The following is a 72089-nucleotide window of genomic DNA, read 5'->3' on the forward strand; positions in this document are numbered from 1 at the left end:
AGAACCAGGAGAGATAACGTCATGGGAGCAAGTTGTGGAGAAGTTTATGAAGAAGTATTTCCCTCCTACAAAGAATGCTAGAAGAAGGAAATTGATCACCGGTTTTGAAAAAGAAGAAGATGAATCGCTCAGTGACGTGTGGGCGAATTCAAGAGACTAGTGCGCAATTGGCCACACAAGCTGGTCCATCAATAACTGTTGTTGTCCCGTCACAAGAGTTGAGTATGCCTCGACATAGTTGGAGGGTTATTTAAAAACCTGAACGCTATATGGATTTAACAGAAACTCAAAACATTATACATGATGATGGATTAGAGGATCTATTAACCTTTAAAAGGGTAATGGAAGATGTTGACAGGGAATAGTGGATAAAAGCCATGGACGTTGAAATGGAGTCAATGTAATTTAACTCTGTCTGGGAACTTGTAGATTGATAGGCATAGATTTGATGCGATGATTCTAAATAAGCACATGGACAGTGATGAATGATGGAAATCGAATGTGGATGATGTGTTATGCTTATTCAGACTTTATGCGATACTACTTCTAGATGTATGCGTTATTAATGAAATACTGGTGTATGCTATCCGTTGTCACAAGTTTCCTTGCGTTGAAACCAAGTATAATTCCACCGTAAGTTTCTCGAAGTGATCCAAGGTCGAACACAGGGATTGCATAGTTAATACATTACATTCGTGATATATGCGACCATGGGTTTTTCAATTAATAAAAAGTGTGTGTGTACATGTATCTAAAATTGCAGTAAAGTAAAATATTGCGGTAAAGTAAAGTTGTGATAATAAAATAAAAGTACATAAAAGTAAACCTAAGCTATTATGATACAAGATAAAGGATACTGATACATGATACTGAGTTTGAGACTGACTGTGAAGAATATATAAAGGGTCGTGTCATGCGGTGGCAAATCTTTATGTATGAAACAGAAATAGAAAGGGTAATTAATATAAATATCGCAAGTTCATTAATTGTGTTAAAGATATAACTATGGTTCCGCTTTCCCTCGGCGTACACCTCTCGGTGATCGGCCGCGTTCCCACATTTCTGTGGTGAAACAGGGACGAACGTAGTGAACGCAAGGTTGCTTCCATCTCTAGAAGTATTTCTCGCTTTAGTTAACGCATTCTTCCAACCTTCTCTCGACAGGAGGAATGGCATCTTCACTTCTGCTCTCACAGGTGAAGATGCCGTCTAGTATGCTTTAGCTAAACATATTCATTTCTTTAGCATAGATCAATTTACTTGTTAGATTCATGCTAATTACCAAGGGATTAAGAAAACATCATGGAGAAAGCGATTAATGGAGGAACAGAAATAGACAGAAAGATGGAGATGAAAATGATCATGACATTCAATACTAATATTTAGCATCTGATACATGGTAGACTAAGAGGATGAATACAATTGATGATAAAGAGATAGAAACAAATACAAAAAAGTCCCAATGTCTTGACATAGATCTGGACGATGGATTTGCTTGCCGGCGGATGGAGTGGATGAAGAGAAGAGCTTCCCTCTCAGGCTTGCTCATCCGGTAGAAGTGACCTTGGTACAGAGCTTCCACGGTGGGGATTGAACGGATTTGTCTTGAGACTCACCTCTCGGCTTTGTCTTTTAAATCTTCCCGGATCTTCTCCGATCAGGCTCTTCAGACCAGTCTCTCGCTCAATATACAAATATCAAAATATGCCTGTATCAAGTATATTTTCCAATAGAATTTCAGAGGCTATTTATAGGCTCAGCTTTGACTCTCTGCAGTGTTGACCCCATTTTATTGTAATGGCAATTTCGAAAATGGTGGAGTGAATATTCCTTTTGTTACGCGATCAATCCTGTCATAAATGCACAACGGTCAGCTGTACACATCTCTGGATCCTTCGTAATTGTGTTGCCCTTTTGCATCTTCGATCGTTTACCCGTATTCGGTGTTGTTTTTTATTACCGCATGTGGTTGAAGTTGTGTTAATCACTTAGCTCTTGATCGATTGTCGCATGCGCCATCATTGCGTTGATCGTCTATTCGTTTCAAAATGATTGGCGCAATGCGACGTAGATGCGTTGTTCTTTTTATCTTGAGCCATGAATGCATGCGGTGACTTGATTTCCTGTAAAACAGACTTGAAATATTCTTTTCTACCATCACAATGGTGTCAGTGGGTGTACTGACGATAATTTATAATTCTTGCAGTTCTTAGCTAATTTCTATACAATTGATGCAACTTTCCTTTCTTTTGGCTGCAATATCTAAATAAAACAGTATAAATAACTTGTATTTCTACAAGTTATCATAGATCAACCATATGGGATTAAACCTATAGGTTGCAAATGGATCTACAAGAGAAAACGAGACCTAACTGGCAAGGTACAAACCTATAAAGCCAGACTCGTGGCAAAAGGTTTTACCCAAAGAGAAGAGGTTGATTATAAAGAAAGTTTTTCTCCTGTTGCCATGATAATCGATTAGAATACTTCTATCCATTACCACATATTATGACTATGAAATATGGCAAATGGATGTCAAGACAACATTTTTGAACAACCATCTTGATGAAAGTATTTTTATGTCTTAACCAGAAGGGTTCATCGAACAAGGACAGGAACAGAAAGTCTGTAAGCTTAAAAGATCCATTTATGGGTTAAAAAAAGCTTCAAGATCCTAGAATATAATATTTGATACTGCAATCAAATCTTATGGCTTTGAACAGAATGTTGACGAACCTTGTGTATACAAGGAAATAGTCAACAAGGTTGTAGCATTCTTGGTTCTTTATGTTGATGATATCTTGCTCATTGGGAATAAGGCAACCTTCCTTGCTGACATAAAGAGGTGGTTAGCAACACAGTTCCAAATGAAAGATTTGAGTGATGCTCAATACGTTCTAGGAATATAGATCTTTTGGAATCGAAAGAATAGAACCCTAACACTATTTTAGACATCTTATATTGACAAGATGTTGTCAAGATATAATATACAAAATTCCAAAAAAGATATGCTACCTTTTAGACATGGAATTCATGTCAAAGGAATAGTGTCCTAAGACATCTCAAGATTTTGAGGAAATGACAAGAATTCCATACACATCTACAGTTGGGAGTTTGATGTACGCAATGTTATGTACACGCCCTGACATATGCTTTGCAGTTGGAATCGTCAGCAGGTTCCAATCCAATCCAGGACATAGTCATTGGACTGCTGTCAAAAACATCCTCAAGTATCTAAGGAGAATGAAAGATTATATGCTTGTGTATGGACCTAAGAATTTGATCCTTATTGGATACACTGATTCTGATTTCCAAGCTGACGTAGATTCAAGGAAATTTACTTCAGGATCAATTTTCACTCTCAATGGAGGAGCTATAATTTGGAGAAGCATTAAGCAAAGTTGTATTGCTGATTCTACAATGGAATCAGAATACGTAGCCACATGTGAAGCCGCTAAAGAAACAGTATGGCTAAGCAAATTCTTCGCTGACTTAGAAGTAGTTCTAGATATGCACCTACCTATCACACTGTATTGTGACAATAGTGGTGTTGTTGCCAACTCCAAAGAACCAAGGAGTCACAAATTTGGAAAACATATTGAGAGAAAGTACCATCTTATCAGAGAGATAGTACACCGAGGAGACGTGATCGTCACGAAGATAGCCTCTGAAGACAACCTTGCTGATTCATTTACAAAGGCTCTCTCGACTAAAGTGTTCGAGGGCCACCTGGTCAGACTAGGACTCCGAGCAACATAATCTAGGGCAAGTGGGAGAATAGCTATGGTATTAGAGATGCCCTAGTTTATTGTTTTTTTCCTTTATATTTCTCAACATTGTATTGTATATATTTGTTCTCACTGGAGTTTTAGTCCAAGAGGGAGATTGTTGGAAATGTCTTAGAACTCGCAGTTCGTAAATTTGTGTTAAACATTCTATTTATCAATAAAATATTATTGAGTATCTTATTCAATAAAGTTGTTGATTTTGCATTCTATTATGAAAATCCAATAAACATATCCATGGCTATAGTATGAATACTTTAACTTTATGTGGTGACATAAACAGGATCAAGTTAATAGTATATAGCCTAGATGGTCTATAAGTAAATGGATGAAATTGGGTATCTCATCCTAGTAACACTATTGGATGCGGCCCAGTTTGTATAGGTAATACAGATGATGTGATCCGTAGATCATTCATGTAGAGACATGTGAGTGGAGGCATCATATGAAATGAGTTTGCATATAGACTGAACCACGAAATAGTCACTTTTCTTTTTAACGACCATTTACTGTTAAAATTGACTATTTCATACTTATGTAACCTAGGATAACTCGATCTTAATCCTGAGCTAGCTATGAACTTCTGTTTATTCGGGATTATCCTTTGATTTTCACGAGTGAGAGTAGTCCAACAACACTGCTCAATAAGCCTTCCATTTTGGGGGTAAGACCAGATGGATAGCTGGGGACATAGCCCTGCAAGATGTAATTCACTCCTACCCATTTTACGGTTAGCAGATACGTTGTTCTCTTAACTGCTGATTTCAGGTCTTGAACAATCGAGGCCCTGCCTTCTCATGATAGAGAAGGACATGATTCATGTGTAGTATTATGAATCAAATTATTCATTAGAGGGTCAGTGGAAACTTAAAGAACAAGATGTATTTACAGGGGTAAAACGATAATTTTAACCCAGCTGTAATTACGAACGACTTGTGAAGGATCGACTTACTAATTATGGTTTATATGGACAAAAATATATCTATAGTGAGGAGAGTGCAACTAGACACTCGTTTTTCACTTCCTATCAAAAGTACTCAAAATCGATTTTGCGAGTTCAAGAAGAATGAATTTTGAAGGATCGACTTCTCTGGGGTGTGACAACTTCTTCTCATGAATAAACTATCCGCTTCGTCATCCATGGAATGGAAGTGGAGGTCCAGTCCTCGGCTCCTCGGGCTTGGTTCGAGATATGAAGTTCGAGCTATAGTGGTTTGTCTTGATAGTTAATGAATGGTAATTAATTCGATTAAAGAGTTTTAACGAATTAATTACAGATCTTATGAGCTCATGATCTGTAGATCCATTAGGTCCCTCTACTAGCTCATTAAATTGGAATAACAAATTGAGTATTGATGTATGAAATTAGGGTCACGAATTTGAAAGATTCAAAATCTTTTTAAGGTTTTCGATTGATTGTATATGATACAATTAAAAAATTTAATTTAATTGAAATTAAACAAAATTAGAAAATCAATTAATATTTAAATTATGATTTAAACATAAAATTGATTTATTGGTGATATTGATAATTTATTAATTTAATATAGATATTAAATTAATATTATTTTAATTAAAAAGTTTAATTAAAAATCAATTTAAATTAGTTTTATTTAAATTAATTATTTTGAATTAATTTTATAAAATTAAGTTAAATAAAATGATTTTTGAAATCATTGTAGGTTAATGGGTTTTTTTATTTTTGGGAAAATCCCACTAACATGTTTGATGGAATATCATTAAATTTCAATTGCATTTTGGTGATGATCTTCAAGCTGGAGCTACCCACCATGCAACCCTGTACATTTGCATGAATTGTACCTATATAAAGAAGCTTCATGCATGAAGAAAGAGGGAGCATTCTGTGTTATACTTGCTGAAGTGATAACTTGAAAACCCTACATACCCCTCATTGGTTCTTCATCAATTCAACTTGATTTAAGTGTTTCCACTACACATTCCAACTTGAGCATAGTAGAGAAGATCCCGGTGGTAGTCCTCTCGGAGTTTCAAGCTCTATCTTGGTGGATCTCAGTTGAACTTGTGAAGGATATGTGTTTCAAACCCTCTTCTGAATAACATATGAACAACATGCTTAAAACTCAAATTAAATGTAGTTTAAGTGCTTATTGATTCTGTAGTCTTCCGTTGCATGATATATCATTCTTTCATATTTGATATAATATATAGTTTAATATATATATATTATATGATAAAGTGCTTATCATATAAATATATATTAATCTTTTATTAAAATTATTTTTAATTAAATTTTTTATTTTTTAAATTAATTTTGGGAGGGAGTTGTAACTCTCTCCCCCTTTTTCTCTCTACAACATACGTACGTGGGAGGGGTGCAACGAGAGGTTACCATCTTCTTCTTCCCTTGAGTTTGACAGAAAATGACAGATTTTTTTCTGAGAAAAGTTCTCAATTTCTCTGTTCTTCCCCTCTTCCACTCTCAAATCTTTTCCCTTTCTTCCAAAGTTCTAAGAGCCCACAACTCCTTAGTGATTCTCATCCCATTAGAAAATACAAGAGGCTCTTTTTGTGGCGGTGATCATTTGGATCGAGTTTACTTGTGACAGATCCGGAGAAGGAAAATTCGTGAAGAAGGTTTCTTCAAGGGTAAGTCTTCTCTCACTCTAATTCCTTTTTCATTTATGTTTTCATGTTGTAAATTTATTATTACTCATAATGTTTGTATTCTGTAATGTTGATTCTGTGAAAATAAATTTTGGATTGATCTCCACACTTCTGCTCAAGGACCTTCAAAGGTTCCTTCACTTTACTCATTTTTTAGTCACCCAACATATGAAAATGATCCAGGTTTCTTCATTAAAAGAAAATAATTACAATAAGAAAAACAACATTTTGAGTTTACAAAAGTTAACATCTACTAAGAGAAAAAAAAAAACCATGGAGATAAAAAAAAAATAATAACATTAAATCTAGATATTTTCAAAGTCAAAGAAAACACTTGATATTCCATCAATTCTGCTGATTTTCTCTTCAAAAGATTCAAAGAAGTCCGCTACATCCAAAATTGTCATATGGGATGGGTCAAGTATGTTATGATCATACTATGCAAAATTTGCTTCTACATTTTTCTCTTTTATCTTTAGGGATGTTTGATAGAGATCAACTAAGTGTTTTGACATACGATAGGTATGTAACCAATACCCAGTCATTCCCATCGGAAGCATTTATTTTCAACACGCTTTTTAACTCTTATCTTGTGGAACTTTTCGTTTGTGATCTTCATTTTGTTTGGTTCTTTTGAAATTTGAATGATTAGAACAACCATCACGAAAATAATAATTATTTCTTCCTCCACCACGACCACGACCTTGACCAAGATTATTATTAAAATTCACAACATTCACTTTAGGGAATGGTGTCATTCTGGTTGGTCGAGATTCATAATTTTTCATCAATAACTCGTTATTTTGTTCGGTCACTTGAAGACATGAAATTAGTTTAGAATATTGTTTAAAACCTTTCTCTCGATATTGCTGCTGTAGGAGAATATTCGAGACATGAAATATAGAAAATGTCTTCTCTAATATATCGACATCAGTAATTTTCTCTCTGCATAATAACAATTTTGAATTGATTTTAAATAATGTGGAGTTGTAATCACTTACTATTTTGAAACCTTGTAGTCTTAAGTGCATCCACTCACAACGAGCTTTAGGAAGAATAACTATTTTTTTATGATTATACCTCTCTTTCATATATTTTCACAAAACACGGGGGTCTTTTATTTACTCCATTTTCAATCCCTCGTGGAGATGATGACGAAGGAAAATCATAGCTTTTTCATTTTCCTTACTGGATGTCGTATTTCTCTCTTTAATACTTTGTCCAAGATTCATAGCATCCACGTGGATTTCAGCATCAAGCACTCATGACAAATAATTATTGTCGTTAATATTACGGGCGACAAATTCTAATTTTGTGAAATTTGTCATGGCATCACTATCATCAAATATTGTATTTATATTAGAAATCTAATAGATATTATATATGCACAATAACATTAAATTTATTAATTATAGTGTAGAGGAAAAAAAATCGACATACCTTTATGACCCACCTTTAGCTGGAAAAACGATAGTAGCTCATGCTGATAACATGTTGTGAAGTTGAGAAGCCCAACGGGAATACTATCCATATTACATAAAAATAAACTGTATGATATGTGAAATAATAATGTTAAGTTAGCAAGATTCAATATATATACATACAATATACCAATTAGTAATTGGGATAATTACCTTCAATATATATACATACAATATACAATATACCAATTAATTGAGCAGCAATATGAAATGTATTTTGTTGGTATGTTTTACATATTGAAGAGAATTAGAATTAATATAGTTTTTGAAAAGAATATATGAAAAATAATCTATTATGTTCTATAAATTGAGAAAAAAAATTGAGATTGTCTAGTTTATGTCATAAATGATTTGAGAAAAATATGTGTATATTTGAAAATTAATCAACAATAACAAAACATAAAACTAAAAAATAAAAGAATGAAATAAAAAACAAACAGAAAAAAATAGAACTAATCTCATTCACAAAAAACTGCATCAGATCCTCCAACTCAACCCTGCACAACAAATACAGACAACAATTATCAACTCGACTCAACTCTGTAAACAAACACAGAAAATTTAACTTCCCCGATAATTTAACTCTCCAGATAATAATTACCAATTCTAACTCAACTCAACTCTTTACTTTTATCACGCACCAAACACACCTAAGAGAATTAATTTATTCAGGAAAAAGGGAGGATGTCATTCACCAATTCTTTGATGACGCAAGCATGCTGAGAACAGCATAAATAATTATTAGGAAGTCGAAAGCCGAAAAATAAGGATACGCAGCTCCAACTTTGGCGATCTGAACCTTATCAAAGAAAGAAATAAAATATAATAAAAATAAAAAAGTACAATTGCATAATTGACCATCTATCAGAAAATAATAGCAATTAGAGCCTAATATAAAATATTTTGCAAATATGACCAAAAAAAAAAAAAAAATCCAACTCAACCCATGTAAAAGATCCCAAATAACCAAAACCAATTGCATACCAAAAAAATTGTATTCTCGATCAATTTTGTTTATCATTGGAGTCTATCAACGATTGCAATCTATCACTAATAGACTCCAATCACAAAACATATAATTTATTAATGATAGTCTGTCAATGTTGGCTAAAATTGAGACTTGAAAGACTTGTATAAAGAGACATAATTAATGGTTGTAATGTCCGAATTTAGGAAAGACACAAATTAATCGAGATCACATTTGAATGAGAGAGATCTTGAGAGATATGAAAGTATGATTAAGAAAAACTTTAAATAATTAAAAATTACTACAAATACCAACAAGGTGCATAATCTATTTTGGTGGCTCAACCATAGGAATTCAAAAGTTAATTGTACTTAGCTTTTGAGTAATTCTATGTTGGGCGACCTCTAGGAAATTTTCTTAAGAAACTTATTGAGAGGACTCGTGTTGGTCTATGAGAATAACCTTCATTTCTTAGAAACACTTCACGATTAGCAAGCATAACGTTGTCAGGATCATCAAAATTTGAACTAGAACAAAAAATTTGTACGGTTTGGGATACATATTCTAAAAAAAATAATGTTTTTATACACAAATTTATACGATTTACTATACATATACTCAAAGTATTTCTATCAATGTCAAATTATTATAGAATCTTAATTTCAATTTTATATTAAAACAATAAATTAAAGGTGTTTAGATGCCAATTTCAAGTAGTTGCAGTGGGCTATTATAATCCATTTATAGTTTGAGGTCCAATTATAATAGCTGATTCTATTTATATAATCTTCAATTAGTGAGTATTATTAGTCCAAATCTTTCTTTATTACAATATTTATTATTTCTTTCTCATATCTATTTTTTTTATTTTATTATTATAGTGTTTATTTAATGATATCTTCAAAAGTACTTTTTTGGAATTCTCAGTCCACATTAGTCATTTCAAAATTAATACTCTGCGGTCCACGATTCTGACTAGTCCACATTAAGCCATGTGAAAGCCAACAAAGTAGCTTTCAGCTTGCTACTTAGCTGTTTTGGCATCCAATAGGATAGTGGATGATAAATCTAAAATGTATAATTAGGAACATATTTTTACAAAATTATAAATATGGCAAAATTCTCAATAAATTTATGTCTTTTGATATATATATTACATTTAAAATATATTAGTTGTGCATTTTTTTGCTAATTTATATATACTTTTTGTATTTTTTATTTGTAGTAATATGAGTTATTACCCATTTTAATTTTTTTATTTGCTACATTTTTTATCCCTTTTGTAATTTTTTTTCATTTTGAAATAATGTTCTTTCTTTCATTTTTAAGTAAAAATTTACAATAGGTCGGGAGGATTTAACCTAAAGCTCACTAACACTCATTTAGTATACTTATTTTGACAATTTGGACGTGTTTGGAATAACTAGAGAAAAAATTGTTTTTCAAAAATAATTATTTTTATGATTTTTTTAAAACACTTAAATAACTAATCATTTTTAACCATGTATCAATAGTATATCAGATGTGTATCAGCAGTGTATCAAGTGTATCAAGCGTATACTAGTAGTGTATCAATCAAGCGTATACTAGTAGTGTATCAATCATGTGTATGTTCATAGTGTATCGGTAGTGTATCAAGTGTATATCAATAGTGCACCAAGTATATATCAAGGGTATCACATGGGTGGAGCTTATTTTTTGCTATTTTAGCAAAAATAATAAATCCAAGCTATGGGCCTAATTTTTTAAATTTATTTTGCCAAAGTTGCAAGAAGTCCTATATATATTACCAAAACCCTTTGTGATATTTAGGGGTATTTGGATCCTGAACTTCAAATCGATGGAATGAGCTATTATAGTCCACTTTCATTTTTAGGCTCCAATCATAATAGTTGATGTTTTCAACTATTATAATCTACTATTAGCTACAATATTAATATTTTAAATTGTATTTGTTACCGTGTTTACTATTTGTTATATTGTTTATTTTTTTTCTACTCATCATCTTTTTCTCTTTTCGTTATAATATTTATTATTTTCTATTCTTTCTCTTTTAGTTATAATATTTATTATTTTATAATTTAGAACTCAAATACATATATTCCATAGATGATAATAGTAACTTTTTACAAAATTAATAACCAACCTATTGTTGAAAAAACTTAAAGGGTGTGTTTGGTGCGTGATAAAAGTAGAGAGTTGAGTTGAGTTGAGTTGAGTTGGTAATTATTATCTGGAGAGTTAATTTATCTGGGGAGTTAAATTGTCTGTGTTTGTTTGCAGAGTTGAGTTGAGTTGATAATTATTGTCTGTATTTGTTGTGCAGAGTTGAGTTGAATTGAGTTAGGGGATCTGATGCAATTTTTTGTGAATGAGATTAGTTCTATTTTTTTTGTTTATTTTCTATTTCATTCTTTCATTTTTTAGTTTTATGCTTTGCAATTGTTGATTAATTTTCAAATATACACATATTTTCTCAAATCATTTATGATATAAACTAGACAATCTCAGTTTTTTTTTCTCAATTTGTAGAAGATAATAGATTATTTTTCATATATTCTTTTAAAAAATTGTAATAATTCTAATTCTCTTTAATCTGTAAAATATACCAACAAAATACATTTCATATTACTGCTCAATTAATTGGTATATTGTATTTTGTATGTATATATATTGAATGTATGTATATATATTGAAGATAATTATCCCAATTACTAATTGGTATATTGTATATATTTATATATATATATTGAATCTTACTAACTTAACATTATTATTTAACATATCATACAGTTTATTTTTATATAATATGGATAGTATATTTGAAATTGAAATTGTACATAGGATAATTACCTTTCATTTGATTATGATGGTGAGAATGAGATGTAGTACAGTAACATTTTTCATAAGATTACAAAAATAATATGAACCAACCGAACATGTGACCGTTTCAAAAAAAAAAATCACAAAATATATGTTCTTTTCAATATTTATAATATCCATGTCATAATACAAATACAAAAAAGGTGGTTTTAATAACTCACGGTTTCTCTTTATGGACACAAACATGGATAATAAATATCGACTCAACCCAACAACTCATATCTATTTATCAAACACCTCCAAAAATTACTTCTCACTGCCATCTTACGGGTCCACATTAGTAAATTTCAAAACTAATACATCTGCGCTCCACCATCTCACTAGTCCACATTAGCCCTTGGAAAGTCAACGAGTTGCTTTGCTTGCTATCTAGCTCTTTTGACATCCAGTTATTTTAAAGTAACAAGAAATAATAATTTTATTCATTCTCAATTTGAATTTTATTATAAATATGTTAAATTAAGTGTAATGAAGACACTCATTATAATTGTCCATTAGTCATGTGTCACTTATCCATTACTCCACATATTGTCCATGTGTCTCAAGATTACACACTATTAGTATTCATGTAATCCATCTCCTACTTGTCAAATTGCCTATAAATAGCGGTATTTGGTGAGTTTTAGAAAACACATACATATTGATGATCAATCCAAAAAAATTGGAGAAAGTGGAGAAATTCATCTTTTATTGTTTTATTTATTTTATTATATTTACATAGGATAATTACCTTTCATTTGATTATGATGGTGAGAATGTGATATAGTACAATAACATTTTTCATAAGATCACAAAAATAATATGAAGCGATCGAACATGTGGCCGTTTCAAAAAAAAATTCACAAAATATATGTTCTTTTCGATACTTATAATATAACACAGTGAGGGCTTCAGATAGAACGTAACATAAGATAAGATCGGTCATTGGAAGAAATCCAACAAAAACAATGAACCAAATCATCATATCAAATTTTTGTAAAGTGACGTTCTAAAGGTTTGACAATAAAAAAAATTAGATCTGGGGAGAATCCAAATGGCGAAGATGTGGGAAGAGAGAAGAAAATGAAAATATCACTGGTTTTTAGGGTTAGTTTTGAGTGGGCAAAAAGGGTGGTTTTAATAACCTACGGTTTTTCTTTATGGGCTTAACAAACATGGGTAATAAATACCCACCCAACCCAACAACTTATACCCATTTATCAAACACCCCCTTATGCATAAAATGATAATTTTCTTCTATATATTTGCTATGAAGGATAGAAACAGTAAACAGATAGGAATACGGGATATGGATATGATAGGTTAAGGTGATGCACCAATTTCTAAAAAACTAGGATATTGATACTCTGAAGATAAGTTCTTTTTATTTTTTTAAAAAATCTTAGATATAAGTAATTTTAACATAAAGATACTAAAAATGTAATCCACTAAATCCACGAATCATAAAATGTCAAGTTAATAACAGTAGTTTAAAATACAATACGAAAAGCAAAATAAGAGATATTGAAGTACAATAGTCAATCGAATGCAATAAAAAAAGGACTTGGATTGATTAGAGAAGAAGAAAAAAATTAGAGAGAAGTATGAAAATAAAAAAAGAACTTCTTCATTGAATTGTTAAAGATGTTCAAGTGTGTTATATTTTTGTGGGGATTTGTGGGAGACTCGAACATGAAGATGAAGATCAAATGATTCTAAGGTTTGATCTTTTATTTTAGTTTTATTTCTTTTAGTTTTGGACTAGGGTAGTGAGCTTACTAAATAGGTTTCTTTAGTTTTAGGTTGAGAAAGATTAGATGTGTTGCATATTTTTTTTTTCTTTAAAAAAAGGTCAACGCTAAAACAGATATGTCAAATCGCATGTTAGATACGTATCTGGGAAGTATTTGTAAACCCTTAACCCTCTTTTACTAGTTAATCTTGTTTAAGTATCCTTGATTACGTGTTAAATTATCCTAATTATATGCATAAGTTCTTGTAAGCATGTGGTTATAATGTTTATAGTACCTGAAATATTATGGAAGTTATAATGAGTATGCATGTGGGGAAAGATGGGGAAAAAAAATATCTCCTAAGTTTTCAATGAGGTGCTCTCGGGTAGTAAGGATTAGCAAACACTTAAACAAAATTTGAGAAAACTAAGACAAGTAAGGAACATATTGGCGTTGTGGGCTTAAGAACCTAAGGTGGAAAATTGACTATGTAACAGGAGGTATGCGTCAAGGGTTTAAAGGTCAGTAAGGGCCTAGGATGGATAGTATACGGAAAATTGAGGTTGCCTAAGTAAACGCATGGTAGCCGAGAAGTGTCGAGGAGTGCTAAGGCATTCTAGAAGCAAGGGATGCATTAATGAGTAGTGACCTAAGTAAAACCAGCATATATTCGTGAGTGATGGGGATGTGGCATTAGCCATGGTATGTGTTGGCTAAGGCAGAAAGCTAACTGGAACGCAAACCTGGTCGTTGATAAGAGACTTAAGCATTCAGTTTAAACACTTATTCATAAGGCTATGTGGCCTACTTAGAGACCCTAAGATGAGTTAAGTGTGTCAGTTGTCATTTTAAGAAGAGTAATAACCATACAACCTGAGTATAAAAGGAGGGTTTGAATGAAGGTGTTGAATTTTGGCATTTTACATGAACTAAGAGAAGTGAAATTTTTCCAACTTGAAGCTTGAAGTTGAAAGGGTTTATCCAAGGCTACTAGAAGAAAATTGTTAAGGAGTTCGGCTGAAAGTGAAGAATTTCTTCAAGTATTCGAGAAGCTTAGGCCACGTGGACGAGTGGTAAAATTGGTTAATGCCAAGCTTGGGTAAAGGAACCAGATGTTGGAATTCTAAAGTAAGGTAGTTGAGTTGTTTAAGAATAAGTTCTTAGAAGGAAGTTTCATGAGATTATATATGGAATTTAAGTTATTCAAGTTGGAAGTGAAATTTATATTTTTGGATTTGATGAATAAGCAAGAACTGCAATCCATGCATATGCAAGCAATTGACCAACAGGCATTAAGTGTAGGCAAACGATCATCACATAAGCGAAACCAACAAGTTTGACACTCAAAAGTATTTTTTTGCAAACCGCCCACCCACTAGTTCATCGCAAGGTAAAAATTTGGTTAATTATGGTATGTATTAAATACAATTTACTGAGGATGTGTCGAGTAGGAAAGGAAATGAAATGAAATGATGCATCGAACTAAAATTGAGGCTTATTATGCATTATCTTGAATAATAAGTTAAGCTCGAGAGGAAGTTAATGTGTTAACCAAAAGCTCTTACGATCCTTACATAGTAGACGCATATAGGGGAGGCCTACATTCCTTTAAAGAAGTAACCCAAAGATAGTGAGTGACTGGTTTTTGAAATATTGACCATGTGTTCTACTTATACATTCTTGAACGCATAGCTACTTTTATCTTGATGTTTCAACGCATGCTTTAATAAAGGAAATCGAGCATGAACGCATGTTAATGATTTAAAGACAGTTTTACATGTAATTTCTATGCATCCCACTTGAGTTTTATAAGATGACTTAACATTTAAAATGAGTTATTCACTGATTCTCTTAAGTATGATGATGGATATGATGTTTTATGATGTTAACATGTATATTTGCTATGTAAAACCTATATTTGCTACGTAAAACCTACTCCTGAACATTTTGTATTGAAGGTATGGTAAGGTACCTAGTTATATGACGATCCTTATTACCAAAGGTATGATAAAGTAAGCAAGATCATATTCAGTCCTACATGCACGTAAGACTTATGATATTGACATTGATGAGATCGGGCAAAAGGGCTTTCTCTCAACTAAGATTACTTGGGATCGAGCAAAATGACTTTCTCACATATTCATGTGAAGGAGTAGAAAAATTTTACAGGGAGTATTGACAAGTTTTAGTTCAGGGTTTACATGTTATGATTTTTCAATTTTCTTAAATTCTTATTTTTGAACCCTGGAATGTGTATGTAAATGTTTTACTATAGACATGTTCACATCTTGAGTTAATGAAAACATGTTTTCTTAAAGAAGTCACTCACTGGGCATCTAAATCTCACACTTTTTAATGTTTTCCTTCCCAGGTAGCGGTCGTCATCCTGAGGCCTAGCAATTCTACCTTTCAATCACATCTTAAAGAACTTGAAGTTTAGGTGGCTCATCACATCTTTGTAAATTTTGGATATTATGTCATGTTGTAGGAAGTATGGGTAGAGTTTTTATGTTTGATGTAGATAGACTACTGAACCCCTTAATTATGATGTGTGTAAATAAGTGTACTGATGTATGGTATTTGTAACTTTAATTATATTGATCTTGTGATAATGATCTGTTATAAGATATAAACTGTTTATTAGGTACTAGGAACGCAGGTTCATGGAGGTAAGTCGACAATAATTGTCACAAAAGAGTTGGTGATTGCTGTCTTCACATTTCTTCTCAGATTAGGAGAGTAATTCGAAAAGAGGTGTGACAGTATCGATATCGATACGGATTCTTTGCCTCACATGCAGTATCTGTTCTTTTGCACTTCACGTTCCATTTATTCTCACGTTTATGATAATTTAGGAAGCTCACCAAAATCAATCAATTTCTCATTCAAAGTAGTTTTTCAGTTCAAAGCATAGATATATTAGGATGTCATTTACTCGGGCGATCATGGTTATGATGATAATTTGTTGTCGTCATATCAGACATTTTTATCCATATTTTTTATTCGTTCATGGGTTTGACATATTGACATGAGGACCAAAATAATCTATATTTTCATTATATCATAAAATAATAATTGATCAAAATATATGATATACATTTAGGTCCCATTTGGTAACCATTTTACTTTTTATTTTTGTTTTTAAAACATAAGTTTATAGATATTACTTTTACCTCTAATTTCTTTTTTTGTTATCTACTTTTCACTAATGGTTTAAAAAATCAAGCCAAATTTTGAGAACTAAAAAAAATAGCTTTCAAAAAGTTGTTTTTATTTTTTGAATTTGGGTAAGAACTTAACCATTGTACTTAATAAAGATATAAATCATGATAAAAAATGTGGATGATATAGACTTAATTTTCAAAAATAAAAATAAAAACCAAATGGTTACCAAATGAGGCCTTAATGTTTTACATTTTTTTAAAAACGTGTAAAATGTTTAAGGTTTGTTTAGTATAAAATCTAAAAACAGAAATTTAAAAACAAAAGATTAAATGAAAACAGAGTTTTATTTCATGTTTTCAGATATGTGTTTGTTAGCAGAATTCAGAAATTGAATTCAAATTTATACAATTGTAAACTAGTTGTAGTTACCCACTAAATACTAGTTCACAAAAATTATTGTTAATTTATTTATGAACACGTTTTATGTTTAAAAAGTTTGTATGATTATTGCTTATATAATTTATAGAAAAAATTAAAATTTTGATCCTTATGGTTTGGTGTAAGTTGAAATTTAAGTCTTATGGTTTATAATCATACCACTTTAAGGGTTTGATAAAAGCTTCATAATAAATAGTCCCTATAGTAGGGGTTGTTTAAGAGGATTGAACAAACCATATGAACTATTAAACCATAGGAACTAAATTCTAAATTTTAACTTCATCCAAAACATGGGGACCAAACTTGGAATTTAACCTAATTTAATTTAAATTTTAACTTCATCCATTACATAATATACATTTTACATTTAAAAAAAAAATGAATTGGGTTTATAACATGATATACTACATTTCCAAATGTTTTTATCTTTATTTAATATAACTTTTTATTTTAAATTTTAGAATTCAAATTCTAGATACAAAAGAAAACATAAAAATGTTGTTTTTAGAATTTGCACTTTTGGATTACAGAATCCAAAAATATTTTTTAAAAATAAAATTTGAGTTGTCAACCAAACATATATTCCCAAAACTTAGTGATTTAGAAAATATAAAATAAAATCTGGATTGCGAACCAAATAAATTCTTATTTATTCATTTAATTATTTTAAATCTTCTATTAGGTGAACGTTTTATCCACTTATATATTTGCCAGCATGAAAGTAAATATTATTAACAAAAACAAAAAGTCCAAGGTTCAAGTTCCTCAGTTTCCATGTTATTGTAATATATAATAACATATAGTAAGCTATTAATAAATTATTGTTTCAATCGAAACAAGTCAAAACAAATCAGAAAAATCTATGGATCCTTTGAACACCCAACTTTAATGGAATAAAGTGAGTTATTATAATTCATTCGTGTTTGAGCTTTCAAATATAATAGTTAGTATTTGTAATTATTATAACATATAATTAACTATAATATTTTAAAAATTATTTATTAAAAAAAATATTAAAATCAAAATTTAATTATAGCTTTTATTTTATAAAAGATGAAAAAATATTTGAATTCAAAATTCGAAAATTGCAATTATTTTATTTTATAAAGGAAGGAAAAATATATAATTGTGTAAGGGTTTTTCTTTTCAATATTGTTCTTAATATTATTAAACTCTTAATTTATTTTGAATGTATTAAGTTTGTTTCATTGAAAGAAAGTTAAAATTTGTTAGCCTGAAGCGAATTTGTCATTATCTTAACATTTTAATTAACAGACAAGCTAACATGAACATGCCATTTAGACATCCAAATTTAGAGAAAATAGTTTCTAATGATTGGTGGACTGAATCTTGCAGTTAATGATATTGAGTTTCAGGTGCCAATTAACCTCTCAACTAATCTTCTGTCTACAAAGGTTAATAAAATAATATTTAATGAAAATTTTTTTATTAACAATTTTATTTTCATTTTTTTAAAAAGAGATACCATGTCGATTGGTAAGTGCATGAAAGCATCTCAACTAAGTTAACACATTTGTAACACCTTCATTGTATCCACTATCCAAATTTCATAAATCAACAAAAGTAGGGGCACAGAGGAAGAAAAGGAGTGGAGGAAAGCCCAAAGACACAGCTGGAAGGAATAATTTTTCATTTGAAGGAACAAGTTGAAAAGAGTTCTAGTACATTTAGGTTAAAATTAAAGGTGATTATTTTAAATGGTAAAACTACTAAAAAAATTTTCAAATATAACAAAATATTACTATTTATTACTATAGACAAAGATATTAATAGAGTCTATCAGTACTTATCATTGATAGATAATAAAAATTTGTTATATTTATAAATAAATTGATTTATTTTTCTATGTTTAAAAAGGGCTTAGCGACCGGTTTATTAGAGAGTACCAAATTTAAATTGACTAAAAATACTAGCAACCATGTTTATTTATTGTTGTTGTTATTATTATTATCATTGTTATTATTATTGACTTGGCTCCAAAAAGAGCCAGCTAGCAAGATTAAGTTAACTTCGTTGACTTTCCATTTCCATAATGTTGACTGTTATAGTAGGATTCAATAATCCTGGGAGATTCATCAGTCTCGAAGTGTTTTTTTTTTTTTATTAAAAATAAAATAATTGTCACGCTTATCTAAATTTTAATATAGGGAAATTCATTTTCTAATTTGCAAACAATGAAATTAGCTCTTAAATCGATCTGAGTTCAATTAAAAAAGTTTTTTTTTTAAAAAAAAAATTCACTAAATCGTCCATTTAAAGTTTGTTACATGAAAAAATTACATTTTTTAAAGAAGAAATTACACATATATATACAAATATATGTTGTATGATTAGTTGGACTGAAAGAATAGAAAAACATTTCAAAATACATTCAAGTACTACTCGTAATTTATATCTTGCTCTTCGTAGCTAGCGTTATCAGAGAAGTGAATGAAGTAATCCAATTTATCACATGCATAAAATGATTTGTATACATATATTTGTATATTGCTCACTTTTTTTTTTCTGGGGAGAAAACACTTCCCATTCAATTTATTCAAACTATTAGTGAGAGTTTATTTAGTGGCCAATATCAATCTCAAATAGAAGGCCATCTATCAATCTCCATTTTAAAGCAAAGAAGATGCCATCGACTCACAAGCCACCTTCTTCTTCTCCTTCTTCTCCTTCTTCTTCTTCCAATAAGCCAACCCTTCTCCCTCATGACCACAAGTCTGTTCGGGAGCCAGGGGATGAGGAAAATCAGCACCAACTTGATATTAGCAGTAAAACGCCAGAACCCAAGAATGATTTTAGTTGGGCTAGGTCCAAATTTCCCAGCTTCAGCTTTTCTTGTAACTGTTCTCTCTCTCTCTCTTTTCCCTTTTCTTTTTTCTGTTCATATTTCGCAGCTACCATGTTGAATCATCTTGTGAAGCGCCCCTTTCACACTTCAACCCCTTTTTCTTTCATTTATATATTATGAAATCAACAAATAAAGATAATTAAAAAACTACAACGGTAGATAATCGACATTAGAATTTACGTGAGTGACTAACATTATATTACAGATTAGAGACGTCTTTATAGTCAAGAATTTATATAGTGTACTTAATCAAAGATAACATAAATATGGAAAATATGAATACAAGACATTCCAACGATATATAGAATAATAATATTATGAATAAGGTAAAAAGTTGTTTGTTGATTAGGGTTAAGAATGGAGAATCGTTCACTACGTGTTATGATGCATCAAGCTGCATTAAAAGGGGACTGGAAGAGTGCAAAGCAAATGGAAATGATGCATCCAGGAGCCTTAAGAATGGTGATAAGCGACAGATCTGAAACCGCTCTTCACATAGCCACGAGAGTTAAGAGGGCTGGTTTCGTCGAGAAGTTAGTCGATCGGCTGGACGAGCACGACTTGGCGTCCAAAAACAAATATGGAAACACAGCCCTTTGCATTGCGGCTGCATCTGGCGCTGTGGATATTGCCAAGTTACTGGTGCGTAAATATAAAGCTTTGCCTATCATTCGTGGCTCTGGAAATACAACTCCTGTTTTGATTGCTGCAAGATACAAACACAAGGATATGGTTTCTTATCTCCTCCCCGAAACTCCCGTCTATGCGTTGTCAATTCAAGAGCAACTGGAGCTTCTTCTTGGTGCTATTTCAGCTGATTATTATGGTCATTTATAATTCTCTTCCTTCAATATCATTACTTTTTTGTTCTTTCTGCTAATTAATATTGATAGTTTTTTCCTTTTCTAAAAAATTAGTGTATTTTATATGGCTAGTGATTGAATGGAAATTTATAAAATATGCGATAATTAAGAAAAAATAGTTATATTTTTAATTATTATTTTCTTTTTAATGTAGTGCAACCAGACAAACTTGATTTTATTTACAAGCATTTTTAATTTAGGGGCACTATGTTGATAACCAAAATCTTTAGATGTTTGGAATTTCATATGTTTGATATCTTTAGATAACTATGTTTGTTTTGTAGGAATACTTTTGCAAATATTTAGGAATACTTGGATAATTGTATTTGTTTTATAAAGTTTTTACTTGCTTAAATTTACATATTCTTCTAAGAGTGTCCTTATAGCTATTCATTAATTTATAATTAATTTGAGGAAAATTATTTCAAAATGACAAAACTGTTGAAAATTTACAAAATATAACAAATTTTTAGAATCTATTAGTTATAGATACTGATGAACTTCTATCGGTATCTATCAATGTCTTTGATAGATTTTGAAATTTTGCTAGATTTTATAAATATTTCGATTTATTTTTCTATATTTGAAAACCACGTTTAATTTAATATAATTTGAATTTATATAGTATAGCATATTTTTAAACTTCACCTTGTGATATTAATAATCACTCCTTTGGTAGGTAATTTAACCGTGTTTTATTTTTGCCAGATATAGCTTTGCTGATTCTAGAATGGAACGAGATAATAACACTACAACGGGACTTCAATAATGAGACGCCCTTACATATAATGGCTCGGAAGTCCGGTGCGATTGGGAAGAAAAATGAACCAACCATGTGGGAATCATATATTAATAAATGTAAGCTTAGTTTTTTGTATTAAAAATTTTAACTTTATACAAATTATATATATTTATTTTGATAAATTCATGATAATGTTTAGGGTTCAAGCAAAAGAAAATGATGCAAATACAAGCTTATAAAATGGTGGAGCTGATGTGGCGTGTTGTTCTGGATGTAATTCCAGAAACTGAGTTGTTGGATTTCATGATGAATCCATCAAGTATGTTACATGAAGCAGCAAGAGTTGGAAATGTTGAATTTTTGAAAGTGTTAACAAATGAATATCCTGATCTTGCATGGAACGTGGATGGTGGGAGGAAGAGTATATTTCACGTAGCGGTTGAGAATAGACAAGAGAGTGTTTTTGGTTTAATTTATGAAATGAGTGAGTTTTTGGATTACTTACCTTATTATTTTGACGAGGAAAACATGAGTTTGCTCGAATTAGCAGCCAAAATGGCAGATCCAAGTCATCTTAATCGAGTTTCAGGAGCAGCCTTTCAAATGCATCGAGAGCTTCTATGGTTTAAGGTACTTTTTTTTTTCTCCATACTTGATGGATTATTAAATTTGAACAAATCTTCTCAAATATATTTTACTTGTAAAAAGTCGTGCTAATTAATTGTGTAAACTCAAATATTCAAGACTAAATTATCAAAGTGACCTTCAGCTTTATACTTTGGGTAAAAAAATACCTTTAAAATTAAAAAAAAAAAAGACTTCAAAATTATCCTTCTAGTTAGTTTTGGATGAAAATTGTTAGTGTTTTATTTAAAAAATACCCATGAACTTTTAAAAGTATTGAAACTAGTGTTAAGCTTAAAATTGTTCAAAAGTATCTTTACTGTTAGTATATGAACAAAAACACTTAATGTCTTGTTACAAAAAGAATTCTAAAATTAAAAAAAAAAAAATCAAGATGCTACTATAGTGATTAATTTGTTTTAAGTTTTCTTGAGTTTGAAAAAACTAAATTTAAAATAAATTATATAGATGTCTTCATTTTTTTTTTCATATAAATACTCTCATTTTTTTTTTTTTATATATTTATCCCGTTCTTATATGCTATTTTCTTAGCAACCAAAGTAGAACTAAGACTTTAAGTATTCGACAATTATTCATTTTCTTCTCATTATAATTTATATATCTTAATTGAAATGGGTAGATTTATTATTTATTACTTTTTTATTTTTATTTTTTTGAGATAAAAAATTTCAAACAGTTAACAAAAACGGGAGTAAGAGGATTTGAAGAAGAGAAATGAGAGAAAACAAAGGAAAAATAGAGAAGTAAGGGAGTATTAACAATTTCTGTTCATATACTAATAGTAAGTTTTTTTTTTCATTCTTTTAATGTTTAAGGGTATTTTTGAAACTTTTGATAGTTTAAGGGTATTTTTGATATAGAACACTAATAGTTTTTATCCAAAACGATCAAGGGTATTTTTGAATTTTTTTTGGTAAGTTTAATTTAAGAATATTTTTTAAACTTTTGAAAGTTCGAGGGTATTTTTGACATAAAGTACAAAGTTTAGGATATTTTGTATAATTTAGTTTAAACAATTAAAAACATGTTATGGAGGGATTTGAGAAGGAAAAAAAAATGATTTTAATAATTTCAAATTATTGGTAAACATACCTCTACCTAGAGTTTTACTCAATTATCACAACTGAAGCATTTTTTTTCCGATATGGGAATTTATCTTCATAAAAGTATCACTAATTTTCTTCAAAATTGCTAAAACAATCACAAACGCAATTAAGTTTAGATTATGGTTTTAAAATGCCAAATGATAAGGATAATAGAACCTTCATATATCTAAAACAAAAAATGTTAAAAAAATATCTCCAGAAAATAAAAACACAAAATGTTAGCAATACCAAATTACAGTCTCTTTATAGTTTAAAGGCATGATTGTAACATAAATGAAGTGGTTGATCGAAGCAAGTGGAGAAGATCGTAGAGCTTACAATGAGAAGAACGAAAGGGAAGCTAAGTCCACGTGAATTGTTCACTCAAGAACATAAAGGCCTTGTGGAAGAAGGAGAAAAATGGATGAAGAAAACAGCAAATTCATGTATGTTGGTTGCAACTCTAATCACCACCGTAGTTTTTGCGGCAATCTTCACCGTACCAGGCGGATACAACAACGACAACAACATCAACAACCGTGGAGCCATCGAGAGCAACAACACAGGCAGTCCTCTATTTCTTTACAACAAATGGTTCACTGTTTTTGTGATATCAGATGCAACAGCTTTGATCTCATCTTCAACTGCAATACTATTGTTTTTGTCGATCCTCACATCACGTTGTGCAGAAGAAGATTTCCTTCTTTCGCTGCCATTAAAATTGGTGTTTGGACTTGGAACGCTCTTCCTATCAGTAGTTACTATGGTATTGGCTTTCAGTGCCACATTTTTTCTGTTCTATGGCAAAGATACAGCTTGGGTTCCATTGCTTGTTGCTGGAATGGCTATTCTTCCTGTTTATTGTTTTGGTGTTTTACAGTCTAAGCTTGGGGCTGATACATTAGTAGCTTTACGAGCCACTTACTACTTGTATTTCAGGAATTCCAAGCCCATAATGTTTTTGTTGAAATGCCTTAAATCTCTTTACTGACCCTAGGGTTTAGAGTAGTGCGCTATATAAACTCTCTAACCCTAGAGGCGCCGTTTTGATGTAATTTTGAAAACATTCTCTCAAATAATATTGTTCTCCCTCTGCTCGTGGACGTAGCTAACACACTGTTAGTGAACCACGTATATCTGTGTGTCGATCTTCCCTATCTCTACGTTCTTTTTTTTGTATTCTTTAATTGTCGATTTCGCAACAAACTGGTATCAGAGCCTTGTTAGAGTTTTTTCGAAATTCCGCATGTGTTCGACAATTGAAGATGTCTGGCATGAACGTAAAGATCGACAAATTTACCGGGAGGAACAATTTTGGTTTATGGTAGATCAAGATGCAATCCCTGCTAAAGCAGCAGGGTATGTGGACGCCGCTGACGGGTAAGTCAAAGAAGGCTGCCGTGGATGACGAAAAGTGGCAGACTCTTGAGGAGAAGGCTCATTCGATGATCATGGTATGTTTGGCTGATGACGTCATCATCGAGGTCACAAATGAAGAAACTGTCGCTGGTCTTTGGTTGAAGTTGGAAAGTCTTTACATGACGAAATCTTTAACCAAGAAGTTGTTTCTGAAGAAATGTTTGTATCATCTACGTATGTAGGAAGGTACGTCTTTACGAGACCATCTTGATCAATTAAATAAAATTTTATTAGATCTGCATAATGTAGAGGTTAAGGTTGATGATGAGGATGCTGCCCTAATTCTGTTGACATCTTTGCCATTGTCGTATGAGACTTTCGTTGACTCGTATATTGGAGGGAAAGAAATCTAACCTTAGAAGGTACAAAGTCCATGTTGCTTATGAGAGAGGATCGTTAGAATGCAGGAAGTTCAGTTACAGAAAGTTTAGCATCTGGGTTAGCTGCTACAGGGAGTAAGGGACATAGGAATTCTGGTAAGCAGAAGTCAAACCAGAATAAAAAGTTTTCGAAGTCAAAGGGTTCAAGATTAGATGATATTTGTAACTACTGTAAAGAAAAGGGGCATTGGAATGTCCTAAGATAAAAAGGAATCAGGAAAAGAAGGAAAAGTGTGACAAAAGGGAAGCATCCGCCTCTGTTGCACAAGTTGAGATCGATTCTGAAGAAGTCGAGATCGATTCTGAAGGAGATCTAGCTTTAATTGTGAATGAACAGTCACATTCTGATGATGTGTAGGTTCCTGATTCTGGGGCATCTTATCATATGTGCCCAAATAGAGAGTGGTTCTCAACCTATCAGCAAATAGATAGAGGAAATGTTAGCATAGCTAATGGTGCTGTGTGCAAGATAGTTGGAATCGACTCAGTCAAAATATGAACACATAATCGTGCCTTCTACACTTTAAAAGAGGTTAGGCATGTTCCACTAATGAAGAAGACTTTGATATCCTTCAGTGTACACGATAGTAAGGGTTACAGTTTTGAAGGTAAAGGTGGAGTAATATATGTCTATAAGGGTTCTGAGGTAATTCTGAAAGGCATAAAATGTGGAACACTATATTTTCTGTTAGGTTCCACGATAACAGGTTATGCTGTTATTGCATCGTCGGTCATTCATAAGGATGATATGACTAAGTTATGACATAAGAGACTTGGTCATATGAGTGAAAAAGGGATGCAAATTCTGTCAAAAAGAGATCTTCTTTGTGGGCACAAGGTGCAGGATTTTGAATTTTGTGAACATTATGTATTTGGGAAGCTTCATCGCAGCAAGTTTCCAAGAGGTGTTCATCGTACAAAAGGGACACTTGATTATATTCATTCAGACTGTTGGGGACCTTCCAAAGTTGAATCTGTTGGAGGCAGTAGGTATTTTTTTTGTTTATAATTGATGATTACTCAAGAATGACTTGGGTTTTTATGATGAAACATAAAAGTGAAGCCTTCAAGAATTTCAAGCAGTGCAAGATAGTGATTGAAAATCAAACTGGGAAGAAGATCAAAAGGCTGTGAACTGATAATGGTCTAGAATTCTGTGGATCCGAATTTAATGAGTTCTGTAAAGCTGGGGGGATTGTTCGCCATCACACTGTTAGGAATACTCCACAGCAAAATGGGGTTGCAGAACGTATGAATCAGACGTTGTTGGAGAGAGCAAGATGCATGCTCTCTAATGCAGAGTTGGCTAGAAGGTTTTGGGCAGAAGCAGTAAATACATCATGTTATCTGATCAATCGTGGACCTCACACAGCTATTGATTGTAAAACACCTTACGAGTTGTGGTCTGGTAAGCCTGCAGATTGTTCTTTATTAAAAGTTTTTGGTTGTATTGTCTACTATCATGTTAATGAGTGTAAATTAGAACCGAGAGCTAAAAAGGGTATATTTGTGGGTTTTGGTGATGGAGTTAAGGGATATAGAGTCTGGTCAACTTCTGAGAATAGAGTCATACTTAGTAGGACTATGATATTTGATGAAAATTCCATGCTTAACTTAACTGTAAAACCTTTTGTGACGTCTACTGATGTGGGAGAAAATAGTAGTGTTGATAAGCAGGTAGAGATGTAATTCACTTCAGCTGTGAATGAATTACAACATCAAGGTGGAGAAGATCAACACGTTTCTATAGAAACTAATGTGCAACCACAAATTAATGTGCCTAGAACATCAGAAGTTGAATTTCCTAAGAATTCTAGATCACGAGTAGTTCAACCGAGCATAGCTCGTGATAGAGCTAGAAGAGTTGGTGTTGGACCTCCTGTGAGGTATGGTTTTGAAGATATGGTTACTTTTGTATTGCAGGTTGCTGAAGAGGTGGATCCTCATGAGCCATCCACCTATAGAGAAGCTGTGTCATGTGGTGAGTTTGCTAAATGTCTTGCTGCTATGGGGGATGAGATGAAATCTTTTGACAAAAATCAGACTTGGGAATTAGTTAAACAACCTAAGGAGAGAAAAATTTTCACTTGTAAATGGGTCTTCAAGAAAAAGGAGGGAATATCGCCTTCAGAGGGCATTAAATATAAAGCTCGAGTTGTTGCTAGAGGGTTCACACAAAGGGAAGGAGTTGATTATAATGAGATCTTCTCACCAGTAGTCAGACATACTTCTATCAGGGTGTTACTAGCTATAGTAGCACATCAAAATTTAGAACTTGAACAACAAGATGTGAAGACAACTTTATTACATGGAGAGTTGGAGAAAGAGATTATATGACCCAACCAGATGGGTTCTAGTTTCCAGGTAAAGAAGATTATGTTTTCAAGTTGAAGAAATCTTTGTATGGGTTAAGGCAGTCTCCAAGGCAGTAGTACAAACGATTTGACAGCTATATGATTGGACTTGGCTATAACAAGAGTCCGTATGATTGTTGTGAATATCACAACAAAGTTGATGATGGTTCGATGATTTATCTACTTTTATATGTAGATGATATGCTCATAGCTACAAAGTCCAAGTCTGATATTCTGAAATTAAAGAATCTTCTCAGTGCTGAGTTTGATATAAAGGATTTGGGTGCTGCTCAGAAAATTCTGGGTATGGAGATTTATAGGGACAGATATAAGAATAAGCTCTTCTTGTCACAGAAAGGACATATTTAGAAAATATTGTCCAGGTTTGGTATGGCATCAGCTAAGCCTATAGATACTCATAGTGCTGTAAATGCTCATTTGTCATCTGTGCTTTCATCACAGTCTGAAGCTGAGAAGGAGTACATGTCTCGAGTTCCTTATGTTAGTGCAGTGGAAAGTTTGATGTATGCTATGGTCTGTACTAGGCCTGATCTTGCCCATGGTGTTAGTGTTGTCAGCAAGTTCATGGGTCAACCTGGGAATGAGCATTGGCAAGCCGTTAAAAGGATTTTTCATTACCTTAGAGGTACATCTGATGTTGGTCTTGTTTATGGGAATTGCACAGAGTGTTTGGTGACCGGTTATTCTGACTATGCTGGAGATGTTGACAGTAAGAGGTCTATGACTGGCTATGTGTTCACTCTGGTTGGTTTTGTTGTTAGTTGGAAGGCAACCTTACAACCTACAGTTACTTTGTCTACTACTGAAGCAGAGTACATGGCCTTGACAGAAGCTGCTAAAGAGGGAATATGGCTGAGGGGGTTAGTTGGTGATCTTGGTTTGCATCATGACCAAGATATTGTATATTGTGATAGTTTGAGTGAAATATGCCTAGCTAAGGATCAAGTTCATCTTGAGAGAATTAAGCATATAGATGTAAGATATCACTTCTTAAGTGGTGAGCAGAGAGTTAAAGTGATGAAAATTGGTACTGCTGATAACCCTACTGATATGTTCACCAAACCGGTTCCACAAGGCAAGTTCCAACATTGTTTGGACTTGCTTAATGTTTTGAATTGTTAGTGGTCCCCTTTGTGGGACAATTTGAGGCATGAGGAAAAAGTCTGGGTACGTCTGGCGATATTGATTTATATTGCATTTTGGTACATCTGTTATATGGGAGAGAATTCAAGTCAAGGTGGAGATTTGTTGAAATGCTTTAAATCTGTTTGCTGACCCTAGGGTTTAGAGTAGTGCGCTATATAAACTCTCTAACCCTAGAGGTGTTGTTTTGATGTAATTTTGAAAATATTCTCTCAAATAATATTGTTCTCCCTCTGCCCGTGGACGTAGCTAACACACTGTTAGTGAACAACATATATCTGTGTATCGATCTTCCCTATCTTTACGTTCCTTTTTTTGTGTTCTTTAATTGTCGATTTCGCAACAGTTTTAATCGTCTCTCAAATCATTTGCCCTTCCAAGAAATTGAAGAAGCTTTGACTCAAATACCTCAATTTTTTATTTGTTTAGAACCAACTTTGTGAGGTAAACAGTTAGCTAGTATGCTCTATAAATATCTCTGATCTTTAAAACAAAACAGAGAGTTATCATCATTTTTCCTAGTTTACTTTAAACAACAAAAAACTGTATGCAATCTTCATCAGTAAAAGAACTTGGATCTTCCTGTGGACGTAGGAAATCTTGTCGAACCATGTAAACACTGTGTTTCATCTTCTTGCCTTATCTTTCTTGTTCATATGATTATTTTTTTACTGCAAGTCGTGCGCCATTCATTCACCATTCAAATCGCATCAAATAATCAAAGCATCGAGTTCAATCTTGCATCGATCTTCGCTATCGAATTGCATCGAGTTGATCGTTTTCACCTTCGAGTCACACCGAGTATCGTTCAAGAATCATCGAGTAAGATCGAGTATTAGTTCAATTGTCATCGAGTTCCATCGAGGATTTAACAGAGACTCGTAAGAAGAAGAAAGGGAATTATCGAGCATCGAGTAGGAAGACGTCGAACATCAAGTTTCGAGTATCAAAGATTTAGTAGAATATTTCTAAGCCTTTTGTTCATATTTCTAGCGTTGATCTTGAGTATTTGGGCCTAGTGAAGAGTGGTTAACCCAACAAAAATAAATTATTAATTCATGAAGTAGAGATGTATTGTATATTCAAATATTCCTATAAAGCTATCTTTTGCTGGGCGGAATTAAAGAATCTTTAGTGCACAATTCAATGTTATTTCTTTATTGGCTTTGTTTGCATTTTGTTGCCCTGTCTTTGCTTGTGCTTTGTTGCTTTGATGCCTTGATCCCGGACTGTGGGATCTTCCTTATTGTTGTATAATAATATCATCTATTCTAAAACAAAAATATTTATTAGAAATTATATAAATTCATTCTTTAATGAAATTGAAAAAACAAAACTTTCATTTAATCACAATCAAGTCCATTTCGTATACCACTGTGGAGGCAAACCGGCGTTTGTCACATATATAATCGTGATTCAATCTTCAATGATCACGACACCAAATATACACAATGACATGAATCAAGTGTGGAAAAGTAGCATCGAAACTATAGGTAATGTGATCTAAACATGTCTATTCATAGCTAGTCCAACATTATTCGAAAGGGATCAAACTTTACTCTTTTTAAACTTATATTAAACTATAATTAGAAAGAAAGTCTTTCAGAGTAGCACAAAAATTAATCTTTTTTTTATTATGCAGAAAAGCTTAAACTTTATGTCTACTTTAACTAGACACAACTTCTCATTAAATTGATCTACCATAAATTTCACACTTGTATGAGCATCATTCTTGTAAAAAATTGTATGAAATTTCTTAATGAGAGGATCCACAATGATGGAGTTGTATTCTTTTAGACACAAGAAGAAATTACTCTAAACTTTCTTTAACAACTAAAGCTTATAGTTCTCATAAAAATATTGTTGTTCAATATGTAAAATAAATTTGTCCAGACAACTTAATGACAAGACTTTAAATCAAAATTTATTGTCATATAAATGCTATGATCCATGAACTTTAATGTGAAAAACTTTACAATTGGTCCTATAGTTGTACCTTTCACCATTGGTCCTATAGTCTTAAATGCGAAAAACTTTACAATTAGTCCTATAGTCGTACCTTTCACAATTGGTCCTATAGTCTTAAACGCGAAAAACGTTATAGTTGATCCTGTAGTCTTAAATGCTGATCTTATTGGCAACTCATATGATCAGAATCAAAATTGTCTTATGAATCTTTAGTTTATCTAATTTTCATGAGAGAACATGTATCTTTTGTTAAGTACCTACCATTTAGAGTTATCAAAATATAGTCGTCTTTCATTTTTATAATAGTACTGAATTAGAAGCATGTAGATTCTAAACATGAAATACTTCATTTCTTTACTCAAGGGACCATGAGTTTATCTCTTCTAATAATGCTTAAATATTATGAATTACATAACCTTTATGCTTTAATCTTGAAAGTCTTTGACATAATCTTGATGCTTTAATCTCAATGTTACTAGAAATTGATATGACAATATCATTTCCCAGATATGAAAGGTATGTCCATATAAACTTTTCTTCATCTTATAGCATATCCTTACTATGTCATAGACATATCACGCTAAGTGTCACATCCTGCTTCAAGTTACCCTACTAAGCCTAGGACGTGCCATGATGACAATAGATTCCCGCTTAGATATGGAAGCCATTGTCAAACTCTATGTACATTTTTTTTTAAAAAAAAAAGTGATCGGCAAAACCTTTCATTGCAAACACCATTAGAATTAAATTTTTCGAAATTGAATTCTATAAAATTTTCGATGGAGTTTCCCATAAATATCAGATAGAACTACACCTAAAAAGTGTTGGATAGATGCCTTAAATCCCGTAGGTTTCGTATTTTATAAATTTTTGTACATGAATTATTTATTTAACAAAATAAGAAGTTAAATAAACTAAGATCCAAGATTATTTTATATAACTCAAACATGTATGTAGTTGGACATATAGGTGGATCATGTTTAAGTAATAACCTAAATGGTTGGTAGTATATGGATAAGGTTAAGTACCTTATCCTGGTGACACTATGGATATGATCCACTTTGTAATTGTTACAATAGTTGTAAAGTTTTACAAACGATGTGATCGTAATCGTTCATGTGGAGATATGTGAGTAGGGGTATCCTATACAAATAGTTTGTATAAGACTGGACCGCGAAATGTTAAGTCTCTCTTTATAACATCATTACTTGAAGAGATTAAAATTTCAATAGGATGACCATAGGTAACTCGACCTTAATCCTGAGTGAGTTATGAACTCAAATCTATGAGGTCGATCCTATAATTTGTATGAGTGAGAGTTCTCAGATTCTCCGACTTAATATGCCTACCATTTTGAGGATTTGCTTGAGTAGAGAGTTGGGAACATAACTACATAAGATGTAATTCACTTCTTCCCGACTTTAGGATAAGTAAATGAATTGCTATCTAAATAGCTGATTCTAAGTCTTGAACAATGAGGTTTCACTCTCTCATTGGCCCAAAAAGGATTGGTTTATAATTGAACTATAAACTATTTGTTCATTAGATGAATCAGTGGTACTTAAGGAGTTAGATGTAATTATAAGGGTAAAATGATGATTTGACCTCAACTATAATTACGGACAATTCATGAAGAGTCGACTTACTGTTGATTGATTATATCCACAGACACATAAATGAATCTATAATGCGAAGAGTGCAATTGTAGATCTTTAGTAGAGTGACATGTAGTTAATGAATATTGATTAACTTAATTAAAGAGTTTAACTAATTATCATATCATTGGAGCTTCTAACATATAGGTCCACAAGGTCTCCCCTTACCAGCTCATTAAGAGTAAAAATAAGTATCAATTAGTTTTGAATTAATTTGAATTGTTCAAATTAAATCAGAGAATTAATTGTATAAGATACAATTAATATAATGTATATAGGTACATTATATTATAAAGTTAATTTTGAATAAAATTAAAAAATTATACTTTATAATATGAGAAATATAAATATTTGAATAAGATTCAAATATTATTTATGTGACTCAGATTCATATAAAATTATAGGTTAAATTGATATGAATGAGATTAGCATTAAAACTATAAGTTATGTTAGAGGATGTGATTTGAATATTATTCAAATAATATTAAATATGTGATATTTAATGGTTGATTAATTAAATGTTAGTTAATTAACATTATCAATTTATTTATATAATGTTAGTTGGTTTTCATATATATATATATATGTATGTATGTATGTATATATATATATATGTATATATGTATATCTATATATATATATGTATATATGTATGTATATATATATATATATGTGTATATGTATGTATATATATATATGTATATATGTATGTATATATATATATATGTGTGTGTATATGTATGTATATATATATGTATGTATATATGTATGTACGTATATGTATATGTATGTATGTATATGTATATATGTATGTATGTATATGTATGTATTAATTAATAAAATACATAATAACCCTCACATCCTATGGAAGGGAGTTATAACTCCCCTCCCTCCACATCCTTTTGTGAGATATAATAAATAAAAAGGAAGAGGATTGTAGAGATGTTGGTTTTCTATGATTTTAGAATTATCTCAACAAAATTTCTCTCAAGATTTGTTCTCTAAAAAATCACTCTTCCGTACCAAAACAAGGAGACCACTCTTCCTTCATGCTTATTCCAGAGAATAGCAAGGCAATCTAGTGTTTGTGTTTAGAGGAATTTTTTGTTGCTGTTCATTTGGTTCGTGGAAGAAGTTTGTGTAGAGAAGTACAACCGTTTGTGACATGTAGAAAGGATTTACGTGAGGAAGAAAGATCTAAAAGGATAAGTTCTTTTCTTCCTTTCTCCTCTTTAGAAGCATGCCATAAGTACATGTTTTGAAGGGGGGATCAAATCCCGAGTGGAAGCGTTAGGATCGCCTTGCACTTGTTTTTCCATTTTATAAGAAACAAAACAGTAACTAAACAGAATAGTTGTAAAACCCGAACCTTACTTTCCCTTTTTAAATATATTTATTGTTGAGTTTAGTAAAGTAAAGGGGTTAAATATTTAAGTTAGATTGGAATTGTGGGAATTGGGTAAAGGATAAGTTTTGAAAAAGGAAAATGTTTAAGTATGGGAAACTTGGCTCTCGTGTACTTATCAAACTAGCCTTGCAAAAAGAAATTTTGGCTAAGTGTTGGTCGTGAAAAGTGGTGGCTGAGCATCGAGTAAGCATAAGGCAAGTATCGATGCCATCAGCATTGAGTATGAGCAATGGAGGAAGGGTCGAGCATCGAGTGTGAGCGATCAACGAAGGATCATGCATCGAGTAAGCCATCGAGCATCGACTATTCCATCGAGCATTAAGTCTTTCCATCGAGTATTCACCGGAATACCATTGAAATGTCCATCGAATAATTACCCATTTCCATTGAGTTTTTCCATCGAGGATCGAGTTTGCTTGAAACATTCAGCTTTAAATCTTTCTTTTATTTATCCAAACAGATGGCTTAATCTGGGTCCTTAATCTCCACTAGTGGGTGAGATGGCTTAAGGAGATTTCATGCAAAAAGGGCTAGGTGGTAGTATAAAAGAGAAGAGAACTTCAAGAGCTCGTTTTAGACGATTCCTTCAAGCAAATCAAATGGAAATCAAACGATCTTAGCACTTTGGAAAACTCTGTGAGTCTAGTTTCCGAAATCGAGCCGCTAGAAGGAAGTTCTCACCGGAATGAAGGCTGGAGAAGGAAGGAAGAGGCGAAGGTTCGTTTTCGGGCGATTCCAGGCACTCGACGAAGAATCTTAGATCTAGGCCGAACCATATGGAATTTCAAGCTGAATATTTAAAGTTATTGTTATCACAATTACAAGAAGTTCGTAGAAGGAACATTTGCAAGATAAGGTCTGGGGTTTAAGTTACATATTTTGGAAATTAAACTTACAATTTTTGAACAAGCAGGGAGTTTGTGGTTTAGGGCCATTCAGAAAGATTTAAAGCCCCAAATCAAACCCAAGGAGTTTTATATTGAAAATTTGAGGTAACATTGCTAACACAATTATGAACATGTTTGAAAAAGGAACTTTCACAAAATGAGTTTTGGTTTTCAAGTTATTGACGTTAGAAGCTGAATCTGGAATTTGTTGGACGAACAGACAATTTTTTACTAAGTGTGAGCTTGGTTTAAAAAGAGTAGTCTCAAAAGGGAGACCAAAGTAATAGCTAAAATTCTTATTCTTATGTGTAGGAGCAACGTCCATTGGGGAAGCCCACCAAGCCTAAGAAAAACAAGCCTAAATACCCGTGAGTGACTAAATGTCTTAAAAAATTTATATATAAAGTCATGCGTTCCAAATGAATTTCATGCTAAGGTTTATGGGTTTTCCAAGCAACTAAAGTCTATACCTATGATTTTAAGGATTTCATAGTATTTCTTAAGCATGATGTTTTAAGCTATTTAAATAAGTTTAACTAATTCTAGCGTATGTCAAGGTCGAATGCTAAAGTCTTGTAAAAGCTAAATGTTTATATTTTGTGAAGCATGCGTGTTGAATTGTGACAATGCTCTTATGGTAAAAGCTAGGTAAATGCTATGCCTAAAGCTTTATTTACACCTGTTTTCTATGAATGGTACGATTTTAGTAAGCTAGATGCCGAAGGTATAGAATGTATCCGAGGTAGTACCTGAGGTGTTGACGGTACTTAGTATACTCCACGTGCATGTAGGTAGTTCAGTATGATAGACTAAAGTATGGGTCTCTTGGCCACAGTCATTATAATGGGACCGAAGCATGGGTCTCAACCATGAATGGATGTTGGGAGCTTGAGCTATGAACGCTCGTTTTCAACTAACGTTTGATAATATGTACGATTATGATGCTATGTTTAATGTATGTTACAACGTAAATTGCTTGAGATTATTTCCAGCATGTTTACATGTTTAATATAATATGCGTATGAAAGGCTTGAGACGAACTGATTTTTTATGAGTCACTCCATGGGCAACCAGCTCACCGTTTTCAAATATTTTCCTTTTTTCCAGGTAGTGGTCAGATTCCCCGAGGTTGAACCCACTGTTGCTTGCCACTCAGGACTTGGCTAGGAAGGAGGAAGATTAGGTTAAGCTTGTAATTAATGTACACATGTTTTTTAGAGAAGTTTGAGACTAGTGGATTTAATTTTTGGGACCCATGTATTTGTTCTTGTGTTGTTTTAATGGACGTATGTTTTGTCGTCATTTCTGATATACAACTAAGTTGCTTTTACTGGTTAAAGTCATAGTTTATTGTGCTGCTAAGTCGTATTTACATAACAATTTTTTAAGTAGGTTTTATTGATAAGTTGGCAGTAAGTGCTGGCAAGTAGGTCGGTAATTGCTGTCATCATATCCCCTTACGATTTAAGAGGGTAAACTAAGAGGGGGTGTGACAATAGTAATAAGATAAACATTATATTAAGCATGCATTAAGAAGGAGTAGCAAAAAGGAAGAATGATTCTTACCTTTCTAGTCTCTCGAGTCTTTCAAGATTACTCCTTTTCCCCACACGAACGTCTTCTCAGAGATCATCAACACTACAACATTACCTTGTTATTCTCTAAGAATTCTAAGAGTTGGATGAGTGGTCTCCAACCCTTGAAAGAGGAAAAGATAGAGGGATTGTAGAGAAAGTGTAGTGAGATTAATTTGGTGGCTAGGATTTGTTTTTCTAAAAACCAATTCTCTTCTTTAAAAGAGTGCTTACCCTAAATGGGCTAATAAGGAGAACTTATATAGAGAAGGGTTTTACCCTTTCTCCAAGTAATTTCCTCTTTACCCTTGATGTCAATTAATTAAATAACACCTTATCTAATTAATTGACACATTAATTAAATAACTACATATTAAATCTAATTTAATATGTATAGTTAATTAATTAATATATATAAACATCACATGTTTACATGCTTCCACCTTTCTATCATTTCTTAATCAATTAACTACCCATTAATTAACCAATTTAGTAACTATAATAAATCATATTTAATATAGAGTTAATTGATACGTAAATATCACATCTTTATATGTATATTTCTCTTTGGAATCCAATTCATATAAATCTAATATTTGAATCTCATTCAAATATGGACTAGTTGCAAAAATAGAATTCAAACCCAAAATAATAGAATATGTAGTACAAGGATAAAATAATTGCATATATAGATCAAAAAATGGTAAAAGACTAAAAACCCATGCCTAGCTACCATTTTGTTCGCTTCTTCCCGGTTTTCTCAAATTAAAAGCTATCATTGATAGCAGCTATTAGTGATAACCACTGATAGCTACTATTAGTGATAACCACTGATAGCTGCTATCAGCTACTATCGCTGATAGCTTCTATCAATTGCTATCGATGATAGTTGCTATCAGCGATAGCTTTCAATTTGAGAAAAATTAATACAATATTGAAATATTAGCTTTTAATTTGCTATCAATTATTAGTAGCTATCATTGATTCACTTTTATCAATTGGAATCAACGTTGAAATATTACTACTTAAGGCTATCAGTGGCTATCAATGATAGATTTATAAATAGTGATCAACTTTGAAAGAAGACCAACAACTTTGATTACCATAGTAGTTATCACTAATAATCTTTTATCATGGCTATCACTAATAGTAGCTATCAGTCGTTATCACTGATAGACTTTTATAAATTAGAATCAACCTTGAAATATTAATACTTAAGGCTATCAATGATAGACTTCTATAACTGGTTATCACCTTTGAAAGAAACTCGATATATAGATATCACCTAAGTTTTATCACCGATATTACTAGTTTGTGATAGCTTCTTTCACTGATAACATCACTAATAAGATGCTATCAATAATCTCACTTATATCATACTATCAGTGATAGTTCTCTATCACCGATAGCGTGCTATCAGTGGTAGCTTCTATCATCGATAACGTGCTATTGCATAACTTCTACCATCGATAACATGCTATTAGTACTAGCTAATATCATTGGTAACATGCTATCAGTAGTAGCTTCTATCAATCATTGCCACTGAACACCTTTTTGCCCCTTTGTTGTCCTTCCCAAACATTTATAAGTCTTTTTTCTTTTCGATGATAGCTTCTATCACTGATACACACGCTATTAGTGATAACTTCTAGGCATTCCACTTACATTTTAGTTCGAGATTCAACTTTATTAATTAAATTCACTAAGTTGGCTATCAATGATAGATTTCTATTAAAAGTGGCTATTAACTACGAAAATATAATCAAAGATTAAGCTATCAATGATAGAAAATATTAGTGGCTATCATTGATTGACTTTCATTTGCTATTTATATTTATTATTTGTTATAATAATCAAACTTGATGATTGACTTGTTGGTGTTAAGTCACTTATGAATTGAGTACTTTCAAGTCCTGTGTATGGAACTCAACATCATAATTCTTGTGAAAAAAAAAGGTAAGAAGAAAAAATTCAAATAAAGGAAAGAAAAATTTTAAAAATAAGAGAAAGAGAAGAAGCAAAAACTGAAAGAAAAAGGAAAGAAAATTAAATAGAAAAAAATGAAGCAAAACTTGACAAATGAAAGAAAAACTAAAAAAAGAAAAAGAAAGGGAATAAGCAAACAATCGGAGAAAGAAAAGAAAAGAAAATAATAAAAAATAAGAGAAGAAGCAAAAATCGGAGAAAGGGGTGAAAATAAAAATAAAATAGGAATAAGCAAGAGATGAAGAAAGAAAAAAAAAAGCAAAAACTGAAGAAAGAAAAGAAGATTAAAAAAAAAGAAAAAAAGAAAGGAAAAAAATAAATAAATGAAAGAAAATAAAAAATAAAGGAAAGAAAAAGAAAGGGAAAAGGAAGGAAATGAAAGAAAAAAAAATAAAGAAAAGAATAAAATAAAAAAAAAGAGAGAAGAAGCAAAAACTGAGAAAGAAAATAAAAAGAAAATAAAATGAAAAAAAGGAAAATAGGGAGGGAAAAAGCAAAAATCAAATAAGAGAAATAAAATGAAAAGATTAAAAAAAGGTGTACAACAAGATAAGACAAGTGAGAGTAAAATTGGAAATTAAAAAAAATCAAAGATTGACTAGTGAACTCATCTATATTTGCAAATATTTTAAAGATGTAATATATTTTTAGATTTTTTCTCTTATTCTACTATGCATTACAAATATCCTTCAAATATATCTCTCTTAGATAATTTGAATTATAGATCCCATCTATAATTAATTATATATTAATCACATTAATATACAATTTCCTTAATTGATTTGAAAAATTCAAATCATACCTCATTAATATCTTTTAGTGAGCTAACAAGGGGACCCGATAGACTTACAGATCAAAAGCTCAAACGATATGATATTAATTGGCTAAACTTATTAACCAGATTAATCAATATTCGTTAATTATGGATACACTCCACTAAAGACCCACAACTGCACTCTTCTCACTGTAAATATATTTCTATGTCAACGGATATAGACCAATAACAATAAGTTAGTCTTCACGAGTGTTCGTAACACCAACTGGGTCAAATTATCGTTTTACCCATGATTTACCTCTATATAATAAGTACTAGTGTTCCTCTAATGAACAACCCATTTATGGTCCAACCATTAAACAGAAATCTCTCTTGGTGTAGTAAGAGGGTAGGACCCTCTACTCAAGTCTGGGAGACACTACTTAAGAGAACACTCATCTACTTACCCTAAAGTCGGGAAGAAGTGAATTCCATCTTGTATTATTATTTGTTGGGGTTGATGCCCTAAATCTTGTAGGGTCCTATGGTTTGTAAACATTGTTGAACAAACTAATTATGTATTTAATAAAATATTTGATATTTTATTCATTGTCTATAAAATATATGATATTCTAGTTGCATTAACCACAAACCAATAAACTAACATCCAAGATTATCTTTGTAACTTAAACATGTATTAGAGACATACGAATGGATCCTGTTTAACTGATAACCTAAATGGTCTGTAGTAGATGGATAAGGTTGGATACCTTATCTTGGTGACACTACGAGTATGGCCCACTTTGTAGGTGTTATAATTGTTGTAAAGTGCTACAAATGATCTGATCCTGATCATTCATGTATAGACATGCAAGCGGGGATATTCTATATAAAGGAGTTTGTATAAGATCGGACTACGAAATGTTTAGTTTCATGATATAACACCGTTCATAATAGAGACTTATATTTCACCAGGATGACCACAGGTAACATGACTTGAATCCTGAGTGAGTTGTGAACTCCTGCCTATAAAGCCAGTCCTTTGATTTGTATGGGTGAGAGTGGCTAGATCGCTAACTCAACAAGCCTACCATTTTAGGGATTCGTCTGATTGGGGAGCTGAGAACACAACTATACAAGATGGAATTCATTCATTCCCCAAGGTAGTGGTAAGTAGATAAATTGCTCCCTCGAGGGTTAATTCTAGGTCTTGAACAATATGGTACCACACCCTCTCCTAGCCCGAGAGGGGTTTAGTCATATTTGAACTATGATCTATTGTTCATTAGAGGGATCAGTAGTATTTAAGGAGTTAGATGTAATTACAGAAGCAAAACGGTAATATAGCCTAGTTGTAATTACGAGCAATTTGTGAAGGATCATTGTACTGTTAATTGGTTATATCCAATGGACACAGAAATATATTTGTGGTGTGAAAAGTGTAGCTGTCGGTCTTTAATGGAGTGTCTGACAGTTAACAGATGGTGAATAATGTAATTAACGAGTTTAATTAGTTATTCATATACCATTGGAGTGTCTGACAGTTAACAGTTGTCATAATGTATTTGTTACGTTATAGCTTAATGGGAGGAAATAAATATTTGAATGAGATTCAAATATAGTTTCTATGAATTGGATTCATAGTTGTTAAATTTAATAAAAATAAGATTTATATTAAATGCCATATAATAGAGAAAAGAAACTATAGCTTATATTGTATGTTATACAATATTAAAACTATAGGTTATATGTTATATTTGATATAACATATAATTTAATAAAACATAATATGATAAGTTAGTTATCATATTTATATTTATATTATCTTATTATGATTTTAATAATAAGGAAGGGAGTTACAACTCCCTTCCTTATCTTTTTTCTCCACCCATATTAGTGGGTGGTGGTTAATTTTCACAAGGAGATTAAAAAGAAAAAGGTTTTCTTCTTCTTGTTGCTACTGTTGGTTGAACGATTGATTGAGAAAGAATTTTTACAGAAGAGTTCTGTGAGTTTTGTCCTAGGTTTTAAAGTTCTCAATCCTCCTCCTCCACCCTAAGTTTTCCCTCTTAACCAAAATAGTCAAAGCTCACTGATAACGAGTTATTATAGCCTTTTATTTAGAATTATGAGGGCTAACAAGTAGAATATATGATGATTATAATAAGAATTCATATGAAAAGTGAGCTTGTGTTGATCAACATCAAAAGTCTTGGCTAACCCAATATTATGCGTTATTTAGCGTCAAAATGTCTATCTTTTGTAGCTATCGCAGGAATTGATCGCATATGGAGAATCCCACCATCGCAAAGGCGATTGCATACTTTCGTCGCATGGATGTCGCGGCCATTAACTGCATGCGTCCATCGAATAGTAGAGTAATAACCACAATAAAGGGATGAACGCAAGGGTGGTGGAATGCAATGGTACTTCGGAAACCAAGCATGAACGCATACCTTGGGAGTATCAAAAGATGATGGTGACATTTCACCTACCACGCCGTTAGTAGTAGAGATTCAGAGCAGGTCCATCATGCCGTTAGTAGCAGAAATTCAGAGTAGGACCATTAATGCTGTCGACGATTGAGCTCTATAAATAGAGCCTTAGAGCCTAACTTCAAATCATTCGAGTTTCTGCCTTAAGGCAGATCCTTGTGATCACAGATGAAAGCGTGAGGAGACATTCTTTGAGAGTTCTTCATTCCTTCTACCATTCCGGGTGACGACTGGAGCTTTGCCGGAGATAGATCTCGAGAGAGACTATTCCACCGCCCTTCCATGACACCATCGACAGCCTTGACACACATCTGATGGAAGCAAGAGATTCCTACATCTGGCCCTCCATCTCTCTTCTATCTCTGTATTGTATTACATTTTGGCTTAAGACATTAATACATTTTGTAATAAATGCATCTCTTTATTTCCTTCATTTCCATCTTCATTTACCTCTTCTTTATCATCCGTTACTTTCATTGTAACAACTAAGTAAGATTGCTAAATATCGCCTACTTAATCATGCGGCATAGACATATGAAGCATGTAGCAAACCACCGAGAGGTGTGCATTGCGCAAGTATAGTGAGTAAATCCTCTTTGCTTAGTGTGAGGCTGTAGAAACGCTTGTCTATGAGCAGTCGCAATGCTTGTCTATGAGCTGATCAACGACGACTAACTGCCCGAGAGGGTAAGTAGTGAACTCACTGAGAAAAGTAAGTAGTGTTCCTAGAGATAGGAATAATCTTATGTCAACCATGCTTTATGTGATCATCTTGTCTTATGAGTGCATCATTATTCATTTGGACATACTTGAGAGAGTAGTCTAAAAACCAAATCTAGGCTTGAGAGAGTTAGATTGGATCACATGAGCAAGACTAGAGGCTTAGGAATAAGTTCTATTTGCTATTACACAGCGTATGTGCCTTAAAACAAGGATATGGTGGTATGCAGTCACCTTGTCTCATGTGTGTTTGCTTGCATAAGAAAGAATAGAGACTTAGACATAAGTTTTATCAACATTATCGCATATGTATCGCATGCGTCCTAGACAATTGTGTATAGCATGATCGCATAACTTGTGCTGGTTGGGGTTATTCTTGCGATCAAGCTTAGTTATGCGTTGAAGTCATCCTCGCCACCATTTTATCTATTTTTTCCTTGCATCTTATTACGCGTTAATAGTTTCCGTGTCTCTACCAACTCTCATAGTCTTACTTCCATTGCTTAATCTATTTAGTTAGGAGTAGGAGTAGTGCATAGTCCTTAAAATTCATTATTCTTTTATTCTTCGCCGCAAACACATCACTTCACAACATTTAGCTACAAGTCCCTAAATTCGACCTTGGATCACCCTAAGAAACTTGCGATCTCGTTATCCTTGGCGAGAGAGCAAGAAAACTTGTGGAAGGAATGCATGATCATCGCATAGGTTCTTAGACGCATATTGCATATCCCTTAGTCCAACGCATGACCAGAGACGCATAGAGAACAAACGCATATCATAAGATGAACGCATATATTTACTCTCCATTTTCCACTCATCACTCACCACTCTTGGGTTCTCACCCTAAAAAAATACCAAGGAAATTTTGTTGTAGTGTCCGAGTTTTGTTCGAGGTTATCTTGAAGAAGGTCTTCAAGAAGTTCAAGATCCGTTCGAGGAAAAAACGCGAAGAAAGGTCTTCAAAGGTGAGGTTTCTTGAAACTTTTTCTTTTAAAGCATGTTGTAATTTAGAATTAAATGCACTTGTTGTTTGTTTATGTAAAGTTTATATTCAATAAATAATGGAATTTGGTCGATTTGCTTCCGCTCAAGGTTCTCCTCATTAGAGTTCCTTCAATTGGTATCAGAGCCAGGTTGTAGGTTTCTGATTCCAAATTCCATTCCTGTATTGAATCATTTTACAGTAATGGTGGGTTTTTTTTATAATCTACATTCTATTTATGCAATGAATGGTTATGGATGAATTTTTTTATGGATGTTTCGGGCTCTGTTTAAGGCTTTCTTTAATTTGCAAATTTGGTTTGTAAAGGCCCCTGTGTTTTTGGGCATTATTGTTGCAATCAAGTATGTAATTTGTAAGTTTGTATCACTCGTGCTATTTCAGGTTACTTCAAAGAAGAGTTGCAAAGCGTTGTTTCGATGGAGAAGACGAAACAGTGGTTCCAGATCGTGTAGCTATAGTTAAACGATTAGGTAATTCTTGCTATGCGATCGGGTACCTCTTGCTATGTGATCAAGTAGTTTTTGCTACACGATCATGTAGAACTTGCTAAACGATCTCATAGCTAATGTTACACGATTGTGTAGAGTTTGCTACACAATCGTATTGCATTTGCTACAAGATCGCATAGTTGCTTGCTGAATGATCGCGTGGTCTTTAGATACTCAACGCATGGTTGCTAGCTACGCAATCACGTAGTCTTTCATGGTCATTACATAGTTGCTAGTTGCACGATCACATAGTCTTTCATGCTCATTGCATAGATGCTCAACGCGTAGTTCGTTTGATACACGATCAGTTGCAGGGTGGTTCTTTGAAAGGCAGTTCGGTTCGAGCGTTTCAAGACCCGGTTCACCTGTTTCGAAGCGGTTGACTCATATTTTGTAATGGTTAGCCTTTTGTTTTTTTTTTTCTTTTTTAAAGGTCCTATCCCGGTCCATCAACTATTAGAATAAATATACATGCGATGTATGTTTTATATTATATATCATAATGTATGCCATATAGTTTTAAAACCCACCATAGGTTATGCATTTATATTCATGCATCATTTTATATTATAAGTGTTATAATATATGAAAATGCATGATTTAAATTACATAAAATATGCTAATGCATCATATAGTATAAATGTTATAGTATATGCATGCATGCATGCGTTATAGCATATCCATACATCATTTATATTATAAGTGTTATAATATATGGTTAAATGGATGTATGGAATGTACGTTATAGTTTGATTCATTACTCAGTTATAGAAATGTTATATATTAGTGATGAATGAATATTGCATGAAGCATGACATTACCTTAGGTTAATTTATAAATGTTATAATTAACTAAAGTATGTTTAACATGCAATGGTTGGTTTTTAATTGTTTCATTTATTTATAATTGTTATAACTAAATGAAATTAGAATTAAAATCAATAATAAAGAGTTGAATGCAAACCTTAGGCTATAATCATTTTTAAAATTGTTTTAAAATATGATTGAGATAGACCTAAGATCACATTTCTAATGAGTTTGTAAATCTAAGTTTAATATTTTAAATCGGTTTAATAGGATTAAATTGATTCTTAATAAAATATTAAATATGTAACAAATGTATCTATAAGGGACCTTTTGTCTAAGGTGTGTTCTGGCTAGGCTGGGGTACTTAAGTCGATGGAAACGTCGCACCCTTACTTGGGAACCTAACTGGAAAGGTAAATTAGATAGATTTGTTACATGCATGAAAATTTGATTAAAGTCTATTGAAGAGTTTAATGAGACTTCGATCAAAATTGTTTAATCATTAAAGACAAGAGTTATTTTTGAGCAAATTAAACAAACACTTAGATAAAATCAGTAGTCGGATTTTTCTAAGTTAATTAACCCTAGGCATAACACTCAATAGGAGAAAAATGGGGTATATGATACTTCATTTAGCCAAAGTTCACACCGTGAGATCTACTTTCGACCTCAAGGCACCATGGGTGTTTGATAACTTGTAGAAATACAAGTTATTTATGCCACCTTATCTAGATATTGCGGCCAAAAGTTAGTGAATATGCGCCGATTGTATGAAAATTAGCTTAGAATTATAATAATTATAAATGATCGCAATTACACCCACTAACACCATAAGGATGGAAGACAAGCTGAGTTTTACTCTATTAGGAAACCAAGTCACCGCTTGCGCTCAAGGCTCACAAGAAGCTGATCAATGTATCTCTGTCACATTACGCCCGTCAATCAACAATGAAGAGACGATTACCGAAATGACGGCGCAATGCGACAGTCGTTCCAGAGCTGACTTTCAACCGCATGCGGTAATAAAAACAACATCACATGTGAACTCACAATCGAAAGATGCAACTGAGCAACGCAAAAGCAGAGGATTGAGACACGTGTACAACTAATAGTTGTGTAGAATTGACGGTCTGATTTCATAACAGAAGGAATAATATCCCTCCATCTTCAAAATTACCATAATAATCAGTGGGGACCACAAGGCCGGAGTCAAAGACTTGCACCTATAAATACCCCATAGATTTAAGAGAAAACTTATGCTACTTGATATGGGGCGAATTGTTGCTAAAGTGTTGAGAGAAAAGGCTGAGCTGAGTGCTTAAGTGAAGAAATCCGGGAAGACGACGAGACAAAGCCGAGAGGTGAGTCTCAGATCTAATCTGCTGAATACCCAATCCGAAGCTCTGTGTACAGAAACCTACTACCGGTGGAGCAAGCCTGAGAGGGAAGCTCTTCTTACCATCAAATCCATCCTATCCGGCAAGCAGATCTCCATCGAATCGGTGCCAAGACATTGGCACTTGTTTGTACTGTTCTGTCTCTTTCGTCATTGTATTTTACTTTCTCTTTATCTTCTCATTCACACACCATGTATCAAACGCTTAATAGACATATTAAATGTTTCGATAGCTTTCATATACCATTCTCTGTCTATTTCCATTCCTCCATTAATCACTTTCTCCAAGATGTCTTTTTAATTCCCTGATAGTTAATATGAATCAAACAAGTACTTAATCTGTGTTAAAGGTATAAAATGCGTTTAGCTAAGGCATGCTAGACGACATCTTCACCTGTGAGAGCAGAAGTGAAGATGCTATTCTGATCTATCGAAAGAGGGTTAAAAGAATGCGTTAACTAAAGTGAGTAGTACTTTCAAACATGGAAGCAACCTTGCATTCATTACGTTATTCTCTGTTTCACCACAGACATGTGGGAGTGTGGCCGATCACTGAAAGGTGTGAGCGGAACAGTATTTCTAGCTTCAATGCAATTGAGAACTTGCGCTGTTTATATTATTTATCTTTCTCTTTCTATTCTGTTCATTAGACTTGCCACCGCATTCCACGTTCTTTGCATAACCTTCGCAGCCAGCCTTGACCCCAGCATCTTGTATCATGAGCCTGTATCTTGTATCATTTAGCTTAGGTTTATTGTATTTCATTTTACTATCGCATTTTTTACTGCTTACTTTCTTTTACCGCAATTTATTTACTTGTAAAAACCACACTTTTAAAGATTGAAAACCTGGTCGCATATATCACGAACATACCGCTATAACCTAAAACAATCCCTGTGTTTGACCTCGGATCACACCGAGAAACTTGCGATGGAATTACACTTGGTTCCATCGCAAGGAAACTTGTGACAACGCATGGCATACTACGTGAACATCCATAACTAATGCATATCTAGCAGTAGTATCGCATCATTTCGAGCATAGACATCATCAATCATACACATCAGCATTTTTCCACAACAGTGTCCCCATACGGGTGGCATTTGGGTAGGTCAATATCAAGGTGAATGGAGAGAGTATTTATAGTAAGTGGGAGTAGGACGTGTGACAACACATCCCACGGACTCTCTCATTTTGTTAAATGAAGTTTCATGCATTGCCTCGTAGAATCGTGGGTGTCCCCCTAAAGGATGGTTGTATTGCATGATGCTTTATTTGATCTCCAGGAATGGATAGGGCTGCTTTAGTTTCATGTTCTCATCATCTTTTCCCTACGTTTGGCTCATTAGGGCGAACTCCAGAACCTAAAATGAGGGGTTACACTTACACATAATTGTTAAAGATGTTAACAAATTCTGGACCGAATAATGGTGATTATTAGTTACATTGACAAGGAGTTGTTTCTGTCTAATGGTTGAGAATGTCTCATTTAAGTGAAGGGCACTTGATCCCCCTACGGTGACTTTTGTCCTGCCTCATTGAAACATCATTGCAAAATAGATGTCACTTAGTGTACACTAGACTATTTTGCTAAAAATTGATTGGTTTTCTTAAAGCAATTTAATACAAGTAAACTAAAATAAGTTTGTACTTTTTTAGAAAATTCATTAAAATGGCTACCACTATCTTAAGTTTACTAGCTGTCGATAAATTAACGGGAGAAAACTATTCTAGTTGGAAAAACAAAATCAATACTATTCTGATCATCAATGACCTTCACTTTATCTTGATGGAGGAGTGTCGTGCCCTTCCAGCTACTAATGCTCCTTGAAATGTTCGAGAAGCATATGAACGTTAGACAAGAGCAAACGAAAAGCCCTGAGTGTATATCTTGGCAAGCCTTAATGAAGTCTTGGCCAAGAAGCATAAGCCCATGCTCACAGTTTGTGAGATCACAGAGTCCCTGGGAATGTTCAGACAACCGTCTGCACAGCTTAGGCATGACGCTTTCAAGTACATCTTTAATGCCCGTATGCAAGAGGGGGCATCTGCTCGAGAACACGTTCTCAACATGATGATCCACTTCAATGTGGTGGAAATGAATGGGTCAAACATCGATGAGGCCAGCCAGGTTAGCATAATACTGGAATCTTTACCTGGAAGTTTCCTGCACTTCCATAGCAATGCTGTTTGGAACAGGATTGACTACAACCTGACCACGCTACTCAACGAGCTACAGACCTTCCAATCCTTGTTGAAAAGAAAGGAGAAGAAGGGTGAAGAAAATGTTGCTTCATCTTCTAAAAAGTTTCACAAAAGTTCGACCTCTGATAACGAGCAGAAATGCACGTTATTACAGTGCTAAGTTAACAATGTTGGCTTACGTTGATAAAATATGTTAGATTGCATCCTAAAAGCATTAAGTTTATAACATTGTGGTCGCATGCGTTCATTGCATAGAAACAGTTAACTTTTTTGTTTTTATGTAAAATATGCGTTGACACGAAGCAAAAAACGCGATCACAAGAAATCAATGAACGAGCACAGCATTACCGTAAGACTTTGCGGTGATTTGTGTTCACAAACATCTGCTCAAGAAGGATTGCCACATAGAGTCGACGCAACTTGGTAGGCATATCTGGGTGAAAGGCATAGTTAATCACGATGGGACAGAAAGCTGATGACAGTCGAATCTGAATTAAGTTGACAGTTGCTAAAGATAACAAGTACATTCAGCTTTTCGGTGATAAATTCGGTGCATCAGTCAGGGAATTAAAGCCATCCCATCTGTGCAATCATAAGAGAGAAGCCGCCCTTCACCCCGAAGCTCTATAAATACCGAAGGTATCCTTCCGAAAAGGGGTTCACCAGTTCGGAAGTTCATAAGTTCACCTATCCAATAGTTTAGACTTGTCCATAGTTTTCCTTTTATTTTAAGATGGAGCAAGAGCAGAGTCGAGACGCTGGAATATCGCTCAAGGAAACTCGAGAGAGAACCCAGAGTCGTAGAAGCAGAGAACGGGCTGACTCTCGCGAGAGCGAGGTTATCTTTTGAACACGAGTAGAAAAGACAGTGTAAAAGCCTGGGAAGCAAGAGATTGCTACCAGGCTCTTTATTCTCTTCTTGCATTGTTATTTTGTACTTCATCTTTATATTTATACAATGGAAGTTCTTATTCTACATTTGTTCACTCTCTTAGCACGCATGAGTAGCTAAACTTGTCGAATGGGTTGAGAAGAACTAAGCTAACATGACCTAGGACGTTCATTGCTTGCGATTATCTTGTTTTATATTGTGCCAAACATCCCTTTAGAGCTACTTGAGAGAGAGTCTAAAGAAAGAACCTAATACTTGAGAGAGCTAGGTTAGAATCTGGACTCGAGAAAGTAAGATTAGAACTGCATAAACAAGAGATCGGGACTTAGAGATAAGCTCTGTTTGCCAACCTGCATCGCATGCATCCTAGAGATAGGTATGATATTATGTGGTCACCTTATTTGTGTGTGTGTCATTTTGTCATCGCATAAATAAGAATAGAGGCTTATGTGTAGGTCCTATAGACTTATCGCATATATCGCATGCGTTATAGCATTAGAAGCCGTAGCATTCGCATCGAGAGATGGTTTACTATTGTATGTGTGTTGCATGATTGCATAGCATGAACACATCCTAGGAAGTTTTAGCCAAAACCCTTCTCAACCCGTTCACCGCATACTCATCGTATCTTCCGTTTTATCAACTCTTTTCGAACTCCGCTGCATTTATTTATTTTCATTACCGCAACAAACAAAACCAACAACTATTTAAGTTATCGGTTACCGCAAAGTTATCTGAAAATTACCATCGGAACCTGTTTTCCCAAGTCCTTGAGTTCGACCCTGGACTTACCAGGAAACTCAGTGGGGTTTACACTTGGATTCCACTGAGAAAACTTTAGTGTTCAACGCATTTTCATCATCGCAATTCATCCATAATTCCACATCATAAAATAACATATCAACCTCTGTAACGAAGTCTGTACCTTCTTCCTCTGGCACGAAAATGTGGAAGAAAAAGAAGGGTAGAAAGGGGAAGGCTGCTAACCCAGTAGTTGCTACGAATAGGGGTAGACAACCCATTGAGGCTGACAAAGAAAAATGTTTCCACTGCAACCAAGATGAGCACTGGAAGAGAAACTGCCTTAGATATTTGGCAGAAAAGAAGAAGACCAAAAAAGGTAAATATGATTTGCTTGTATTGGAAACTTGTTTTGTGAAGAATGATGATTTTACCTGGATTATTGACTCTGGGGCCATTAACCACGTTTGTTCTTCATTTCAGGGATTTAGTTCCTGGCTACAATTAGATGCTGGTGAGATGACAATGTGAGTTGGAACCAGGCACGTCGTCTCAGCTGTGATAGTGGGAGGTCTCCAGTTGAGTTTACATAACAAATTTCTTGTATTCAAAGATGTATTTTTAGTTCCTAGTTTAAAAAGGAACTTAAGTTCTTTAAAGTGCTTGTTAGAACAATCCTAGAATATCAATTTTTCTTTTAATAAAGTGTTTATTACAAAGAATGGTGTTGATATTTGTTCTGCAAAACTGGAAAATAATTTATATGTACTAAGGCTATTAGCAACAAATGCCCTCCATAACACACAGATGTTTAAAACTGCAGTAACTCAACATAAAAGTCTTAAGATTTCTCTGAAGAAAAATGCCCAACTTTAGCACCAAAGACTAGGACACATCAATCTCAATAGGATTAAGAGATTTGTGAAGAATGGACTTCTAAGCAAGTTAGAAGAAAATTCTTTACCTTTGTGTGAGTCATGCCTTGAAGGCAAGATGACTAAGAGACCTTTTATTGGAAAAGGTCACAGGACCAAAGAACCTCTAGAGCTAGTACATTCAGACCTCTGTGGTTCAATGAATGTAAAAGCTAGGGAGGTTGTGAGTATTTCATCACTTTTATTGATAATTATTCAAGATATGGGTATGTTTATTTAATGCAATATAAGTCTGGATCTTTTGAAAAGTTCAAAGAATTTAAGGCCAAAGTTGAAAATGCATTAAATAGAACGATTAAAACATTTCGATCTGATTGAGGTGGAGAGTTTATGGATTTAACATTCCAGAACTATATGATAGTGAAGAAAATTGATCATGAGGATTTCCATGAGCAGCGGAAAGATCATTCCAAATTACAATCATATATGAACTTTACAAATTACAATCGTAAACAAAAAAAAGGGTTATGCATTCATTACAGAAATTACAGCATGGTACAATAAATAATCAAGGAGAAATCTACACACTTTTGTAGACTCATCTCCACGCTCCTCGATCACGAATGCTCGGACACAGCAACCTCGAACGCTCGTCTAACACGACTGCTACACTGCACGAACACCGCGTACTCGAACTTAGAAATTGCCTCGATCAAGAACACCCCAATAGCACGAAAAACCTCCACAGAACCTCGACGGTGTCGAGTTGAGTATGACACCACTAAGAAGGGTACCATGGTATTCTCGGTGTGAGAATCCAAAGGGTGGGCTCTGTGTGGACTTGGTATGAGGCAGAAGACGGAGGATATAACAATCGTGTAAATGATTGAGCAAGTGGGAGATGGCTAAAACCTATCGTATAGGTCGATGCCCAATCGTTTAGCAAAAGCTAAGTGATCGTCTAGTAAAAGCTAAGCAATCGTTTAGCTCATCACTTAGTTCCATGTTGTCGCTTACAAACACTACACGATCGTTTACCTTGGTTCAAGTTGTCGTTTAGTAAATCCTATTTACATGACAACTTCCGTGAGATTAATTTTCCGAGAGAGAATTCTCAAAATCAATTTTGCCAAAAACTTACTAAAATTAGGAAAATAATTTTTCTTTTATCTCACGATTACCATGAAACCACCAATAACCTCCTACTCAATTGGTTATTAGAGAAAAAGAATAATTATCCAATAATTAATATTATTATAAATATAAATGATAACCAACTTATCATACTATATTTATAACCTATAGTTTTAATATTTCATCTCATGAAACATATAAACTATAGCTCTTTTTCTATTCCATTGTACTTAATGTAAATCTCATTTACATTAATCTTCCACTAGATGTATCTCATACACCATACCGATCATTTCATATATTATCGAATTACCTCTTTTCAATTTGAAAATTTCAAATAAACACCAAGAACTGATCCTTAACTAAATCCAATGAGCTACCAAGGGGACCTTATGGACCTGTAGTTTGAAGCTCCAACAGGACGTGAATAACTGACTAAACTCTTTAGTCACGGAATCCACCATCTATTAACTGCCAGGTAGTCCACTAAAGACCGACAGGTGGGCTCTCTTTACCACAGATATATTATGTGTCCATCTTATCCAATCAATAGTGCGACAACCCTTTACAGACCGCTTGTAAGTATAGCTTAGCCAAGACCCGTTATGTCCCTGTAGTTACGTCTAACTCCTTAAGTACAACTAATCCTTCTAATGAACATAAGTCATAGTCCTACTATAACTGAGTCCTCTCTTCCAAAGAGAAGCTGTGGCCATTATGTTCAAGCCCCAGAATCAGCCCTTAAGGGAGTAATCTCTCTACTTACCCCTGCTTCGGGGAAGGATTGAATTCCGTCTTCTGTAAGTGAGTTCCCAGCTCCTAGATTAGACAAGTCCCCAAAAAGGTAGACATGTTGAGTTGTCAATCTGGCCACTCTCACCCATACTAATCAAAGGATCGCCCTCAAAGGCAGGAGTTCCCAAAACACTTAGGATTGAGGTCGTGTCACCTATGGTCGTTTAAGTGAGATAGAAGTCTCTAGTATCAACAACATTATATACAAAGTCTAGTCATCTCGTTGTCCGGTCTACACCATAGATAGCCGTAGTCTGTAATTTTCTATACTTAAAAGGAAGAAGCCAGTGCCAGGAAGCGTCGAAAACAAAGAGAGGGCCAACTCTTGCGAAAAAAAGAACAACTTTTGGGCAGAATAGATATAACTCAGTGTAAAAGCTTTGTGAAGCAAGATATTGCTACCAGGCTCTCTACCCTTATTTTTCCATTATCATTTTGTATTATGAACTTATTTATAAAATGGAAATTGCATCTTTATATCTGGCCACTCTCTTTACAGTATGCATGAGTAGCTAAAATTGTTGAATGGGTTGAGAAGCACTTAGCTAACATAACCTAAGATCTTCACTTTATGCGATCATCTTGTATTATGTATGTGTCTTTCGTTCTCTAGAGATACTCGGGGGGATGTCTAAGGATAGAGTCTAGGCTTGAAAAAGTTAGATTAGAATCTAGGCTCGGAAGAGTCATATTAGAACCATATAATCAAGAGATAAAAGCTTAGGAATGAGTTCTGTTCGCTATTAGCGCATCACATGCACCCTAGAGATAGGATATGATTGTATGCGGTCACCTTGTACCTGTCTGCATCATTCATCATCGCATAGGAAAGAAGTAGAGACTTAAGAATAAGCTCTATAGACATCATCGCATACATCGCATGCATCCTAAAACTAGGAGCTATTGCATTTGTTGGAAAATGAATTGTTGTCGCATGTGTGTAGATGATTGCAATCTCAGGAATCTCTAGCTAAAGACCTTCTCAACTTGTTCCTTCGCATACTCATTATATCCTTTGCTTTATTAACTCTTTTCTCAATTCCGCCGCATAAACTGTATACTTTAAACAACACACCAACCAACATATTGATTTATTTGTTACCACAAAGTAATCAAAAATTACCATCGCATACTATTTCCTTAGTCCCTGTGTTCGACCCTGGGCTTACCAGGCAACTTAGTAGGGTTTATACTTGGATCTTGCTAAGAAAACTTGCATGCACAACGCATATTCCACCATCGCATTCTACACCATTATTTCATTGCATTAATCACGCATCAAGTTTTTGACGTCATTGTTGGGGAACTACGGCAATACATTGTGCTAACAGTAACTTTTTGATTTTCTTTGTAGACTCTCCATCTCTGTGCACTGCTTCTCCTTAGGTAAGGGAAGAAGCAGGCATCGTATGAGTGAAGAACAAAATCCTGAGCCCCATTACAACCCAAAGATCGAGAGAACCTTCCGAAGAAGAAGAAAAAACAGCCGCCAACAACAACAACAAGAGAAAGATCCAAACATGGCGGAACAACCAGAAAATGGAGCACCAAATGCAAATAATATCATGGCAAATACCATCCTATTGGCGAACGACTGCAATAGGCCCATCTGGGACTATGCATTGCCTAACCTCTATGATTTTTCACCAGGAATCATGAGTCCAACTCTTGACGGATCGAGGTTCGAAATGAAACCGATGATACTGCAGATGATCCAAACCGCCGGACAGTTTGGCGATAGGCGTGGTGACGATCCGCATGCCCACCTCTAGAGTTTCATTGAGATCTGCAACACGTTTGTGTTCCCAAACATCTTCGTTGAGGAGGTTCGATTAACATTGTTTCCATTTTCGTTGTGTGACCAGGCACGAAAATGGGCTTATTCTCTCGAACCAGAGGAGATTACATCATGGGAACAAGTAGTTGAGAAGTTCATGAAGAAGTACTTCCCCCCAACGGAAAATGCCAGAAGGAGGAAGTTGATCACTAATTTTGAACAGGATATTGACGAATTTCTCAGTGACGTCTGGACGTGGTTTAAGAGGCTGGTTAGAGACTGCTGCATAACGGCTTACTAGATTGTTTACAGATGGAAATTTTCTACCACGGATTGAACCCTGCATCACAGACGGCTGCCAATGCGGCAATAGCTGGAGGTCTGCTTGATAAAACTTATGATGAGGCCAAGAATATAATTGATCGCATTTCTAAAAGTCATGAAGACTGGAGAGAAAACGATCAAAGATTGAGAATCAAAGACAATGACGCGAATAATGGGGCCATCGCATCCCTTCAGAACCAAATGACTGCGATGATGAATTTTATACAAGGAATCGCAATCAGTAGCCCAGGAACGCATAGTCAGCAAGTCAACGCAATCAACCAGACGACCACAAGTTATGCTACTTACGGTGAAAGCCATCCAATGGAGGAATGCCCAAGGAACCTACAGTCAGTCTATTTTTTGAAGAATAATCCGTTTTCCAACACGTTCAACCCTGGGTGGAGAAACCACCCTAACTTCCCATGGAAAAATCAACAACAAAATTTTCAATTAGTGGCGCAAAAAGAAGGGCCACAAGGATTTTTCCCGCGAACAAACGGTCAAATGCAAAACCAAGCCAGTAGTTCACAGACGCCACAATCTTCATCTTTGAAGAGTTTATTGAAGCAATATATTGAAAAGAATGAAACAGTGCTTCAGAACCAAGCGACATCTATCCGCAATCTTGAGATTCAGATAGAACAGATTGTGGGCGAACTCAAGGATAGACCGCAGGGGATATTGCCGAGTTTGACAGAACTCCCACGTAAACCAGGGGGTACGAGAAAAGAGCAATGTCAAGTTATGATGTTACGGAGCAGAAAGACTATGGCGGGAAGAAGAAGAAGCCTAGCTGGACTGCTCCAACTGCGATAGAACCAGAGATTGCGTTGACTCAAGGAGAAACAGAAGAAAATGAGGCGATGGAACCAGATATTGCATCCACCTCGGAGTTGAAAGAATAAGGGACCGTGAGAATACAACTGCCACCATTACCTAGAGACTCAAAAAAAGAAAAATGATGAGGTACAGTATCAATGCTTCTTGGACATGCTGAAATAGCTGCATATTAACATTCTGTTCATTGGGGCGATTGAATAGATGCCCACGTATGTGAAGTTTCTGAAGGACATAGTGACAAAGAAGAGAAGCACTGGTAAGTTTTCTATGACCTTGTACTGATCCAAGTGCCTAGCCTATGTTTTGGCTTGCCCCTACGTGTGTCATACGAACATCCAACTATGAGCAAGGCGCTCTTTCTCAGTCTAAACTCATGCCCATTTGGCAGCGAAGTTGCGATCATTTATTTAAGCGTTGATCACGATTCCTACCTTCATTTTGGCTTGCCCCCACGTGTGTCATGCAGACATCCAACTAAGAGTAGGATCCGATCGCAACGTTATGATTTTTTTGTAAAGCCTAAAAATAGCAAGGGTGAAAATGAATACCGCACCACTAAATTTAAATGCAACAATGTCCTCATTGATGAAAGATTGAAAGAAGCCATGCGATGCTCTTAGTAAGTTTCGTAAAAAGTAAGTTTGAAAGAAAGCTGGCATACCACTAACTTCTAGAAATATTTCATGAGTTGACTGTCCTAAAATTAAGTTGACTCTAGTATATACGAAAAAATAGAGGCATGCGTTTCATCATTGAAATCATAATTGGCAAAGAGAAATAATGTAGTGGCTTACTAAATTAATCAATGTGTAATGATTGTGCCGACTAAAGAGGATGCGATGATAAAATTATCAAAGTTAAAATGATATGCGATAGAGCAAAATTTGGAATAAACAAAGTCAAGGAAAGAAACAACCTTCAAATTTGCACTGTCGCCCGCATTATTTGTGAACGCATCCTTCTTTGCAGCGAACTGCTCTCTTCGATTGCAGTGGCAGCATAAGTTAGTTGCGTCTTTCGTGCAACTCCTCCGCAATCGTTCACCACGATCGTTGCAAAGAAAACATTGAGAGGGTCAAATAAAAAACTGAGTTAGCAAAATCGTTTACCACGATCGTTCAACACGATCGCGGCCCCCAATTTTTTTTTGTTAGAAATGCAAAAAGACAAATATACGATAACAGATAAAAAAGGGTAATGAAAGTTCATGAATCATTGGTAGGAAAAAGAATATTCCAAAAGAATTGCGTACCTGATGAGTTTGAGTCGCATAGTAACGCATGGACTGCTTATTTCAATCTGGGCTTTTTACATCCAAGGCGGTTTTCTCTTCTTTTCTCGTTCTTTTGGGATCTTGATTGCCTCAATCTGGAGCTTTTTCCCGTTAACGTTCATCACGATTTCTCTCTTGTGTACATCAATTTGAGCATGACCGGTTGATAGGAATGGTCATCCCAATATGATGGGCACATCTTCGTCCACTTTATAGTCCGAAATGATGAAGTCTACCCGTAGAATGAATTTGTCAATTGACACTGAAACATCCTTCAATTCTCCCTCGGGGTGTATGCTTCCAGCAGATATGTGTCAAGGCTGTCGGTGGTGCATGGATGGGCGGTGGAGTTGACTCTCTCAAGCTCTAACTCCGACAAAGGCTCCAGTCATCACTCGAAATGGATGAAGGAGATGAAGAACTCTCAAGCTATCTTCTCACGCTTTGGTCTGGATCACAAGGATCCGCCTTAATGCGGGGAGCCTCAGGCGAAAAACCTTGGATCCATTGAAATTCTGCTCATTGGCTTCTATTTATAGAGCTTGATCGCCAACAGCATTAATGGACCTTCTCTGAATCTGACACTCGCGGCGCGATGGTCCTTTTCTGAATCTCTACTGCCAACGGCATGGTAGGTGAAATGTCAACATCATCTTTTGATTCTCCCAAGGTATGCGTTCATTTTGCATTCCACCAACCTTGCGGTCGCCCTTCTATTATGGTCATCATTATGTAGCTACAAGCTCTCTGCGATCACCACATTCGCTTGACGGTCGCAACTTCTATGCGATGGATGCATGCGGTTGATGGCCGCAACATCCATGCGATGGGCGCATGCGGTAGATGGGAGCAATTTCCATGTGTCGAGCGAATGCGATCGCGCATGCGATTGTCTTCGCGATAGCTTGGATCCCACATATGCGATCGATTTCTGCGGTTGCTACAAAAATAAACAATTGAGTACATAATAACGCATAATAGTAGGTTAGCTGAGATTCTTAGTGTCGATCGACGTAAACTCATTTTTTTTCATGAATTCCTAACATAATCGCCGCATATTCTATTTAATAGCCCTCATAATTCTAAATAAAAGGCCTATAATGATGTGCATTTCTGCCCGTGAAACTCTGGAGATGGGTGTGCGGATCCTCGCCACACCTTCCACCAAACCGTCTGGCCGTGTGAATCATCTACAACATAACCGGTTTCATTTCAAACCTCGATCCATCAAGAGCTGGCCTCATGATTCCTGGGGAGAAATCATATAGATTGAATGATGCATAGTCTCGAATGGGTCTATTGCAGTAATTTGCCAGGAGGATGAGGTTGGCCATTATATTATTTGCGTTTGCGGCCCTCTCTTTCGGTTGTTCCACCATTCTTGGAGTTTTGCCTTTTTGTTGTTGTTGACGGTTGTCTCTCAATCTTCGTCGGAACGTTCTTTCAATCTCTGGGTCATAATTCGCCAGAGATTGAAAGCTGCAAAGAAAATAAAAAAATTATCGTTAGCACAATATATTGCCGAAGTCCCCGACAATGGCGCCAAAAACTTGATGCGTGTTATTATGCGATGAAGTAATGGTAAATAATACGATGGTGGAAAATGCGTTTTGCATACATGTTTTCTCAGTAAGATCCAAGTATAAATCCTACTGAGTTGCCTGGTAAGCCCAGGGTTCGAACTCAGAGACTAAGGAAAACAATATGCGATGGTAATTTTTAGATCACTTTGCGGTAACAAATAAATCAAAGGGTTGGTTGGTTTGTTGTTTGTAGTATAAAATGTATGCAACGGTGTTGAGAAAAGAGTTAAAAATATGAAAGATGCGATGAATATGCGGGGCAACGGGTTGAGAAGGGGTTTAGCTAACACTTCCTAAGATTGCGTTCATGTTATGCGATCCTGCTACAAACATGCAACAACAAATCATCTCTCAATGCAAATGCTACGACTTCTAGTTTTAGAACGCATGCAATATATGTGATGATGTCTATAGGACTTACATTTAAGCCTCTATTCTTGTCTACGCGATGACAAATGACACACACATATACAAGGCGACCACATACTACCATAACCTATCTTTAGGGTGCATGCGATGCATGTTGGCAAACAGAGTTTATCTCTAAGTCCCTATCTCTTGCTTATGCAGATCTAATCTTGCTCTCTCGAGTCTAGATTCTAGCCTAGTTCTCTTAAGTCTTAGATTCTTTCTTTAGACTCTCTCTCGAGTAGCTCTAAAGGGTGTTGGGTACAACATAAGACAAGATGATGACATGCAATGATGATCCTAGGTCATGTTAGCTAAGTACTCCTCAACCCATTCGACAGCTTTAGCTACTCATACGTGATTTAAAGAGAGTGAACAGATGTAGAAAAGCAAGTCCCATTCTATATATATATAATCGAAGTACAGAATGACAATGTGGAATAAGAATAAAGAACCTGGTAGCAATTTCTTGCTTCCCAAGTCTTTTACACTGTTCTTCTCTACTCTACTCAAAAGATATTCTTCCTCTCGCAAGAGTTGGCCCTCTCTTTGTTTTTCCACACTCCCTAGCACTCTCTCAAGCTAACCAAGACGATCTTCCGGCATCTTTTCCCTTTTCTCACTTCCGCCTTCTAAGTATAAGAAACTAAGAACAAGGCTATCTATCTTCTATATGGTGAACTCTAAAACTGGGCAAATACTCTAAAACTAGGCTCCCTTTGAATGAAGGTGGCCTTCGGTATTTATAGAGCTTCAGGGTGAAAAGCTTCTTCTTTCTTTTGATTGCACTTATGGGATGACATTAATTCTCTGTCTGATGCACCGAATAATTTTCACCGAAAAGTTGAGTGTACTTGCTACAGTATGTCGTTAACGGCTTGTCAACTTAATTCGGAATCGACCATCGTCAGCTTTCTGGCCCATCGTGATTTATTAAGCTTTCACCCAGATGCGCCCACCTTGATGTGCTAGCTCTATGAAGCCACTTGAGTAGATTTTCGCGAGCACAAATGATCGCATAGCCTTGTGGTCGCAATCTCTTAATGCGCTCAGACATTAATTTCTTCGGATCGCATTTCCACCTTGCACCAACGTATTTTCTGCACAAAATTCATAAGTTAGCTGTTTTAATACGATGGATGCATGCAATCACAATGTTGTGAACTCAGTGCTTTTGGACGCAATATTGTATATTTTTATCATTGCAATCCTGCATTGTTTATAACTTTACGCTGTAATAACGTGCATTTCTGCCCGTCATCAGTTCATTCAAAATAATTCAAAATTTTGTGATTTCTTGTTCGAATGTGGGTTGAACCTAGTTACGCTCTTCATTTTGACTTCCCCCCATGTGTGTCATGCGGACAGCCAACTTCGGTTGCGTTCCATATTCAACTCAACTTTTGTCTTGGCTTAATTTGGCTTGCATCAAACAGAGAAGTTGCGCTTATGCGTTGATCCTGGCTACTTACCTTCATTTTGGCTTGCCCCCACATGTGTCATGCAGACATCCAACTACGGGTAAGTGTCTTTCACAACTTAACTCTTATCAACATGGGTTTCCCCATTGCGTTGACAGTGGAGGGTTATTCTCAATTTTTTTTTTAAAGAATGGCATCACAATGTAGTGAACGCATTTCTCCGGGATCGCAGCCACCCCTAAACTTAGAGGTTGGCAGCACTCTCGCCGCAAAGCTAAAGACAAACTCAATAGGAATGCGGTAACAAATGTTTGAGCAAAGGTTTGCACAAAATAAAACTTAGACTGTCAAAATTTGAAGAAGCTATTAAAAGTAAGGTTGGCCTGGCGATGCTTAGTTGGCAGACGTAGTGACTTATACGTACCATCATTGATGCATCGAAAAGGAAGGCAATTGGACAAAGAGAATTTCAAAAGGATAATACATAAAATATAACAAGAGAAGAACCTTGAGTAGAATACACTTGTGACCATGCTTTAGACTTCATGCTATCGAAGCCATTGGTTTAATGATGAAGAGGATCCTTTCGTTGTAACTGTGCACCAAGGAGAATTATTGTCGCACCTACAAGGAGCAAACGCACCACAACCAAGGAAGCAGCAGCAAATCCAAAATAACAATAAAAATAAACTAAACTAGAAACACAAGGTAAAGATAGAGTAGAAGATTTCCCTAGAGAAATTGGAGTGATGTCACCGCAAAGAGTCTCCCATGTAGGAGATTTCTCTCAACTGCTTAGGTCAAGGGGCTCGCCCTGACCATTGGAACTTCCGGCAATTACTGGACGCATGTTGGCCACCATGTGCTTAGAACTACCTTCTGCTCATGCGACTGATTGCCCTTCTTTCTTGGGGCCAATACTGGTTTTCGGTACATCGCCTACACGCCAATATTGTTTGCAAATTGGTCGCACAAGCTACAATACAACCCAGGTAAAAAGTTTGCCTGCAGAAACACAAAACTCAAAAAACTATTAGCTGCCAAGTCCCCGGCAACGGCGCCAAAAACTTGGTGGTGTAAAATTAGGAGAACACAATATGGGATGCATGTCTTAGGTTATGCGTTGGTTCTCATGCGTCGGTGGTCATGCGTTGGAATGAAAATATGCGTTACTCTTATATGCGATGACTATGCGTTCCTTTCACAAGTTTTCTTGCACTCTCACTAAGTAAAACGAGAACGCAAGTTTCTCGGGTGATCCGAGGTCAAACTCAGGGACTTGTAGCTAAAGGGTATACGGTGATGTATTTGCGGTGGATAAATAAAAGAATGATAGGGGTTATAAGCTATGAAATACTCCTACTTCTAACTAACAGATTAAACGGTGGGAACATGAGAGGTAGAGACATGACAATTGTTGATGCGTAGTAAAATGCATGGAAAAATAGATAAAATGTGAAGATGTCTTCACTGCAACACTAAGCTTGACCGCAAGGGCAACCCCAGCCAACGCAAACTTATGCGATCATGTTATACACACTCGACGCCGATGCACGTGATGTATAATAGCAAACGGAACTTATTCCTAAGTCTCCATTCTTGCTTATGCGATCTTAATCTAGCTCTCTCGAGCCTTGATTCTAACCTAGCTCTCTTAAGTCTTAGGTTCTTTCTTTAGACTCTCTCTCAAGTAGCTCTAAAGGGATGATGGACACATACATAAGACAAGGTAATAACATAAGTTTGGTTGACGTAAGATTATTCTTATCCCTAGTGAGCACTTGCTTACATTGCTTAATGCGACCAACCACTTACCCTCTCGGGCAGTTAGTTACTGCTGCTTCTACCCATAGACAAGCATTACGTCCGCTTATAGACAAGCGTTGCTACAGCTTCACACTAAGAAAATAAGGTTTTCTCACAACACTCATGCAATGCACACCTCTCAGTGGTTTGCTACATGCTTCATATTCCTATGTCGCATGATTAAGTATGCGATACTTTAACAGTCTCACTAAGTGATGCAATGAAAGTTAAGGATGCTAAGTAAATGAAGATGGAGATGGAGTCCAAATAAAATATAGAAATACATTGATCACAAAATGTATTAATTCCTCAAGTAAAAATTGTAACACAATACAAGGAAAGAAGAGAAATGGAAGGACCAGCTAGAAGCAATGTCTTGCTTTCAGCAGATGTGTGTCAAGGCTGCCAGTGATGCCATGGATGGGCGGTGGAGTTGACTCTCTCGAGCTCTAACTCCAGTGAAGGCTCCGGTCGTCACTCAGAATGGATGAAGGAGATGAAGAACTCTTAAGCTATCTTTTCACGCTTTGGTCTAGATCATAAGGATCCGCCTTAAGACGGGGAACCTCAGGTGAAAAACCTTGGATCCATTAAAATTCTGCTCATCGGCTTCTATTTATAGACCTTGATGACCGACAACATTAATGGACCTGCTCTAAATCTGTCACTCACGGTGCGATGGTCCTTTCTGAATCTCTTCTACTAACGACGTGGTAGGTGAAATGTCAATATCATCTTTTGATTCTCCCGAGGAATGCGTTCATGTTGCATTCCACCAACCGTGTGGCCGCCCTTCTATTATGGTCATCATTATGTAGCCGTAATCTCTCTGCGATGACTGCATTCGCTTGACAGTCGCAATTTCTGTGTGATGAATGCATGCGGTTGATGGCCGCAACATCCATGTGATGGACGCATGCGGTAGATGAGTGCAATATCCATGTGTTGAGCGTATGCGATCGCACATGCGATCATCTCCACGATAGCCTGGCTCCAGCGTATGCGATCAATTTCTGTGGTTTTTACAAAAATAAACAATTGAACGCATAATAACGCATAATAGTGGATTAGTTGAGATTCTTAGTGTCGGTCGACTCAAACTAATTTTTTCATGAATTCCTAACATAATCGCCACATATTCTGCTTAACAGCCCTCATAATTTTAAATAAAAGACCTATAATGACGTGCATTTCTGCCCATCATCAGTGTACTTTAGATCTGTTAGCGAGTAGGAAAGTCTTCATCGTGGGCGTTAGTTTTCCCATATTCAATCCTTTGAAAATGGACAGTGGCCTTAAGTTTATACTTGTTCCGAGATCGCATAGTGCTTGACAAATGTAGACCCTTCCAATTGAGCAGGGTATCGTGAAGCTTCCTAGGTCGCACATTTTTTTGTGGGATCATAGTATTTTGCGTTACTGCCACTGTAGCTATCTTTCCTTCATCATTCTATTTCTTTTTCAATCTTTGCAGGAATGGTGGTAGTTGTACTTCTGTTTCATGTTTTAGAGGCTTGAAGGTGGACGCAACTTCTGGGTTTATCTTCTCGGGCTCTTCTGAATCATATGTCAACGGGTTCTTGATTATCACCGCATTCGGGTTGGTCCTGGTGGGCTCTTCCTCTGTTTCGACTGTCGCTTTTTCGCTTAGCAAGGAGACTTCTAGGCATTGTTCCTTTCCTGTACCTCTAGAGTTGAGAGGGAGCTCAGTTGAGCTCGGAAACGCTCTTTGTAGTCTCTTTTTGAGTTCGCCCACAATCTGTCCTATCTAAATTTCAACATTTCGGATGGACGTCAGTTGATTCTGAAGCACTGATTCATTCTTCTCAATAAACTGCTTCAGCAAGCTCTCTAAAGATGAAGATTGCGGTGCCTGCAAACTGCTGGCTTGATTTTGCGGTTGACCGTTTGTTCGTGGGAAAAATCCTTGTGGACCTTCCTTTTGCACCATAGGTTGATAGCTTTGTTGTTGATTTTTCCACACAAAATTGGGGTGGTTTCTCCACCCGGGGTTGTATGTATCAGAGAAGGTTATTCTTTATGAAGTATATTGATTGCGGATTCCTTGGGCATTCTTCAATCGGATATTCTTCTCCACAGGTGACACAACTCATGGTCGTTTGAGCGATTTTGTTGACTTGCCCTTTATGCATTCCCGTGCTATTGATTGTGATGCCTTGTATTAGATTCATCATTGCGTTCATTTGGATTTGAAGGGATGCGATGGCCCCATTATTTACGTCACTGTCCTTGATTCTCAATCTTGGCCTCATTGTATGTTTTATCAAGCAGACCACTAGCTGCTGCCACATTGGCAGCCATTTGCGTCGTAGGGTTTAGTCTGTGGTAGAAAATTTCCATCTATAGAAATCTGGTAAGCCATTATGCGGGCAATCTCTTACCAGCCTTTTAAACCTGCCCAGGCATCATTGAGCGATTCGTCAATATCCTGTTCAAAATTAGTGATCAGCTTCCTCCTTCTGGCGTTCTCTGTCGGAGGGAAGTACTTTTTCATTAACTTTTCAACTACTTGTTCCCATGATGTAATCTCCCCTGATTCGAGAGAATAAGCCCATTTTTGTGCCTAGTCACACAACGAAAATGGAAATAATGTCGAGAGAATAAGCCCATTTTCGTGCCTGGTCACACAACGAAAATGGAAACAATGTTAATCGAACCTTCTCAGCGGAGATGTTTGGGAATACAAACGTGTTGCAGATCTTGTTGTAAAAACGCTGATGTGTGATTAATGATGTTCTATGCTCGAAATAATGCGATACTAATTCTAGATATGCGTTAATTATGAATGTTCACGTAGTATGTCATGCGTTGTCACAAGTTTCCTTACGATAGAACCGAGTGTAATTCCACCACAAGTTTCTCGGTATGATCTGAGGTCGAACACAAGGACAGTTTTAAGTTATTGTGGTATGTTCGTGATATATGCGACCAGGTTTTTCAATCTTTAAAAATGAGTTTGTACAAGTATATAAATTGCGGTAAAATAAAGTAAGCAGTAAAAATGTGATAATAAAATAAAATATAATAAACCTAAGCTAGATGATACAAGATACAGGCTCATGATACAAGATGTTGGGGTCAAGGCTAGCTGCGAAGGTTATGCAAAGAACGTGGAATGCGGCGGCAAGTCTTATGAACAGAATTGAAAGAAAAAGAGAAATATTATAAACTGCGTAAGTTCTCAATTGCGTTGAAGCTAGAAATACTGTTCCACCTTTTGTGATCGGCCACGCTCCCACATGTCTATGGTGAAACAGAGAATAACGTACTGAATGCAAGGTTGCTTCCATGTCCGGAAGTGCTACTCGCTTTAGTTAACGTATTCTTCTAACCTTCTCTCGATAGATCAGAATGGCATCTTCACTTCTGCTCTCACAGGTGAAGATGTCGTCTAGCATGCCTTAGCTAAACGCATTTTATACCTTTAACACAGATTAAGTACTTGTTTGATTCATATTAATTATCAGGGGATTAAGAAGACATCATGGAGAAAGTGATTAATGGAGGAACGGAAATAGACAGAGAATGGTATATGAAAGCTATTGAAACATTTAATATGTTTATTAAGTGTTTGATACATGGTGTGTGAATGAAGAGATAAAGAGAAAGTGAAATACAACGATGAAAGAGACAGAATAGATACAAACAAGTGCCAATGTCTTGGCACCGATTCGATGGAGATCTGCTTGCCGGATAGGATGGATATGATGGTAGGAAGAGCTTCCCTCTCGAGCTTGCTCCACCAGTAGCAGGTTTCTGTGCACAGAGCTTTAGATCGGGTATTTGGCAGATTAGATCTGAGACTCACCTCTCGGCCTTGTCTCGTCTTCTTCCCAGATTTTTTGACTTAAGCACCCAGCTCAGCCTTTTCTCTCAACACTTTAGCAGTAATTAGCACCGTATTAAGTAGCATAAGTTTTCTCTGAAATCTATGGGGTATTTATAGGTATAGGTCTTTTACTCCGGCCTTGTGGTCCCCACTAATTGTTATGGCAATTCTGAAGATGGAGGGATATTATTGCTTCTATTATGTGATCAGACCATCAATTCTGCACAACCATTAGTTGTACACTTGTCTCAATCCTCCACTTTTGCGTTGCTCAGCTGCATCTTTCGATCATGAGTTCGCACGCGGTGTTGTTTTTATTATCGCATGTGGTTGACAGTCAGCTCTGGATCGACTGTCGCATTGCGCCGTCATTGCGGTAATCATCTCTTCATTGTTGATTGATGGGCGCAACGTGACAGAGATGCGTTGATCAACTTTTCGTGAGCCTTGAGTGCAAGCGGTGACTTGGTTTCCTGCAAAACATAGTAAAATTCGGGTTGTCTTCCATCTTTATGATGTTAGTGGGTGTAATTGCGATCATTTATAATTATTGTAATTCTAGGCTAATTTTCATACAATCGGTGCATATTCACTAACTTTTGGCCGTAATATCTAGATAAGGTGGCATAAATAACTTGTATTTCTACAAGTTATTACACCCCCAAATTTAGATATATGCTTGTCCTCAAGCATATCTTCTACTCAGGCAATCATGCTCAATTCCTATCCTATATTTTTGCCATGATTGATTGCTCCGAATGTTACGCTTAGGCACATTACTTGACATCGCAATTTCCTTCTAACCTTGCTAATTCTTAGCAAGCCCTACTTTATTCTTCTATATGACAAAATTCTACTCAAAGATGCTTTTCTAGTTTTCAAAATAGAATGTTTATCTCTTCTTTGTCAAAACAACTTGATGTATCTATATGCGGTGAGCAAAACTTTGTGTCATTTATTTACTTAGAGACTATTGGTCATGGTTACACTCTTCGTTTTGGCTTATCCCCATGGGTGTCATGCAGACATCCAACTACGGTTGTGTTCCAATTTCAACTTTAACTCATGACATTCAGAGGAGTTGTCTCTTGCATTCTTTTATTTTTCTTTCCATACTGCATTGTTCTTGGAAACCCACCTTTGTTTTGGCTTGCTCCTACGAGTGTCATATGAACATCCAACTACGAGCAGGCATCTTTCATAACTAAATTATTATCAAGTTGGGACAATTTTAAGGTTTTCCCTTGCGCTGACATTGGAGTTTTGCATAATTTGTTTTTTGAAAAATGGACGCATTTTCATAAATATTGCATATTATTGATCTTATCTGCTCAGACCTTCCCCACCCCCAAATTTAAAGATGAGAAAGGTCCTCATTGCGTTGTTTGGATAGATTAGACAAACACTTAGAAGAAAATTTCAAAAAGAAGGTTTGAGCAGAACTTTGAAAGATAAAAGGTAAAGTGCTGCTAAACTAAGAATTAACTAAGTGTTAGTCAGAATTTACTAAGTATGGGAAATGTTTCTAAGTATAAACATATAATACATCATAGTAACGCAATGAAGATCGTAAAGTAAGAGATTAAGAACATCACAAAAATTAACAAAGGAAGATAAAGAAAAAGGCATAGGCAAAAAGTAGAGTGAATCATGTACTATAATTGTATTGAATATTAACAAAGTGTACAAATAAGTACAAGTGAACGCAATACAAAATTTTCTGTTGCCTATACAAGAGTAAAAGAATTTGAGCTTTTCTTTCAAATTTGATTCAGAAGGATGCACGATTAAGATTCGCACCCTGCTTCCAATAAACGCAGATACATTTTTGCCAAGGACGGGCAACACGCATACATTCACGCAACACACCCCTTAGCTAAACACATTTCTAGAGGGTACCTTGACATAGTGCATTTAACTAAAGACGGGTAAAGGACATATACACGCGCAACACACCCCTCACCGCAATGCATTTAGGTGTACTGAATGCACGGTGTTTCTTGGTACCACTTGCTGCACCCATCTTCTCATTACATACCAGTTTACTTTCCTTTCTTCTTACTTCATAAAAAACGCAAGTCGAAAAGACTTTGCGGTGATTCATCCAATCATTCACAAAAATTATACGACTGATGCTACTAATGTTAAGGTATAGAAATATATGATAGAAATACATGCAAAATTAAATTGGAAGGAAATACAAAAGCATTAAAGACTAATCCTACTAGATAGTAATTAACGGAATTTAGAAAATGGTAAAAGAAAGCTGTAAAGAAAGCAAGTAAACATAAATAAGAAAGCTGATTGAAAGAAGTTCTTACAATTACCGCAATCACTCCCCCTGCAAGCGGTTTAATCCTGCTTGCCTAAGTCAATGGTGTCCATGCGTTGATCGAGGTCGCCTCCATAGTAGGGCTTAATCCGCTGACCATTGACTTTGAATGCACTGTTCCCGTCTAAAGTTGTTAGTTCCACTGCGCCGTGAGGAAAGATTGTCTTGATTCGGAATGGCCCAGACCAATGAGACTTCAACTTTCCTGGGAACAATCGCAAACATGCATTGAATAGTAATACATGTTGACCTTCGGTGAATGTCCAGTTATTTATGCGGTCGTCATGACATTTCTTTGTTTTCTCCTTATATATCTTGGCATTTTCATAGGCATCCCTTTGCCATTTGACCAACTGATTCAATTGCAGCTTCCGGACTTTTCTCGCATTGCCTAAATCAAACTTCAGCTTCTTGCATGCCCACATCGCCTTATGTTTCAACTCAAGCGGCAGATGACAAGAGTTTCCAAAGACCAGGGCATACGGGGACATGCCAATTGGTGTTTTATAAGCAGTCTTATATGCCCACAGTGCTTCATCAAACATGGGTGACCAATCCTTCCTGGAAGTATTGACTACCTTCTCCAAGATAGTTTTGATCTCTCTGTTAGAAATCTCTACCTGCCCATTAGTCTATGGGTGATAGGCAGTCGCATAAAAGGACATGCAAATTGAAGCCCATGCATTCGCTAGGTAGGAGAAGGACACTTAGATTGCGTTGATCAAAAAGTTGTGTTGTTAGTGTGAGGAGGAAACACTTGGACATGCAGCCAAGTAAGAGGTGTTAAATTTGGAGAATGTTTGGATGCCTATAAATAGAACCAAGGATTTCTTTTTCAGATAACAATTCTAAAGACCTTAAAAAGAGTGGGAAAGTTGAGTAAACTTTGCGTTGAGAGTAAAATCCATGCGTTGATCATTGAGCTTCAAAGAGGATGCATTGGATAGTGAAGTCTGGAAAACAACATCAACTTGGGACGAAGAGTTCTCCCAAAATACTCGTGCATTTCAAGTGATTCCAAAGCCACCTAAAATCTCTGAAAGTCTAGTTTTCAGGGTAGGATTGGGCTGGAAACCGAGAAGAAGACAGAAGGGTCAGGCTGTCAGATAAGCTTGGGCTAGTCTTGAAGATTTTGTGATTTCGGCCAAACCATGAGGGCTCTATTTTAGGGTAAGATTCCTGATATATTTTAAAACAATTTTGTAGAAGGAAGTATCTCGAAATAAGGCCTATAACTATGAGTAATCTGAGTTATAAATCGAATCTGGATTCTAGGGGTGTTAAAGGGAGCCCGAAGTAAACAAGGAACTTCTAGAGTGAAAAGTTCCTAAGCGATCGAGGTGAGTGACTAAAACATTTGACTAAAATGTTTACAATGTTTTAAAGAAAGCATGTTTTAAAGAAGATTATTCTCATGCCAACTAGTTTTACAAAGTGATTTCCAAGCAAACCATGAGTTATGTTTTAAACGCATGCATATGTGGGAAGTTTGTTGAAAAACTATTTATATGTGTTAAATATACCCAGCTTGCGTTAGTTTCTTTAAAGCCATCTTTTTAATGTGTTATACTTTACATGCTTTAAAGAGAAAGTCATTTATGGCTATTTTTACTTAAAACGCGATACCGAAGGACATTTAAGAAGGTATCTGCCCAACTAGATACCGAAGGACATTTAAGAAGGTATCTATTGGTACTGAAGGACGTTCCAAACCAACCAGATACTGAAGGACATTTGAGAAGGTATCCTAGAAGCTCGATACTGAAGGACATTTGAGAAGGTATCTAAGCAGAAGTACCTAAGGTATGACAGTACTTAATATGGCCACGTGCACGTAGGTAGTTAGAGTCAGAGATTAAGCAAAAGAGTTCTCTCTTGACTAACAGTTGGTATTGGGATTATTTTTACCCATAGTGGGGTTATTCTCAACTGAGAAACAGTTTTAATGTTTTATGATTAAAACAACTTTATATGCTTTATGCTTGGAAAATGTTTATACTACAGTACAAGGTACTGTAGAAAGCTTATATTTCAGTTTAAACTCTTTATGAGATTTTTGCATGAGAATCAGTTATCTTTCTTAAGTCACTCACTGGGCTAGGAAGCTCACCCCATTTTCAAATGTTTTCCTTTCCCCCAGGTAGCGGTCAAATATTCAATAGATAGCTCTGCATCTGCTCTGCCACTAAAGGATAAAAATATTGTAACTTGACGGTTTAGGTGGTTACTGTAAAGATTGTACACATAGGGACTAGGGCACTAAACATGTTTTGTTTCTGAATTAATAAATTTTTGGCCTAAAGACATTCTGCTGTATATGAGTTATATATTGGTATTAGAGTTATTCCATAAGAGTTATTAGGTAGTAAGTGTAAGGGTTGATAACTGCTGCAGTCATGCCATTTCCTAGGCTAATAGGGTGGTCTAGGGCGGGGTGTGATAGCGAAGCTCATCCATTCATTCACTTCATCCACGCCGGCAAGCAAATCTCCATCCAAATCGGCGCTAAGACGTTGGCGCTTATTTGTATTAGTTTCTAACTCTATTTCATCAAGTGTATTTCATCTTCTTAATCTCTTCACTCACAAATCATGTATCAGATGCTAAATACTTTTATTGAATGTCTCGATGACTTTCATTACCACTTCTCTGTCTATTTCCGCTCATCCATTAATCATTGTCTCCATGAAGTTTTCTTAATACATTGGTAATTAATATGGATTAAACGAGTAACTTAAACTGTGCTAAAGAGATAAATGCGTTTAGCTAAAACATGCGAGACAACATCTTCACCTGTGAGAGCAGAAGTGAAGATGTTATTCTGATATGTCGAGACAAGGTTAGAAGAATGCATTAACTAAACCAATTAGTACTTCCAGAGATGGAAGCAACCTTGTGTTCATTACGTTCGTCCCTGTTTCACCACAGAGATGTGGGAACGTGGTTGATCACCGAGAGGTGTACACCAAGGGAAAAGCGGAACGCAATTAAGGAACTTGCGTTGTTTATTTTAGTTATCTTTTCTGTTTCTGCTTCATACATAAGACTTTTCACCGCATTACACGATCTTTGTATAATCTTCATAGCCAGCCTTGACCTTAGTATCTTATATCATGAATCCTGTATCTTGTATCATCTTAGCTTAGATTTACTTTATCACAATTTACTTTAATACAATTTATGTTATTAACGCATTTTTACCGCTTACTTTACTTTATAGCCTGTTTAATTACGTTGGTAATTAATATGGATTAAACGAGTAACTTAAACTGTGCTAAAGAGATAAATGCGTTTAGCTAAAACATGCTAGACGACATCTGCACCTGTGAGAGCAGAAGTGAAGATGTCATTCTGATATGTCGAGAGAAGGTTAGAAGAATGCGTTAACTAAAGCAATTAGTACTTCCAGAGATGGAAGCAACCTTGTGTTCATTATGTTCGTCCCTGTTTCACCACATAGATGTGGGAACGTGGTTGATCACCGAGAGGTGTACACCAAGGGAAAAGCGGAATAGTACTTATTTCTTTAACGCAATTAAGGAACTTGCGTTGTTTATATTAGTTATCTTTTCTGTTTCTGCTTCGTACATAAGACTTTTCACCGCATTACATGATCTTTGTATAATCTTCATAGCCAGCCTTGACCTCAGTATCTTGTATCATGAATCCTGTATCTTGTATCATCTTAGCTTAGATTTACTTTATCGCAATTTATGTTATTAACGCATTTTTATCACTTACTTTACTTTGTAGCCTGTTTAATTATTTGTACACAAAATCTTTATTAATTTGAAAAACCCTTGGTCGCATGTATCACAAGCATAACATAATAACCTAAAACAGTCCGTGTGTTTGACCTCGGATCACACCAAGAAACTTGCGATGAAATTATACTTAGTTTGAACGCAAGGAAACTTGTGACAACGCACAGCATACTACAAGAACATTTGTTAATAATGCATATCTAGAAGTAGTATCACATATCATCACATAAAATCTATGCATTACAAGTTTATGGTGCCATTGTCGGGGATTGGTTAACAGTTTATTATTTGAGCATGTTTGCGGTATTTTGAAGGACAAATCTCTTTG

At 35.1% G+C, this 72089-nt stretch overlaps 1 protein-coding gene, 1 non-coding gene and 1 pseudogene across 2 annotated transcripts; all 3 read left to right on the top strand.

Moving 5' to 3' along the window:
• Window positions 1–3078: 3078 nt before the first annotated feature.
• On the top strand, window positions 3079–3759 carry LOC150034697 (secreted RxLR effector protein 161 pseudogene; annotated as a pseudogene).
• A 15789-nt stretch (window positions 3760–19548) lies between these two features.
• LOC120083657 (uncharacterized) lies at window positions 19549–24412 on the top strand. Its single transcript, XM_090316552.1, has 5 exons — window positions 19549–19932; window positions 20293–20769; window positions 21515–21664; window positions 21748–22178; window positions 23592–24412. Exons 1-5 carry the CDS (start codon window positions 19722–19724, stop codon window positions 24267–24269), a joined length of 1947 nt encoding a protein of 648 aa, XP_090172678.1. The 5' UTR covers window positions 19549–19721; the 3' UTR covers window positions 24270–24412.
• A 39779-nt stretch (window positions 24413–64191) lies between these two features.
• On the top strand, window positions 64192–64297 carry LOC120084262 (small nucleolar RNA R71). Its single transcript, XR_005483627.2, has one exon. It is a non-coding gene; the product is annotated as a small nucleolar RNA R71 (small nucleolar RNA).
• The last annotated feature ends 7792 nt before the right edge of the window (window positions 64298–72089 follow it).

The sequence above is a fragment of the Benincasa hispida genome, chromosome 8 (assembly GCF_027475165.1).
Source record: "Benincasa hispida cultivar pf3 chromosome 8, pf3_genome.v1.1, whole genome shotgun sequence".
NCBI classification, from domain to species: Eukaryota; Viridiplantae; Streptophyta; class Magnoliopsida; order Cucurbitales; family Cucurbitaceae; genus Benincasa; species Benincasa hispida.

Bases quoted from the DNA above. Each gene is read 5' to 3' on its own strand.
- LOC120083657 (XM_090316552.1), top strand. From the start codon at position 19,722: ATGCCATCGACTCACAAGCCACCTTCTTCTTCTCCTTCTTCTCCTTCT. The intron at 21,665-21,747 runs GTAAGCTTAGTT...GATAATGTTTAG, and splicing joins GGAATCATATATTAATAAAT to GGTTCAAGCAAAAGAAAATG. The intron at 22,179-23,591 runs GTACTTTTTTTT...GGTTGATCGAAG, and splicing joins GAGAGCTTCTATGGTTTAAG to CAAGTGGAGAAGATCGTAGA.